This window comes from Phaethon aethereus, assembly GCF_964289735.1.
Source record: "Phaethon aethereus genome assembly, chromosome: 3".
In the NCBI taxonomy this organism is placed as follows: Eukaryota; Metazoa; Chordata; class Aves; order Phaethontiformes; family Phaethontidae; genus Phaethon; species Phaethon aethereus.
Window position 1 is genome coordinate 4,925,121 of NC_138576.1, and position 72,089 is coordinate 4,997,209.

At 42.3% G+C, this 72,089-nt stretch overlaps 1 protein-coding gene across 1 annotated transcript; it reads right to left on the reverse strand.

Moving 5' to 3' along the window:
- Nucleotides 1–923: 923 nt before the first annotated feature.
- Nucleotides 924–54,075, reverse strand: TFAP2D (transcription factor AP-2 delta). The gene is made up of 8 exons (XM_081997083.1): nucleotides 52,962–54,075; nucleotides 51,564–52,061; nucleotides 47,912–47,972; nucleotides 35,665–35,830; nucleotides 33,194–33,312; nucleotides 25,123–25,264; nucleotides 18,226–18,339; nucleotides 924–2,261 (listed from the first exon to the last, which is right to left on the reverse strand). Exons 1-8 carry the CDS (start codon nucleotides 53,115–53,117, stop codon nucleotides 2,042–2,044), a joined length of 1,476 nt encoding a protein of 491 aa, XP_081853209.1. The 5' UTR covers nucleotides 53,118–54,075; the 3' UTR covers nucleotides 924–2,041.
- Nucleotides 54,076–72,089: the final 18,014 nt, after the last annotated feature.

The window sequence follows — 72,089 nt, forward strand, 5'->3', positions numbered from 1 at the left end:
AACAGCATCATGCCATAAGTGCTCTATTTCCTTCCACACATTTGGAAGGTGAGGCTGATCTTGTTAATTCAGTTTCGCTCCCTACATCATAGCTGTAAATGCCCTTGGCAAGTTTTCATAGTCCCTAGAAGTCTAAAGCAAGTCATCCAAGATGTAATGCATGCTAACTAGTTCTAGCAAGCCAGATGTAGACATGTGTATAAGTGCTTCTATCTTCACCTTCCTTTATACCTAGTTGAGAAAAGCACACACTTTCAGGGCACGATTCATCATTGCTTCGAGGTGGGATAAACTGCATACTGTAACTCTGATTGTCTCTCCACTGATTATAGGGAGTGGAAGGTGATTAATCCAGTTGTAGTCACGTACAAGGTAAAATGCCACTAATACAGTCCAACTATTATCTGTGGAGGGTGACAGGCACTTCCAGATTATCCCTTCTACCTGTCCTAGACAATTGGTGTGCAAGTCAAGTGGCCACCCATAGGTATCTAGTGCTGTCTTCTGGGATCCTCCAGCTCCTCCTCCAGGTGAGTCCAATTAGTTTTCACGTCATATCTGTCAAAACTCTGTGGCTGCCTTATATACCCTAAAACATCTCAAATGGTTCTAAGCACTTACACGTGGACAACTAATATTATTTCCTACTATAGAAAGAGATGAATTTTCCCTTGGAAGAAAATGTCTGGTTCTGCTGATCTTAAAACGAGTTTAGATAGCCAGCATAACCCCACCCTGTAATACTGGTCCTTCCTAACTTTCTCAAGAAAATGATGTCAGAGAAAGAAGAAAAGGAATGGAATAGATGTCTTGTTGAAGAAGAAGTTAGAATGTGGCTGGAAAAAACCTCTTGACTCAAAGAGGCTTGAGCTCAGATTATGCCTTCAATGTTTTCTGAGTGAGGATATGTGATAGGTGGTAAAGTAATATTTCAAAAGTACATTAGCAAGGTTATTACCATTTAGCTGCTGTGGACCAAGCCAATCTGACTTGTCATTTTGGTTTTATTTTATTTTCTTTTCATTAAGTGAGTGGATTCTGTTAGACCTCTGCACCTCAGCTGGATTTATAAAGACAATAAAGCTGCAGAAACAAGCTGTTGAAGAAAAGAAAGCATCATAAAATCAAGGCAACACAAAAGGTGACTCCAATTGCCTGCATTGATCCTGTTGAACAGAGACCCAGGTGTGGCAGACTGCAGAGCTGTGGGACCAGGGGCTGAGAAGATAGAGGACAGAAGCCCATGCTGTCATTTAATCTGAAGTTCACAGAGGGATCAGGGCTCTTACTGAAACTGTCAAGGGTTTTTTTTTTTTCATTTTAGTCTGCCATGCTCTTTTCACAAGAGAAGGCTGCTGCTTGAATGGTCAGGACAGATTCCCAACAGGTTCTGGCCTCATTCCAGTGCAGCTTTATTGTACATTCCCACGTAGGGATGAGCAGCCCCCAACATCAACGGTTCATTTGTCCCACGACCCAAGAATTCCTCTTTTGCCAGGTTTCCATATTGTTTTCCCAATGGTGAGTAGATCAGGAATTTCTGATGGATCAGAGGAAGCCCTTCTTTCAATCTATCCAGCATGGAAGCAAAACCAGGATGCTGGAACTGTGTGTCCCACAACTGATGTGCTGGCCCTAACTGTGCTGCCGGAGAAGAAAGTGCTTCAAAATTCATGTGCCACCTCAGCCAAGTCCAGAAGTGCTTATAAAAACAGTGTTAGTGTATCATTCAGAACAATCAAATACTACGTGCACGAAAAAGTATAGAGCAACATAAATTTTTAAAAAGTGACATTTTCATCACACAATTACTGTACACTGCTGTTCTTAGGGTTGAATACTTTCCTCTCTCACGCTCTCTCTTTCTCTCTGTTTTAATCTTTCTCTTTTTAATTTTATTTTTTTGATTTTTTTCTTTTTTTTTCTTTTTTCCCCCTTTTTTGGATTTGGTCCACTGGAGATAAATCGCCCTCAATGATATATATATTTAAAAAAAATATCAGCAGCAAGACTCTCTTGAAATAGATTCTGTTTGATGTAGCTAGTCTGTCTTTTCTGTTTTGCCCTCTTTCACAGCAGCCTCTGAAGTTTTCCGCAGGGGGGCTTTCTCAGAGTTGGCGTGTCCTTGGCCGGATTCCGCCGCTCCTCCGTTTTTGTGCGATGTGTGCTTTTCCAAGTAGTTCAGCATTTCACTGAGAACAGTTTGGAAAGTGCTTAGGGCAGCACATATTGCAGGAGTTCCAAAGCCATGAGTGATCAAACTACAAATGGGAAGGAGACAGAAAAAGAAAAAAAGAAATACACACACGCACATAAATATAAATGCACTCACATACATGGAAGAGTTTACTCATTTTGCTATAGTGAAATTCAAGATTTGCTCCCTAAACTATTTATTACCTATGGGAGAAACAGAGAAGAAAAGAGTAGAGCAGAAGAGCAGACTACATACAGCTTCAAAGGTTGGTTTTGGTAGGAGTTTCAGTTCTGAAACACCGTAGGACAGATCCTCAGCTGATGCAGATTGACACAGAGTTGCTGACTTCAGAGAGGACAAAAGAGGCTCCGTGCTCTAGGCTCTTCAGCATTGCTACTTTTTCCAGTCCCAGAAGGTTTGGCTCCCACTTTCTCAGGTAAATTAAACCCATTCTGTGTGGTTTATTCACTCTCCTAGGTCAGGATCTTGAACAACAAGACCTGGTTATTCTACATGGATGTATGGCTGCATCTATACTAGGAAATTAAGCAATGCCGAGGTGTGGTCTCTGAGCCACACAGCACAACTGGCATGGTTTGGCCATATCTGTGCTGCTAAACCCTCTGAGCGTCCAACAAGGTGGAATCAGAACTGCGTATTGAGAATAGTCCCTGGCCAATGTTAATAGAATAATAGAATCAATCATAGAACCATAGAATCAATCATAAATTCATCAAATCATTTGGGTTGGAAGGGACCTTTAAAGGTCATCTAGTCCAACCCCTCTGCAATGAACAGGGACATCTTCAACTAGATCAGGTTGCTCAGAGCCCCGTCCAACCTGACTTCGAATGACCAAACAATGACCAACTAATGACCAAACAATGCTTAGGAAATTTTTCACACAGGGATAGTTCAGCCAGGCTACACTCACGGTCCATCCTAACCAGTTAAAAGTAAAAATAACCAGGTCCCAACAATGTTGCCCTGGTGGTGTTGAATTTACTGGTATAGATTTGCCCTCTTGCACCTTTCATCCAAATGCTCTTTTCAAGATAACACTGAATTTTGCTTGTTGTTTTTCTGCACTGCAAAGTAGCTGAATTTCAATGGTGTTCCTCACTTAACAGCTACTGAAATGATGTATTAATGCAGCTAATAGGCAGAGAGGCAACTCCAACAGGCAGAGCTGTAGTGGGTTAATCTCATATCAGTTTAGAGGAGCATTTCAGTGCACACAGTCACTTGAGATGTTTTGGGCATCTAGCCTGGCTTCCACCTGCAGATCCAGAAATGTGCAAGTTTCCCACAGGTCCTGTCTCTTAGAGCCTCATCTCTGTGAGGATGTCTCAGCTACCTTAGGATATCAGAAATGGTGCTAGAGACCAGTTTTTAGGCAATCGACTTCAGCCCTATTTACCTAAATATTATGTGTACAGTATAAAATGTTCATGTAAGGGCCAGGGAAACTCAAATTGTACTAGACACATCATGAGCAAACAAATTATTCTCATTATTATAATGATGCATTTTGATAAACACTAAGTGAAAAAAACCCAAACAAATCCTCCAGATTTTTAATTTTCATTTAGTAACATAAATGAAAAATTATTTCAAAGGTTAAAATATCATTGCAGTTTTTAAAAGTCTGATTTCAGTTAGGCCACTTCTGCTCAGGACAGAAAGAAGACAAGGAGAGGAACAGCAGCTCATTTCTGAGTTTGCAGACATTTTTGAGAAAATAAGACTTTATATTGGTTTGGGTGAGGAAAAAAAAACCCACAACAAAACATTACGGTGATTCTGATGAAACAATAACTGTTTCCCAACCCATGCTAGTTAGGATCTTGTCCCTGCAGTAACTCTCTGGGTGTCTTAGGCACCACATCGGTAAACCCTGCTCTAATGCAGAGAACCACAAGGAGGTCAGAAATGGGAACATTTCACCTCGGTGAGAACCCCTGTCCTCAGCACTTTGGCTTCTCAGTCTTTCCAGCTGTTTTAGAAAAAAGTGAAAAAGCAGGGACCAAGGGAAAAGAGGTTATACAGGACATGGACAATTGCCAGAAGTATCAAAAACACCCCAAACCCATAGGGAAGGCTCCAAGATATCTTTTAGGGTGGTCTTTCTGGCTGCTGGACATGGGAGCCCTGTTTGCTAGGAAAGCCGGTATCCTAGGGAAGACACTAAACATATGGGAGTCCTAACCAAAATGAGAGCTCCGTTTGGAAGTATCTCTCCATTTCAGATTGGGAGTGGCCCAGACTTTTATAAAAGGTTTCCCAAAGGCTATTAACAAATAACTTGCTTTGAGAATACTTATCCACCAGTCTCCAGGCACTTTTAAAAGCAGGAATTTATGTTTATCCCCAGTTAGCAATGAGAGGAAAATGATAATTAAATATTTACAAGAACTATTTTGCAGACATCAATTAATAATGCCACATGACTCTTGAAGTATGGACTCTTGAAGTTTGGGCTTGTAGTAATAGCTGCATCTTTTACATTTAGCATTAAAAAGAGGTAAACATACCTTGCTTTATTTTTTTTTTTTTTAAAAATGCCTGGCATACCAGGAAAATAAAAATCATCATTATCATCATCCTTCTTAATAGTAGTAAAAACAAGATCAGCATTAGCATATAAATAAGATTATTTTTAACCCTTTCAAGTCCTTTTATGCGTCAAGTGAATTCAAGATTTTGTATTGCATTTTATCGTCATTTCTAGCCTTCATAAGTCCAGAAAAATGAAAATGTGATGGAGCTTACAATAACAGAAAATAAGAAAAAGGAAATTCAAGTGTATCATTACTAGTTATAATCTCTCATGATTTTTACACTGCTTGTGTGATCTTCTGGGTCTTGATTTGGGGAACTGACTATACAGAGACATATATAAAAGTATTTATGATCTTGCATGTAAAAGAAACTAGTTTATCAATTTTAAAAGTTGGTAGTATCTGCAATCATTTGTTTCCAGTAGATGCAAATAGTAAGTTTAACAAAGGATTGAATAGAAAAGAAATCTTCTAGCTTGCTCTCTTTGAACCTTTTGACTCCTGAGCAAAAGGAATAGTACTATGTTCATCTGATAGCTCAATACACCCTGAAGAGTAACGTGGGAGTACTACAGTGAAACTTTCCAGGGATTGTCTCAGAAATGCTCTATACAGCTAAAAACAAGGATAGAAATCTTTAATGTTCTCAAATGCTGAAAAATACTGTAGAAAATTCCAGAATGAGATAAAATCTGATGTCAAGGTACATAAGTGTAGGTGCCAACTTGTAGGTGTGTACATCAACAGTGCCTAAATTCTCATTACCATCAAAGGGGACTTAACGTAGTTTCCTACATATAAGAGTCTACAGTGATTTGAGATGAACTATGACATCTGAAACATCTGCACAGATTTACTAGATATGATAGAAGACTTAAGTCTACCTTGCTTCTCGGTGTTTTGACTCCAGGCAGGTTACCCTTGTGAATCTCACGTGACACAAGATACCAATGTTTAGGTAACTGAATTAAGCCCTGGAGCTTTATTCAATAGAGTCAAAGAAGTCTGGAAAAAGATTTAACGCATGAAATGGACATGTTTCCTTTATGGTGAGCTGCACCATTCTTCTGGCTACACTGAGGGCTCCATCAAGATGAATAAAAATGTGTGTTTGGAGCTATTTGAGATGCCCTATGATAACAAGACATCTGCATCAGGTGAACAGGTAAAGCAGAGCGCTTACAGGAGAACAGCACCTTTTTAAAGCAGACATGGACTGATGGCATACCTAATAACATCTAAAAAGATGCTGCATGCTACTGTTTACTCAGCTATACCTTGTCCTAGATCTTAATTGACTACATGGGAAGCTTAGATATCCAACTTATGTTGAAACAGCTAGATATGGGTATTTAATCCTGATCAGAATCCTAAACTTCTGGTCTGAAAAATAGTCTTCATAGGAAAAGGATTTTGTGGGATAAGTTAGGGGTCTATCTCCTTTACAGTTTAGTCTCTTATGTACCACTAATCATCAAATATGGCAGGTTTTTTTCGAAATAACGTTGTATTTCTTATAAAAAAGCCAACCCTTTTTCAGTGAAATGGTGCTGCAGAGTCTCATGGCAACTCTGCTTTCAGTTCCTGATAAAGGTATTCTTCTCCACAGATGGGGATATGCAGAGCCTGTTAATTTTCCCATGAAGCTTATTAAGAGAAACCATTTCCTGGAAAATTTCTGACCAGCCCTCCTTGCCATGCTCCTGTGAGGTTCTATTTTTTAGCCTCAATTTAGGTAATGAGTATAAAAAGTCTGAGAGATATTATCTTCTACTTCATCTTACATTTTTATCAGTCACTCCCCTTGCTCTAATTTTGGTGGACTTTATTTCTCTGCAAGTTAAAGTCTTTGAAAAATCTAAGAAAGTTGGGTAATTTCTCTTTGCTGATGAAAGTAAGTTTCAAGTTGAAGAGAAAATCTGATTTAAAATTATTTAAATAAGATATGATAGACAGAAGATTAATGACAAAGCATTCAAATGTTTTTCCTGAAAGTCAAGTGTAGTTGCCTGATTTTTCAAACTAACTGATCTTCCACTGAAATTGGTTCATTTTTAGTATGGTCCACACCTATGAAACGAGTTCCTTTCATTATAATACTTTCATTTTGGTTTAAAAGCCTAAAATTAAACACGGTAGTTTCATAATGGGGTCTTCTGGGTATTCTCAGCTTTGTAGTGCATCTCACTGCAACTCTTATAAGCTAACCTTATCGTTCTAAAAGGCAAGGCTAAAATTTCTGAGTTTGGTACTGTGCATGGAGAGCTGCAGAAAGAAGACAATGAACATCAGGCAAACATATTATAAAACCTTGTGCTTAAGGACATCCAGACCTGCCTGCAATTCTGCCCAGTGCTATGATGCAATTATGTCTGCTCATGTTTTAATGATGGCCTTACTTAAAAGTGAAAAGATCCAAGTGTGCCTGAAGGCTTAGACTCTTGTTTGGCAACTACCTCAAGGACTCCTCCATACCCCAGGCTGGTGAAACTCCGACATGTGGCAAAAGAAACAGATTCCCTCTCAGTGGGGGGGAAGAGGCCATCTGCACTGAATATTTACACCCTTGTTTAAAATAAACAAATACTTTAAAACAATCACAATGAAGAAAAAGTAAGGTTGAACTTATTGTTAGAACTTTCTCAGAACTTTGAATGTGAAAAACACTTCATGGTTATCCAAATTTAACACATGGTGGATGACAAATAATAAGGTCCGATAAGACTTTTGATTGCTGTAAAGGAAATAGAAAAATATTTTAATCTCTTTACTGATACAAGTAACATACTAAGTTAGAGGTGTCTATATTGACTTTGAGGTGCTTCTGTTGATTTCAAGGTCTGTCCTGTGAAGGCTGCCTTGAGAATTAAATTGTGATAACTTTACTTCAGAAAGCCAGTATGCCTGACCATGACACAAATTAGACTGATAGTCAAGGCAAACATTGGGACATTGTAGTCTATAGGATCAGGGTGACAAATAGCACATACAAAAGTTGCCTTGCAAAGTAGGACCTCACGCTTGTTTTCTGTTCATAACCAAACAGGTGTGTTAAAGACATGTTCTCCTGAGCAGATGGACCTCCTTTAACCATGCGTAAAAGCAATGGAGAAAGAAAGAAGAGAGTGCTAGAGCTGATGTCCCGTCCCCGTATTTCCAAAAGATTCTATTTCAGCTCTGTATAATTTAGACCTTGGGACTGATTTTCCTCACTAGGAGAAGTGCCCAAGGAACATATATGAAACATCCAAGACTGTGACTAATGGAGTATTTCTGAGCTATAGACCAAAGATTAAGCCGCGACACTGTGGTGCACATGGCACTCACAGAAACCTTTGGGTGTTTGCCAAGAAATGTTTCCACCATAGCACATTATATCCTCCAATAAAACATCGGATAACACTGTGACTTGCTGGTTTTGAATGAGAAAAAGATGTACAAGCTTTTGGCTAACTGTGGATGAAAAGTGGCCTCACCACCCATTAATACCTGCAGAGCCAAATCCATCAGTGAGACCACAGTTCCAAGATGACTGGATACATGTCCCTCACACAGCCATCAGCTCCTTCAGTTTGTCCTTTCACTTAGTTAATGGTCACATCTCTGCTCTATGGGAAGGTAGAGAAATGAATGAGATTCATCCAACTTGCTACCATGCATAGACTTTTTCCAGTGAGGCAGCTAACGTAGCTGAGGAGCCCCATTGCTCTCTTTAAATGAGAAAGACTGGGAAGTAAGCATTATAAACATGCTGATGGCAAGGGACAATGCAGCTTTGTAACCTACTAATTTGGAAATGAGGGGATGGCATTCCTTTTTTTGGGAAACATGAGTGTCTTAAATATTTTAAGAAATCTTAAGTGCTGGATTGAAAAACAAATCAAGCTTTCCAAGCTTTTTTCCATCTTTGATGAATGTATATTTTCTTTTTCCTTGGTAATCATAGAACTTATTTGTTAATGAAGAAGATAAAGAAAAGAAAACAGGTTCTCATCTGTTCTCTTGATTCCATAAATTGTGGCTTTAAGGGCATATGATATCATAAGACTCATGATAGAAATCATTGGCAATATTAGAAATTTGTGAATTTCCCTTCCAAAAAGATTTTGGTCATCAACAGATCAGGAGAAAGTGGTTGAACCCTTGCTGTGGAAAGATCAAGGAGGGAATCCCTGAGAAAGGGAGTGAGAGAAAAATTCCAGAGGAATGAACTCCAATACCTTTGGTAAATAAAGAGCCAAGGGAAAGAAAAAAAAAAGAAAAAAGAAAGGAACAATTTGTTATTTACTAGTACCTCAGCACTAGGAACCAGTGCTGTCCCTCTCAGCTAGCTGAATCTAAAGCCAGATTGAGAGAGACCATGGAAATCAGGGAACTCTAGAGGGCACCAGAGGTGTTTTCCCACAAACTTCATTGTGCACCAGGCTTCTTCCAGCCTGTGCATCCAAACAGAAGGCTGCTGCTGATAATCAAGATGACTTGAATTATGATAGCAGCTGCTTTACCTCCTGATAAGCAAAGAAACGTAAAAATGAGAGAAAAATATATAAGAGGGGGGGTACACGCATTTGTAAAGGCAACCCACCAATAAGGCTCTGGCTTGGCTCTTCATTACAAATAAAAAAAAAAAAGTTAAGCTTCAAAACCCATTTCATTACTCCCTTTCACCCTTCAGAAAGAAGGATGTTACTTTCTCTCTGCTCTCAAAGTCTGAGGCTCTGGTTTCTTGAGCCTTTTGCTTTTTGTGTCACCTTGTCAGTGCGATGCCAGGCACTCGCAGGAGGCTGACAGCTTCAGGCTCAGAGACTGGCTAAATGACAAAACTCTTGTCTCAAACGGTTTCATAGGAAGGGTGTTTCCTATCAGCAGAATGGCTAGGCAAAACATAGGATAATTTGTGAGGATGCTGATTGCTTTCATTATCTAGCTTTAGCATTCTGAGCCTATTATTTTTTGTCTGTTTTTATAAGGTTTCTGCACTGAAAAAAGTGTCACTTGCAAGAAAGTAGTTTTCCCTTTGCGGTTTTGCTGTCTTTATCTTTTATATATAGAATCATAGAATCATTTAGGTTGGAAAAGATCTTTAAGATCATCATTAACCTAGCACAGCCAAGTCCACCACTAAACCATGTTCTTAAGCATCATGTCTACACATGTTTTATATACCACCAGGGATGGGGACTCCACCACTTCCCTGGGAAGCCTGTTCCAATGTTTGATAACCCTTTCACTGAAGAAGTTTTCCCTAGTATCTAGTCTAAACCTCCCCTGGCACAACTTGAGGCCATCTCCTCTTGTCCTATCACTTGTTACTGAGGAGAAGAGACTGACACCCACTTCGCTACAACCCCCTTTCAGGTAGTTGTAGAGAGTGATAAGGTCTCCCCTCAACCTCTTCTTCTCCAGGTTAAACAACCCCAGTTCCCTCAGCCAATTCTCATAAGACTTGTGTGAAGACCGTTCACCCTATAAAAAAGATGTGATTTTGCATCTTGATGAAATGTAACTGCGAAGTTAAATGATCAAATCCAACTTCTGTAATCAGTGGGTATTCATCTTTCCCTATACGATGGGTGACATCGGTAGGATATCTGAACTTTCCAGACACTACAGTTTCTTACAGACAGAAGAGTCCCAAAGACAGATGTAGAAGGTATGTCTATACTAAATTTTACAGGTGAAGAAAGTGAGACTAAGAGGCTGACTAATGAGGTCAGGGAGTCTGTATGTGTAAGTCAAGAAACACACAGAGATCTCTTGAGTATAATCTCAGCAAGTCTTCTCCTTGTAAGTTTTTTGTGTCATGCTTTTTGGCTTCCCAGCACAGGATGTGGGTAATTTTTAGTGGGTTTTCTGGTAACTCCAGCTGTCATGAGATTTTGGGGAGCTAAAAAAGATTTCTGCCAAAAATTAAAAAAAAACCCCAATAAATCTGTTCTGATGCAAGGGCAGGTTATGAAGTCAAAACCAAGAAGACACATGTCAGCATGACTTTCAGGTTCCCGGCTGAATCTGTGGGAAGCTCAGATATAACAGTGGAATGGAAGAGATAAGTAGATACATACTCTCTCCGTTCAACAGGAGATAGGGTCTAAAATAAAGAAAAATACTAATGTAAAGTTTTGGACATTTGGTTCAGTTGGAGGATTGTCCTAAATTCTGATCCTTAGGCTGAAGGCTGGTTTGACACTTTGTCAACAGACTTAAGTGTGAAATGCATAAAACAGGTGTCCTAGATCCAGAACTCTAGTTTTGGTTTAATGCAGAAACCACTACATTAGATAACGATACTCATGGGGCCTCATTCTCAGTCCAGCCTCTGCAAAAGGAAACAGCTTTAAGAGGAGAGATGGAAAGTGAACACACAGGTTTACCCATGCCACCAGAGATGCCATGGGACATTTGGAGTATCTATAAGGTTATTAGATGTGATGCAGGTCTCACAAAAGACCCTTGAACTGAGGGAGTGGCAGAAGAATATGAGACAGGGTGTCCTTTAACACCTAAGATGACCCTAGATTCCTAGATGCACCAAACAGGTGAATCACCCTAAGGTTTTTAAACTGAAGCTACAGTGAAGAGTGCCCAGACTTCTCCCCTGATCATGAATATAAGCATAGCTTGGCTTCATCTCCATTGTTCAAGCATTTTCACCTGCCAGGTAGTGACCATATCTAAGCTTCCAACTGAGAACGTCCTCTTGGCTGAAATAAGGCTCAATTGTGCCTGGGTATTGTTTGGGACACAACGAGTTGATCTAGATCAAATACATATAAGGAACCACAGTAGCAATCAAACATTACAGACAATTGTGTTCCAGTATCTAGGACCATGCCCACACAGTTTATTAGACTAGTTTTCATGTATCTTTTGGAGTGTCTTAATTTCTGTATGTCTCCATTCCTCCTCTGAAATGTGACAGAAACATTTCCCTTCACAGCAGAGGTCTACACAACTGAAAATGTTTGGTTCACCCGGTCTGGTTCTCTGCTCTGGAGAGGATTGGATGCACTAAATGCCTGGGAAGTGCAAAACTACTGGAGAACTGATTGATATGCAAGTTAATCCAAATAATTTCCCGCACTGACATGCTTCAGTTCTACCTTCATTACCAGGAAAAGGATGGGGCTTTATGATTGTGTTGGTTAACACTATTCCAGATCCAGCAGAAGAACCTGTTGATCACCACTCAGCTCAGCTGAGTTAGTGGCAGGATTATGGGTGTTGGGGGCTATCCAAGGCTTCACTATCTCCCAGAACAACTACCTGCACCATACAGTCTCTGAGTGTGTGTCTCAGAGCTCCTGAGTCTCCAGGCAGGCTTGTCTTCATCTGCTGTAGTTCAGGGTTACCCCTGGTTCACCGTTTTCAGGTTTTTCTATAGTGAATTATTCTCAAAGCCTTATATATTTGTTTTGTTTACATCTATGTTTTTGCTTTTCTAACTATTCCAAACTCCTTTTTTCCTCCTATCACCTTGGATAATTGAGAGCTGTCTCTCAGTTCTACTGAGCATGAAACTAGGCTCTTTTACCTGTTCTGAATCCCAAACCAACCAACTTACAATGCTAAAGAGAGATTTGTATAACCTTTCGGTCCTGAAAAAATAAAGATAGATGAAATCTCAACTTTACTGTCATCAGTGGGATTTAAAAAAGGTTTACGTTTCAGCAGAAATTAAAACACCAGCTTTTCCCTCTTGCATACAGAGACACATGCATATGTACACAAAAGTCTTGCATGAGTCTGTGGGGTTTTGGGAGAAGAACCTCTGAATTATAAGTAATGGAAGGCATTTTAAAATAAACTAAGGTTTATCTAATATTTTCTTTCTCTTTATTTTCTCCTTCCTTCCTTCCTTCCTTCCTTCCTTCCTTCCTTCCTTCCTTCCTTCCTTCCTTCCTTCCTTCCTTCCTTCCTTCCTTCCTTCCTTCCTTCCTTCCTTCCTTCCTTCCTTCCTTCCTTCCTTCCTTCCTTCCTTCCTTCCTTCCTTCCTTCCTTCCTTCCTTCCTTCCTTCCTTCCTTCCTTCCTTCCTTCCTTCCTTCCTTCCTTCCTTCCTTCCTTCCTTCCTTCCTTCCTTCCTTCCTTCCTTCCTTCCTCACCTTCTCACTCTTCATTTCCTGATGCTCACTCCATTTTGAAAGCAAAGGGTGAGAGAAATAGATTCCTCTCATTAAAGCTACAGAAACTTTTGCGTTCTTTTATAGTACTGAACTTTTTCTAGTACTTTTCTAGTCTAATAAACTCATAAATGCATTTACACAGATCAGCTTTTGGAGGACAACACACTCATGTGTCTGGACAAAAAGTCTGAGCCCTTAGTAATGGAAATGGATTTTTCCAGGGTTTTCTTGTTTGCCCAGTGGCTTAATGCTGATTCTGTCTTCAGGAACTGGGGACTGGGTAGCTCAGCTGGTGGCTTTTGGGCCAGACACAACCCACAAGATTATTCCACTTGCTTCTCTGCATTTACCATGAAGGAATCAAAGAAGAGCTGAAAGAGCTTGGGTAGTCCTACAACATATCACCTTTTCTTGAACCCACACTTATGTATATGCTTAGAAATCTGAGTTGCCCCAACACTTACCCATGAGGTCGGTGGCTTATGATCCAGCCCTGATAAGGCTGGACTTCTCTAAGTCTTAGTACATTATTTATAGCACAGGTAAGGCACCTAACTGGGCTGTAATAAGGGCTGGTGCTTCCCTGAATTCTCAAGCTACATATATATTAGTGATGTATATGTGCCACTGTGCCCAGGAATAGTTTGGGACAGTGCTAGATAGAGCAGGCAAAACCCCAGGAATTCTGCCAAAAAGCAGCACAGGCAGCTAATACATACCTGTGCCCTGGCACTGCTTTCATTTACTAATAACAATATAACTTCTCTGTGGTAAGATACTCCAAAATGTATTGAAAAGGGAGAAATCTTGAATAAAGCATGCATAATACTACCCTGGCTCAGGTAGTGCACAATAGTTGCTGCTATGAGTGTAAGGGTCTACAGAATTGTCTGTTCATGGTCAAACAATACCGGGAAATCATTCTTCATGCAGCACTGAGTTTTCTGTATTCGGGTCAGATGGACATCTCAGAGAGCAGCTGCACAAACATGATTGTACCAGGGGTGTAGAAGAACCTCTGCTTTTTGTGTATCTGGCACAGTTCTGCAAAGCTCAGCAGTTTTCAGGCTCACTGCAACTCCTTTGAAGATTTCCTGTTTTATGCTTTGTATGAACTTTGAGTTTGGAGTTTGAGCAAACCCAGCAATTCTGATCCCTTTATGGGGACCATCCTGTACCTCAGGTTGGACACATGTTTACAAATCTTGATGAATTGGGACTCAGTGGGAAAACTTCAGAGAGAAGTGTGAGCTCAAAGGTTTAAAACAGAGGAAACGGGAAACACTGCTTCGGTCTGACCTGTGTAAGTCTGTGAACCCTGGTCTTAATTATTAACATGGGGCAAGTAACATCGTGGACAAGTGGAGCACATAATTCTACCCTTAACCAGCTGTGGATGATTTAGTCCTAAAGAAAACTCCCTTTTACCCCAAGGTAGTAGAGGCTGGATTCTGCTGTAGGTATCAGATTTCATAGCTTTTGAGAGTCTTTCATTATCTTATAATTTATTGTAATAATAGAGACTTGTGTGATTCCTCTGAATCTGTCTGGTCATAAAAAATCTCTTCAACTTTCTGACATCATATGACATAAGTATATATATTTGTATAAAATATCAACTTTTCATCTCATGGTTTCTTTGCTGCCTTGATTATGGTTTGCAAGGCAGAATTTCTGAACATTTTCTTGTTATATTAAATCTGTATGAAAGTCTAAAAGATTTCCCATGATCAAAAAACCAGCTTATATTGGATAATGGTTTAAAAAATATGCTATATTTGTGCTAAAAACATCCACAAAACCTTGTCAGAGGTTCCCGTGGAAGACTATGGTCTGTCCTTGCCAAACGTAATGTTTTGGTTCCATCTCAATCTAGAGACTCATACAGCATAGAGACAAAGGATTCATTGTGAGAAAACCCAAAGTTCTGGAATATAGTTAGAAATGAAGATGGAAATTTCCTTATTGAAGCAGCATGTTATAAAATTTGTGATGACTGTGTGGAGTCACTGCTTCAGATTTATGTCTTCTCTGGAAGACCTATTTGTAGAGCACCAACAGCTCTTGGGCATTTTGGTCATAAATAACATTACCTTCATGTGTATAACCAGGACCAGTCACTTATTAAGATGTCATCAGAGTATTTGACAATGACTATAGTATGAAGGTTAAATCCATCTCTGGCATACAGTTACAAAGCACTTTACCTATAGATAGATACATGATAATTATGTTCATTTCAATGTAATAAATAAGGACAACCTACTCTTTTGGAAATCTGACTTAGATGGAACCTCTGACCAGGGATGTGGAGATCAATGTACTTTAAATATTGGAATTCTTAGTGTTAGGCATGTGCTTTATGTTAGGCAGATGCTTTCAATATTCTTTTTATGAAATAATTGCCAACTGATGTATAATGACAAGCAGCTATTTGTGCTTGTGACCAGTAGGAGGCTGTGCTATGCCTCAGACAGCAGTGAGCATGTTGTTCCTGGGATACAAGGACTTCCTCTGTGTGTTGGGATACCAAGAATGTCTTCCTCTTTTCTCATCCCCAACAGATCAGGTGCAAATTTCCCGTGAAAGAGGTTGGTTCAGTCTGAGGCTTATCCCTCAGAGAAAGACAGAGAAACCAAGTGATTGGTCAGAAGCAGTTTGTGCTGAAAACTTGACTCAGAAAACACTTAATGCTCCTGGAAAACATGGTGAATTGTGTTCTTGCATTTTCTCTGGCATCTGAGACAGATTTAAGTGCCTTCTTGATATCTGTGGTATCTCAAGAAGGCAGGCAAGTAGTGGTAGGAAGTGTTCAGATGACCTAGCTGTGAAGGTTGACAGATTTAGGGGACGGGAATAGAGATTTTTTTGCCTACACTAGATTTAGCTATTTACAATGTAAGCATCTAGTGTGTACTGGTTGGCTAAGCTCCCATTCAGCTGGAGATCTGGACCAGACTGTTCAGTCAATGGATTTTAGAGAGAAATTCAAGTCACACTAATGTAGATGTCTATGTTAGGCCTGCTTAATTATAATGCAGATTTCACATCCTATACAAATGAGATCCCTAGAGACTATAGCAGAAGATATACACCTGGCTAAAATGGAGGCACCTACATGTAGATGAGTAGAGTTAGAATTTTGGGCCAGAAGCTGGATCTGACCTCAGCTTCTTTACAATAGATGGAAGAGGAATATGGTCTCAGCTCAGCCTCTGGGTCTGGCAGTACTCATCATTCCCCAAGCACAGACATGAGAGGAGGCTGTCTGATTCAAGCCTAGGGAAGCACCTGTGTAGGATCAAGACCTGTGCTCTTCTAGGTGCCCATCTTCAGTCTAACACTTACTGCCTATAAGCAGGCATGAAAGAAACCACTGACTGACCCAGGAGTTGCCTACAGAAGCTTTGTACTCCAACATACTGAAGTAAAACAGAGAAAGAAGGATGGGAGCTGTACCAGTTGACAAATTTTGTAGCTGGAGCCTTTAGCATTTTACCCCAACTGTTATTTCTTCTTTAAACATAGGATTCCTTGGGGATTAACTACCTTGTATCACATTTTCTTTGCGTGCATGTAATAGGGGATTATCTGTTTTTCCACAAGCCTAGGTAGCCCATTAAAATCCCTCTATGACTATCCTGTATAAATAAGTATGTCTTCCTTTGTTTGCAAATGTAGTTAGGTATTTTGGAGTATGTGTGTATAAGGGAAAGTATACCCAGACATAGGTGGTATGTGTGTGTTCATATCACTGCATGAGAGCAAAAGTGGGGTTGTCTAGATGTGTTTGTATATGCATAGATTGCACACAGGTAGGTGTGAGCATAAACAAGAATGTGTGTATTTGTGTACCAGGTGTTATCCTTGCCTCTCCTCACCCTCCAACAGAGACATGGAAGAGGTGGGATGGTGGATATTGTGGATTCCATTCAAAGTCTGACTAAACATTAGGTACCACACCACCACCTGGCTGGTAGATGCTTCATGCTCTATCAGAATCTTAATAACTAAAAGATGTTGGGATGTTGGGGCAGAAAAGTTGTCTGTCCAGCTAATGAATGAAGAGTGGCTCAGCTGACTGTGCTCAGGAATATGTAAGATTACTGTAAGGCTTTATAGGCCTAAAAAACCTGTTTGGTGTTATGGTCTGTAAACAACTCTCTGGAACAGTTCTTTACATGTTGATTTTTTGAGGTATCAGCTAATGTCTAGAAAAAAGAAATCTGTAGCCTCAGATAGGCATGTATTCCCCTCTGTGGTCTGAGCAAAGACAGGAGCACACCTAGGATATTTCATCACACTTATCATTGATAAATATCTTAGATGAACCCACTATTTCAAAGTGGCCCACTGGAAGTTCCCATCTCACTCCTAACAGCATTGAGCACATAGCCTAAAGCAAAAACATAAAATTGCACAGCAACTCCTGGGCTAATAAATCTTTCTGATCTCAAACTGTCTATACACTTTTATTCATAACTTGGGTAATATTCTGATGAACTTTGGACTTGGTGTGCATGTACCATGGGTTCTTGTCTTCATAACAGCTTCTTAGGCTGTCTACACCAGTAAATTAAATATTGCTAGGGCATGGGTACAGGAACTGAGTCTAAATATATCAGCAGTCTCTGGCTCTTTGGTCTGAGCCAGCTCACATTCTCTCAGACCTTTCCAGGGTGTTGTTCAGGGGTTAGTGCAATGAGACCATTCCAGTATCTAGACTGCTATGAGGCCAGTCTGCTTTGGAGGCCAAAGAGTTCACAGAATCACAGAATCATTAAGGTTGGAAAGGACCTTCAAGATCATCAAGTCCAACTGTTAACCCAACACCACCATGCCCAATAATAGTTAGAGTTAATAGTATGGTCATGGTAATGTGATGTAAAATGGTCTTAGTAGCACAGAGGAGGCTCTGGAACTATTTAGTTAATTAGTAATGATGCAGCCTAACTGTTTCTCCTTTTATTGCTACTTTGATTTGTCTACATTGTCATTATGGCTCCAAATTTGAGTTTCTACATTTCTGGACTGTCCACTTTGTTGTTGGCTGTGATTTGGCTTATATCTAGAGCAAGGCAAAAGTCTGGCCACATGGGGAGATTTGGCCAGAAGATATAGAAAATGATTTACTCAAACCCAGACTGTGGCCCTAGAAGTAGGATGAATGCAACTAGCCTGAACAATATTGCTGGGCAAACGAGCTTTTAACAGGCACAGATAACAGAATATAGACAATTATCATAGTCTTCCAGGTAAGAGAACAAATATCATTATAGCATCATATGTAGTCTTTACCAAAATTATGAATTTTGGGTAGTTGTTCCTCTTTCAAAATCATACCTGAAATGTGTTAAATGTCTCTGGATGTCGAGGTCTAATATTGGAGTCGGTCTGGAGGATCCGAGGGGTGATCTGTCTTGACTTAGAAGGTCTTGGAATTCTTTACATATTTGTCTGAAAGGAAAATAGAAATTCTTAAATTAGACAGGTGTAATTCTTCCCATAAAGCTGATTCCCATAACACTGTCACCTTATCCTGAGTGTCTCATTCATAAGAGAAATGTTTGACAGAGGCATTGTTAAAGAAATTAAAGGCAAACAAATCCATCTTCTGCCTCCCTGCCTCAAATTCTCAGAGCCAGCAACATATAGAATCTCTTGAAGAGCAATTCACCTCTGAAGCCATGTTAGCATTGGCATTTTAAAATGCAATTTCTCTCCTGAATTGTACCTGGTTTGGCAGTGTTAAGTCTGGTTTAGCTCAACTATGTTAGAAGCAATGGTTATGGTTAAAGAAAACAATGAACTAGCATTAGAACATGCCTGAAGACTTTGTTTAAATACACCACTAGTTGTACATTTGTTTGTGTGCACTAGTTTAACTGCAAGTAAAAGTCCTGGCCATTCTGGCCTTGCCTTCTTGTCCCCCAGCTCTTAAGACAAGTGGAGCACTAGGAGTTGTGACGAAAAATGCTACCTTTGCTCTGCTAGTTTCCATTTGTGTCCATACACTGCTTCCTTGTAACGTCTGAGGCAGAAGAACTGATGAATCCTCAACTAAGACCTCTCCCACAGGTCTGTCCAGCATAAGAATTAATTCCAGAGGCAGCTATTTAAATTTCTTATTGAAACATTTGTTATACATTTCAACCATGTACCAGGCAGCCTAAAGTAGATGTCTATAGCAGTCCAGAGGACTTGCATCCTAACAGTGACTCTCTCGAGTGACTGTAGGAGGAACTCAGTGACTCACTCTGCTGTCAGTGCTACACGACAGATAAGCAAATGAGGCAAATCCCATCATCTCCACTTTTTCTCTATGATGGTTTCCTGGGCAATACACACTTTCAGTAGGTAGAAACTGGGACCCCAGTTTGGCATCTTGCAATGGGAACTCGGGCACTGTCTTGCCTGATCTCCCATCTTTCCTTTGGAAAGGATGGATGGTCTTGCTGTCTTCCCTCTCCCTCTGCTTCTCAGGATGCCTCAGCACCTGGAGGTTAAAAACATCCCCTAGGATAACTCTATATAGGATCTAATACTAAGAGAGACCTGAAAATAAGTTTTTTTCATTCTTGTGATATTGTTGTTTTGGGCTAGTTTGCAAATGGAATGTTCTACCAATGTGGGTTTTTTTAAAGAAATCAAACAGGCTCCATCTAGTGCATGCCTACAGAAGAGTACTATCTGGACCATGGAAGAGTAGAGACACCACTTATTTTCAATTAGTTTATGATACAGTTAATTAATAAAAGCAGAGGTGTCTGGATTTCTCTTTCAGGACTTCTCCAAATGAGCACACCATTCTCGATTGACTCTATTAGAACAACAGGCCCTTAATGTGGGGTCAGGAGGGCATGATGCCCACTAGATGGTCAGAACATTCAGTTTGGTTGCCTGATACCAGCCTGACACTCAGTTGGATTGACCTAATACTTGTCACACTGACTACATGTAACCTAACAGTGCCACCGAGTAAAGCAAGCAGTGCCAGGGATCATGCTCACATCCTCATGCCAGTTGTCACCTTCTGATAAGGTCCATATATTTATGTTCTTCTAGCTTCCTAAACAGGGTGGCATCCTGAGAATGGACCCTGGTGTGGGCTAACTCCCAGGACATGCCCAGAAGATATTTGTGACAGTTCAAGGAGCCATTCTAAGCCTTTAATAATATAGACAATTGCGATCTGATGACTCAGTGTGTGCATGCTTTACTTTGTTAACATAAATGCAATTACTGTGCCTGGGGCTAGTGTCTATTACTAAAGGGCATCTCTCTGATCCATGATTTCTGTTAGAAGACTCTTTGCACATCTGGTCCTAGAAAAAGTTCAAGTTCTTCATTATCACCTTGTAACTCTTGTCCTTTGGGACAGGGGCATAATAGAAAATAAGTGGGTAAACTCAGCTTCTTGGTCTCTACAAGGTCCTCCATTGCCCAGTTACAACCAAGGAAACTAGACCAACCTGTTTTTACCCTTCATTTTATCACTGTTCTGCAAGTTTTGGACATAAACTTTGGATACCACAGCTCTCTCCTGAGTAAGTGGAGAGGAGATGCAGAAAACTGCTTCCTGCTGTGCTGCTGGACTTCATCCAAGCCTGATTTCTGTAAACGCTTGTCATCTGCATGGACCTAGACACCGACTGCTTGAAAAGACAGCATCGTCTTAGCCTTTCAGGCAAAGAGAGGTATTCAGCAGAAATATATGTAAATGCAGCATACAGTTTTAATGAATCAGGTCTTTAGAGGAAAAACACTTCCTTTCAACAACTGAAAACAGTCAGTCATTTTGGCTTCTAAACAATCTACTATCCCCAGTTGGCACTGTCAGCACCGCTCTTCTCTGCTTCCTCCAACCTCTACTTTCTACCTGTTGAAAAAGTTCACCTTAGAAGTTCGTATATTTTGACAAGGGAAAGTGTCAGAACCAAGTGTGCAATTAAGTTCCCTTCTATCTTCACATGTCAAAAGTCTTTACTGAGTGTTGGCAGATTGAAAGAAAACAAAAAAACTTTTTCACCCTACATGAAAACCTGTAAAAGACAGTAACCTACTTTTTTTCAAGGGGATTTCCAGGCAAAGTGGTGTCTCAGAGCCTCCACTACCAATAAAACACCATCTGAGGAAGTGACAGGGAGGGGGTTGACAGTTCTTTGCTGAGTTGGACTATGACTTTGAAAAAGCAAAGAATTATGGTTATGCTTAAGGGCCACACATTAATTAAAAAAAGAGCCCTGGTCACTCCTGCAAGGGAGGCAACTAATGATTTGTGATAGATGGTCAGATGTTCCAGTATATTATCATGAAAAGATAAAAATTTTTGTACTGGATCAGAACAAGAGCCCATCTAGTCCATGATCCTATTGCCACCAGTGGCCAAAGCAAATGCCTTGTGAAGAGTACAAGACTGGAGCAAATGTGTGCCCATGAGCCTGATATATTCCAAGTGTGGCAGAGTTGTCAGGCATCCAAAGATCAGGTATCAGAGAGATGCTCAGCAGGTCCTGTGCATCCAGTCTCAGAGCTACTTTTCAGAAAACCAGCAAACTGAGCACATAGTGTCATGAGCCCCATGTTGATTAATCTGTACTGGCTGTAAGCAACCCTACAATAAAATTGTTATTCACACTATTCTGTTTTGGTCCCTGTAAACGTGTGTATATCTGTTCCTCTGTTTCATGTGGAAGACCTTGTCTTGTGATACTCTGTGATGTTTCCTGTAGGACAGTGTGCCTCTCCATCAAGTGAAATTATTGACGTGGCCTTCATCAGTTTTGCATCTGTATCTGTCCTAGATGCAACCTGACCAGGTTCTGTCCCCTGTTGTAAAGCCATTCATGGTCTCTCACAGCTCTGCAAGGTGAACTAATCCATGCTTAAAGACCCTCTGAAACCAGGTCCTAGATTTTTCTTTTTTGTTTCTGTGTGGATTGCATAGGCTTGTGCTGAAGGTTTCTAAGAGTCTAGGGTTAACAAACCAATATCAGCACCCTTTGGCCAGAACTATAACAATTTGGTCTTTTTTTTGAATCATTTTGCTCTGGAGTGTCCAGACAATCCTCTAGTCAGTCAAAGGAGGTGAGCGGAGAGAAGGAGAATCATAGGTGACTGGCTTCTCCCATTGTTTAACCCTTTCTTATCCTTTCAGTTCTTAACCAAAGCTTGCTTCACTCTCATCCTGCCCTTGCTGTCACTTGTGTTCAGCGTTGTGTACTGGATACACAGCTCAATCATCTCTTCCTCCCATGATAATTGTCACTTAAGGCTCTGATTCTTCATTGTCTAGACCATCAAACTTTTAGAATAGACCATGACACCACCTTGTTACACCAACTAGTGGGTAGTTTTGGAAGATCAGGAAGATATTTGGAAGATATGGTTTGATCCATGATAAAAAATGGTCTTGATTTCATTCACTATATTTCTGTCAACATAGCCTCAGGCCAGGTAGGGCTGAGCAGGGCAGTGAAGGGAGTGTTACCTCAAGTGGCAGCGTTTAATCTTCACTAGCCCATGGGCCACAGTTCTGTGCATGGCAGCTGAACTGCTTCCATGCAGGGTGGCTGGATTGCTTGATTACAAGGTATGGATGCCCTTGATAACAATGGGAGCTTCTACTGGATAGCAGAGATTTCTGCATTGTAGACATTATGGGCTCTATTTAGTTACCCACACAGAGAGAGGTAGTACCCAAGGCATCCATAGTAACTGGCAGATACAACACTAACAAAAAGAGATCTGTGTGCTTCTGGAGCAGCAGTTGGTAACGAAGCTGGATAACCCAGTTAATCTTAAATGGCAGTAGGTGCTTATGTTTGAGCAACTGAATCAAACCACTGAAGTTGGATGTCTGAATCTAGAATGGAGTTTCAACTATATCCTAGGTATTGTGGAAATAATTTTGTTCTTTCCCCTTATTTTTCCTCAAGACTCCACATGTGGTAGATCTCACCAGTTCTAGGCTTCTACTTCTGTCCCAGCGTGGATGGTGGTAACACACACCGGCAATGGCACACCAGTTCTTTCCATAGGCAAAGCTTGCCATGAGTGATTCTAGCACCCTGGAATTTCAGTGTTGTTTTTGACGACAGCATAACAATCCACAACTTTTTACGGTGTCATAACTCACAAGCGCATAAGGCAGGGCAGTTGTGAAATTACTGAAATTACAAACCTAGAGCTTATATATGCCTAGTGAATAATGGAAACTCCTGACAAATGAGTATCTACTATCAGACACATGGAAGCATGGCTGGGAAATACCATGCTAGTATTACGATGTCATGGACCTGTGTCGCCTGTAGTAGTACCTGCACAGGACTGATCTGGGATTCGCTGTTCTCCTTCCAGGCAGGAGAGGGCAGCAGTAGCACAGACATTGACCCATCTGTCCCTGTTACAAGCACTCTGATTGCAGTAGGATATGGTCTGTCCTTGCATTATCGACAGACCTCTCTGATCAAAAAGCTGGTGCTTTTAATGGATGGAAGGGAGAAAAAAACCAAACACACACATTTTATTCCTTACAAGTGCAGGTTAACAGCCTACAAGCCCAAAGTTCATGGGAGTTAGAAGTAACACATTTCCATGACTCCCCACCTCAATAGTAAAGGAGGGTGAGAAAGCAGGTATGGAGTGGTGAGAAAGGGTAGTGAGACTCTTACGTGTACTTCAGTGGGACAGCCTTTGGAAGTAGGACATGATAGTTACTCACTGATTATTACAACCCATGGTACTGTGATCTCTCCCTCGAGCCAGAAAAGAAGGGGGAAGATTTCTATCATTATGGTTGAGTAACGTTTTATAGATGGGGCAAATCCTCCAGGTGGGGCAACTGTCAGTCTTAACTCTTGTTTAGATTTTGCTGCTCAATAGTAGAATCAGCTTTTCTGTAGTTGGGGGGGGAGATTGTTACTGGGCTATACAGCAATGGGGAGATACAACTTGCAGAGAGATACTTCTCACCAGCTGGTTTATTCTCATGTTTCTGAACACCCCAGGTCCTTAAAACAAGTGTGGATGTAGGTAAGAATAAAATTGTCCCTACAAGGGTCTTTGGAGCATGATGAGTGAGGTCTCTCATCACCTTCACAACTGGCAAATGCCTCCTGAGCCACATGATGCTCTGCCTAACACCCCAGGGAAGGATCACAGGCTGCATTTCATGGTGTTCACAAGTCTGAGATGTTTCAATGCATATTTCTGGGTCACCTTCAGGGCGAGGAGCTCTGGATACAAGAGGGATGACAAGGCTGGAAATCCTGTTCTCCACAAGTAGATAAAGCACAGGGGACAGTCCTGTGGCTGGTCAGCCTTCTCCCCTACTACAGCGTGATTCCTGTTTGTCAGATATATCCCAGCCTGGATGATTCCCAAACACTTCCAGCACTGAAGAAAAAAGGCGGACGGTGGTTTGAGAGCTCAGGTTTCTGTCCTCAGCTCTCCTGCAGCCTCACTGTGTGACACAGCAGTAAGTGCAGGAAGGGTATGATTATATTTAAGGCTGCCCCAAGCAGGCATACCACACACCTAGTGTAGGTCTATGTTGTTCCATGCAGACTATTTATTCCTGTTTCCCATGGCTCCTGAAGGCTAATTCCTCCCTCATCAAGGCTAATTAACCTAGATGACATGTTATCTTAACATGATGTTACTGCTCCGGGGAGGTGAGTATCTTGTTTAGAGCAAAGTCAGGTGTCTCTGTGTGTCTTTAATGGATTTAGCGAAGCTCCCCTGCTGGTGTACATTGTTCCAGCGCCTTTGACTTCAGGGGAACTCTTGCAATTTCCATCCAGAGAGGATTTGTCCTCTGCAAACCAGTTCTCCCTCAGCAGACTAACGATAATTATGCCACAGTAACTGGTACTTCGGTATAAGCTTAGATCTCCTGTTTTTATGCAAACAGGAGACAAAGCCATTTCCTGTCCTATAGATCTTACCATGTAATAATGTCCCCTCCTCTCATCTAAACCAAAGCATCTGAGATGGTGTACATGCCTCCTTAACCACAGGCAATGAGAACATAGCCACTAAAACCTCATTACAGTAAAAAAGGTTCCTCTCACAGCATCTCTAGAGAAGATTGCTCTCACTTGCTGTCAGTGAGTACTGTTGTGATAGCAGTCACCACAATCCCAGCTCCATACTCCCACTCCTCCCTTCCCCAGCCCCCAGCTCCAAAATGGTGAAGTGACAGACAGATTTCTCTTTTAGTTTCCCCTCCCTTCTTACTTTGTCGCTAGGATCATCTTTTTCCTCGCTGTCTGCTCTTTCTGTTCCATGTGCTGTCTGGCAATGTGCTCTCCTACTGCCTTGGCAGGGAACTCTGTTTCGCAGGTGTAGCCGAAATCTCTGGCCAAATGTAGTGCTTCCCCTGTGGGCAAACAAAACAGGTCAGGTTTTTTTTAGGGTTATTATCATTAGGCTTACAGAATTTCTTCCACTATTAAAAAAATAATAATACAATAACAAATCACTTCTGTAGACTTTCATTCCCAATCTCAGTTACAGGTTTCAGCCCATTTGGCCTGCTCATGCTTAGTCAGCCAAAGATAGGGAAGTTAGTCCTTTCATGAGAAAGTACTAGTCAAGACCCTTGGGTTTAGGTCCCACCCCTGCCACCAGTGAGTACTGGGAAGCTGCTCAGATTTTGTAAGCCCAGTTCATCATTGATAATTAAGGCATGGAAATTAGTGGAAGGTAGGAATAAATCACTTGGAAGAGCTGAGATTCAGCCTTTGGTGCTTCATTTCTCTATCTTTATAGGAAGAACAGCCTTCTACCCCAGGACAGAGCTGTGGGGGTAACATACATTTCAGCATATTTCACAGAATCACAGAATCACTAGGTTGGAAAGGACCTTCAAGATCATCAAGTCCAACCATTAATCCAGCACCACCATGTCCCCTAAACCATGTCCTGAAGTGCCACATCCACACGTTTTTTGAACACTTCCAGAGATGGTGACTCCACCACCTCCCTGGGCAGCCTGTTCCAATGCCTGACCACTCTCTCAGTGAAGAAATTTTTCCTAATATCCAATCTAAACCTCCCCTGGTGCAACTTGAGGCCATTTCCTCTTGTCCTATCACTAGTTACTTGGGAGAAGAGGCCAACACCCTCGTCGCCACAACCCCCTTTCAGGTAGTTGTAGAGAGCGATAAGGTCTCCCCTCAGCCTCCTCTTCTCCAGACTAAACAACCCCAGTTCCCTCAGCCGTTCCTCATAAGACTTGTGCTCCAGACCCCTCACCACCTTCGTTGCCCTTCTCTGGACACGCTCCAGCACCTCAACATCCTTCTTGTAGTGAGGGGCCCAACACTGAACACAGGATTCAAGGTGCGGCCTCACCAGTGCCGAGTACAGGGGCACAATCACTTCCCTACTCCTGCTGGCCACACTATTCCTGATACAGGCCAGGACGCTGTTGGCCTTCTTGGCCACCTGGGCACACTGCCGGCTCATGTTCAGCCGGCTGTCAACCAGCACCCCCAGGTCCCTTTCCATCGGGCTGCTCTCCAGCCACTCCTCCCCAAGCCTGTAGCGTTTCATGGGGTTGTTGTGGCCGAAGTGCAGGACCCTGCACTTGGCCTTATTAAACCTCATACAATTGCTTAAGTGTTAAGCCAGCAGGCACGATACAAGTGCCCCACACTAAAGATGGGCAGACACTAAAGTAGAGCACAAGAAATAATCCTGTTTCCAAAAAGATTGCAATCAAAATTGACCAGACAAAATAAAAAGGGATGACAATGAAGATCACAATTGCTGTTTTACAGGTGGGGAAATCAAGACAAAGGGAGTACACGGCTTCATCAGGCTTTCTGCAAAGTCTGTGACAGAAGCAGGCACTGAGCACCTCTCTACCTCACTACAGAGACTGGACACCATAACCCAACTCCATGCTGGGTGCCAAATATCTCTGGGGGAACCTGTCCCTCTCCACTAGCTTAGACAACCCAGGAATTCGTTTCAGGGTTTACTGAGCACTCTGGCCTGCGTGCTGTGACTCTGACAACCTTGGTGAGGGATTTATCTGATCAAACACAGCTGCCTGGAATGTGAACATCTGTGCCTAAGTTAGTCTTTCCCTGGTGGGAAATAGGCACTTCCAGATGACACTTGCTCTCATCTCATCGTAGAAGGTAGAAATAGGTCAGCTACCAGAAGTGTATGTTGAAGAACATCTGCATGAGTGACTGAGAGATGTGCTCCGGAACAGTTTTGGGGTTAGGGTGTTGTGGGTTTTTTATTTCATTTGTCTTTTTTTTTCAGAGTTGTGTATTTGGTTGCCATCGGATCCTGGCTCTTTGGAGACCAGGCTGATGCTCCAGGTGAACAGTTAGGAGGGGTGCAGGACCTGTAACACTTCCCTTTGAGAACATGTGCAGTGGAAATCCTCTGATTAACTGTCAGTACTGACATCTGACCTAATACTTTCAAGACAATGGAGACAAGCTAAAACTTGAAGCGTGTATCATCCCATACTAAAGAAGAAGGCAAAAGTGAATCAGAGGAATTATAGAAAAGTCTGGGTTAGAAGGGAACTTTTGTTGAAAGCATGGACTTATATTAGGTTATTCATGGACTTTCAAGCCTAGTCTTGAATATTTCCAATCATGGATATTCCACAGCTTTTCTGAGGAACCTAATCAAGTGTTTTATTATTAATTTAATTTAATTGTTAATCACTCAGAAGTGCTGATTTGTCCTTATTGACTACAATGAGACATGAGAGGACAGATACAACTATAACAGAGATGATGAGATGAATTCCATCCCCAGCAAGACTGAGTCTGCTCCGCAGAGACCTGACCAAGCCAAAGAAGATGGAAACTTCCATGGGAGCAGTGGTCCTGTGCCAGGGGCAGCATGAGGAACCACATGCACTGACCTCTATTCCAGACTGTGTTCTCCACATTTTCAGAGTTTATTGTCTCCCCTTCTATCATTTTTACCAGAAAAATACCTTTTGTTTCTACAAGCAAGTACTTTGTTGTGTTTATCTGATCTAATTGGATCTAGGTACTAGTAAAATACATGCACTACTCCCAGGGAATTTGTTTGCTAACACCAGTCAACAACAACCTTTGCAGCTGTAACAAATTCTACGTGCAAAAATTGAAGACTATACTCAAAATCACCTGTATTGTTTGGATTTTTTAAATAGGATTTCCAGTATGCCTACAAAGAAAGAAGTTAACAAGCAACCACTATTTCTGAGTTGAAAGGAGAAATTGTTTCCACTTAGTTTACAGCTTCTGGAAAAGTAAAATAATTTTCAATGAAATTAAAATAGATTTTAGTGTTCAGTGACTCAGAATGAACAGGAGCATTGCTGACTGCCAATTTTGTATTTAAAATGTCTATCACAGACTTCTTCATGGATTAGAAAGGGTACAAATTTAAACCATAGCTGCTAAATTTCTGTACAGTTGCTTCAAAATTTCTCTCTCAGCTACACTTTTACTCTTCCTTAAATAAAGACTTAAAGAGTAAGTCAACTGCAGATGAATACTGGGTTTTGCTTTTCAAACAAACTCCATTAAAACACTTGATAGATTTGTCTTCATGCCAGCATGGAAGGAAGATAAACTCAAACCCATTGAAGCTGTCATCAGGTGGAATTACCATTCCCCAGACAGCTTTATCCTGGTTCCAGTCAGACCCAAGTAACAATGCAAGGAATGTAGTCAGCAGAACGTTTAAGCATTTAGCCATTGGAAAAGTGTTGGTTTCTTCAAGAGAACAGAAATTTATGTGATGAAATGTAGGCATTTATTTAACATGGTCAATAACAATCTGATGGAAATTTATATGTTTTCACTTAACGTCAAAAAGAAAGGGAAGGGAAATATGATTTATCATTAAAACTTATCTTTCCAAAGATATTATTATTTACTAGAGCTGAGAAAATTATAACAAACTGTTTTGATGGTCTGAGAAAATGATACAATAGTATAAAACTTGTCCATTTTACATGGAGCTGGGATTGTAATTGGATGCTAATGGTATATGAAGAGATAAAATTATGAGCAAAATGAAACAAAGTTACTTATCTTCTTGTGGATACATATAGGTAAAAATGTATATAGAAATGTACCTATTGTGAAAAAAATAAATCTACAAATGTTTAAAATATATTAAAAAAAATTTTACTGGAAATGGAAAGTTGATATATATTAGGAATGCACATTATAAGTACACATATGTATTCAAATAAGCATGCACTTCCATATGATAAAATGAATAGGCATTTTAAACTACAACATCAAATTCTAAATAAAAATAGAAAATTGGACATGAAAATGTTGTGCAGAACATTATTTTTCATATCTCATTGTGGAGGAAAGATCTCATTTTGACCTGAGACCAAATGATGATGTATTTAAAAGTGGCTTGTGTTACACTTCTATACATATTATTTTTTGTTAATCTCAGTGAATAGAAGTCCCTTGTATTACTGCACAGTTGGAAATAAGTCTGCTTGGTGGGGGAAAGTAATTTCTACAAAATGTGATAAAAGATGTTCTTTCTTTTTGTACATCATAATTTGGACAAACATTTATTCTAGGGAAAAAATATGGAAATGTTGGAAATACTGGATGAACTGACCTCTTTTCTTTCACCTTAGATTTGCTTAGTTACTATTTATGTCAGGGAGGAGTCATACTAGAAGTAGAAACCTCTAAAATCCTTGGCTTGTACAGCCAGTTGCCTTGTTTCAGTCTAAAATCAAATTTCCCTGTGTGCGATATCTCCAGCTCTTTCCTCCTGCAGAGACAAAGAATAGGTGCTGAGCATCATTGACTCTTTCTTCTTCAACCCAGCAGACAGCTCTGCAGCTATAGGCAGCACTGCCTTTCCTATATAATTTGACAATTGACTAGAGAGCTTTGCATGATGGAGAAGGACAGTTGTTGAAGCTGAATTGGCGGAGACAGCTCTGGAAAGCCTCGGTGGAGAGACCAGCCGCGTACCTTGACAGGCTTCTGTGGGCAGGTGCAAGGAGCAGTGTGGGTGTCTCCTGGGTCTAGCGAGAGTGAGAGATGCCTCTATGCAGAGTGAAGGCAGAAGCTGTGTCCCAGGAGAGGGACACTCGGCATCTGAACCTCCTATTCTCTTCTCATCTTTGTCTCCTCCGGATGCTTTACCCAGAAGAAATGGTATCCAGGGGGAGAAGAGAGGTAGAAGGAAAGTTTTTTTTCTATTTGTAGGGTGAGAAGGGAGGAGGAACAAGTGGAAGGATATGTAAACTAAGGCTGGTGGAGGAGAAGTGTGACAGTTGATAGCAGGGTGAAAAAAGTAACCACTGACCTATTTTTCTCAAGATATTTTGTCCCCAAATGATGAATACAGTCAATCCTATGTCTAGTAAAATTAGTGTCTTAATTAAGTTTGTCAGGAAAAAAAAATCTAGATTTTTTGTAAGTGCTTTTTCTGATTTTTGTAAATAATCTGATGGCTTTAAATTCATTCATGCATTGCTTTTACCTGCATCTGCACTAACATTTATGCTATGTCTCTGCCTTATAAGTGACCTGTCCAAACAGATGGGGACATCTGCTCTCTTCTCAAATCCTTTTTTGCTCCTGCTGGGGAGGCTCTTGACTCCTTTGAGCCAGCAGTAAGGCTTAGCCTTGGCAACGCTGGTATTTAATGGAGGAGCCTTTATTACATCAGCTAAGATGTAGGAATTTTCCTTTTAGAGCTGGTAAGAAAAAAGACCTTTCCCTTCATCTAATCTAGGCACTAGAGGGCATCCCTCACCCGTTGCACAAAGCGATGTCCCATACTGCTGTGAAGTCTTGCAATGCTGATCCCAGTTTCCCAGTCTGTCTTTGCACCCATTGTGCCGATTCATGTGGATAACAACGTAAAGAACAGAACTGATCTGTCAAACAGTTCCTACTCTGAGCCCTAGAAGTCCCTACTAAAGACACTAAAGATGCAACTCGACCAAAATAAGTATAACAGTAAACAGCCAGCGGCCTTGCTGAACTCCCAAAGAAGTAAGTTTGCAGAAAACAAGGGGCCACAGAATAATTTTCATAAAGTCTGGATCTTCACATGACCACCGTAGCTTAGAAATTCACTCCAGTTCCTCTGTGGAACTTAGCAGTACACCCCAAAACTCAAAGATTTTAGTCTATTTAGAGGCAGAGAAGTCTTATGTCTTGAAAGACAGACTAAGACAGCTTTGGTCAATGTACTTAATCACCATACAACTAATTTTGCCTTTTCTTACCTCGAACAGATATTCAAGATCTTGAGCACGTTCCTACCTTATAGTGATATTAAAGGCCTTGATACACTGAAGACTGTGAGGACCTTCAGTAATAATAAACTTAGAACCATCTAAAGTAATCAAGAGTGACACAATCCTGGGTCCTTATGAGAAGTCCACACAGTGCCCATGATATTTAGGGATTTAATAAAACTAATAAATCATTATGTCAATTTATATATTGACATCACACATTAAAAGAACAGTGCTGTTTTCTTCAGGTTTTCTTCTACTCTAAAACCCAGAATAAGCCTGTGCCTTTTCATTTCTGCCTCCTCCAGCAGCAGGAGACATTGAAGGGTGTGTTTCATGCTACAACTTAGTACCACTTGGAAGTAATATCTGCATGTACAAAGGGAGGACAGCTTGTACCACACAGAATTCAATGAGCACTGCCGAGTTTGACTGAGGATTGGTTACATAGGCAGAAAATGAGCTTCATTTTGTTTTCTGTTGGAATGTTAACACACATGGTGGTGCCTTTCCCAAAAATTCCAGTAGACAAAATTTGTTATTAGGATGTCTAGGCAAACAGATCTCTCAAAATGAGCTCAGACTCCTCAGTATGTGTCTTTAGGACTCACATTAAGACAGTCCAAGAACAAAAGCAATACCGTAGGCTTGATAATAGGTTTGCTATTGGCTTTGACTAAAGGGCAGGGAGGAAGCAGAGCTCCATCCCTGGGGAAAAGGAATCTAATTCTGACTTATTTTTACTGTAAGTAAAGGTGCTTTACCATCAATCCCAGGCCAGCAATCGAAAGAGGTCTTCCTCACTCTCACTCTCTTCTAATGAATGAGTAGCTGGCCACATAGCTTTGTTTATTCTTCCCTGCTAAGACCCAAGAAGGACTCTGAGGGTAGGAACAGCCCTTACTCCTCTAAACTGGGGGAGAAAATTCCCTTTTCTAATACTATAACTCTATTATGGCTTCTCTTTTTATTACAAGCAGGTGTGATACGGACACACCTGTATTTCAGAGCAGCCCCATTGTAGTTCTTTGTGCTCAGTGGCCCCTGAGAACCTCAGTCCCTTCTCTTAGATGGTGAAAAACTTCCATTGTTGTGGATTCAGCACTCTTTCTCCATCTTTTGAGATATTAAAAACCTGACTAGGCAAGGTCCTGAGCAGTCTCTTCTAATTGACCCTGCTTTGAGCAGGAAGGTTGGACTAGAAGATCAGCAGAGGTCCCTTCCAGCCTTAGCCTTTCTGTGATTCTGTGGTAACATCTGCTGAGACCTCAGCCTACTTGCCTAGATCTGTGTAGACCTTTCAGGTTATGATTCTAGAAGGTGTTGACCTTTAGGATGAGCTGAGTGCTCTCAACACCAAGGAGCAGGAATCTGAAATTCTCAGAGCTGTTACTTGCAGCCAGACAACAAACCCAGTACTTAGTGGATTCACCCAGAATAGAAGAGATTCAGGTAGAGTTTCTTCCCTTTGCTTGAGGGGTTTGAACCTGCATCTCCCAGCTGAAGGTTTGAAGAGCCCAGCAGAATTTGGTGAATGATATTTAAAGAACAAATAAAGGCCAAGAAAATATCTCCTGGGCTTGTCTAGAGTTTATTTGAAAACAGATTTCATTCATTTATGTGTGTGGGGAAAAGTCTTGTCTAAATATTATGCCTTCTTATGGGAAAAAAAAAAATCACGTTTGGATCAGCTCCAGGAAATTCACAAGCTAAAAAAAAGGAAGATAAACAAACCTACTTATAGTTAGTATAAGACATTCAACCCTCTCACAAGAACACTTGGATCATCGATTTGTAAGTCAGATCCCAGCAGAGAAAGCGCAGATCAATGCTGAGGAAACTGCAGGGCCACTTGCAGGGAGCCAAGACATCTCAGGGTGAACTTCCATTTTGCCACTTTTTCAGTCTGTGGCTTTAGGCAAGTCAGTTCTCCTCTTTGTACAAAATACAGATTATGATATTTAACACTCTGGCCGAAAAGTGTTGTATACAAGGAAACATTTTAATTATGTTTATATTACATTGCAATACTACAAAACCTACCTTCTACCAAAGAAGTCAAGAGTGTGACATTTGCTGCTTTTCTTCTTCCTGCAGGCAAATTCAGTCCCAGTCTGTCTAATTTTTCTCGCAAGCAGCGTCCTCCATTCTTGGATTTTGCTCTATCACAAGAGAACAGTAGGGAGAGAAATAGGTCTTTATTCTGCACTTTTTTCCCCATATTAATGTAAGTCTAGAAATTGTACACACTGTATTGACAAATGTGTGGGGTAATGCCTGCACTAATGACATCAATGGAAAATCTTTGAGAGTTGTATTCTTAATGCCCTGCTTGCCCTATGTAAGTCTGCAAAGCCCAATACTTACAAGGAAGAAGGATAAGGCAATAGGAAATGCTGAAGCTAAAATCCCAGCCATGGCTGATTATCTATGCCCCTATTCCAAAAGCCTACATCACTTTGTTCTGACAAAATGGTTCCTGGTGCACCCCACACCTGCTTTTCTGCAGTACCTCAGCATTTGAAGCATTTGAGACATATCCACTTATGCAGCAGACGTAGGTTCAATTACTTGCTCAGCCTGAAGGAAGTTTAACCTGCGTCTTTTCGACGAATGCAGCAACCAGCTGGCAGCAAATAATTAATGTTAACATGCTGAAACACTGAATAGAGCAGTGACTGGAACCCAGAGCTCCTCCATCCCAAATGAATGACCTGGTCATTAAATAATAGTCATCAATACAGTTACACCTTTGCTTTTATCCAACAAATATTTAATTAGCCCCGAATGAGACTGAGGAGCCCTCAGCTTAGAATAATCAATCAAATGAGTATTAAGCATGCCTGACTAGATGTTTTGAGGTGCAGGTTCAAGTTCCTTCAGGCAGAGGAAGGAACCAAACTTGGAATACCACCATTTGGATGGTTGGTTTTGCCCACTAAGAGATACCACAACTTTGACCATGTTGTATGTCAGGAAATGTTTTCTGAGAACAGTTTATTCTGAAGAAAAGCTAGTTGAGAAAACACTTAGACAGTGACTGTTGACAGGATACAAAATCAACCCTGCCAGATCTCAGGCAAACCATGAATGCGATTTGGTTTTGCTACACATCTGCTGGTCAGCTACAGAGTGTTTGAGTCTGTTCTTTTGTTGTAACACCTACAGGTATAGCCTGACCAAATCTATTCGTTTACACTTTCTGCTTCATAAAACAGAATTAGTACATCCAAACTGTTGGCTGGGACTAGTCCCTGGCCTTTGCTAACTCCTGAACCATGCCCAGGGTTGATTTGGAAGAGGTTGATTTGGTCTGGGTCAAAAAATTATGGGGATCATTCTAGCATTTTAACAGAAGAGAGAAATGAGTCCACATGTTCAGGCTGATGCTCTTGCATTCTTACTAGCTTGTACTGGTATTGGGGAAGCCTGCGGTATGAGCATTTAGAGTGAATATTTCTGTGACTATTAGCTGAAGGCCTCTCCAAGGTGAAGCAGTAACAGGAAAACTTTTGTGGATTTCGATTTTGGATTTCAATGCCTACAGAAGCAGGTAAATAAGGCTTATGCCCTTTAAACAATTTTACAATCTATAGTCCTTGCTCCGCCAGATGGCTCGAGACAGACCTTGGACTACAACATCTTAGACCATCACAGGTTGGTTAAAATGACTTTTGGTATCAGTTCGGGGATCAGTGTGGCCTTCAGTGACAGCAGTGAAATAGCCTATGACTTTCCAGCTAGCTTTGATCAAAGGGCATTCAAGTAGCTTATGCCATCTAAGCTGATGCCTCAGGGACATTGCAACTTACATGTGCCCGGCTGAATTACAGTTGCCTCCTTGTTTTCCACTTGCAATGTGAGGAACAGTCTGCCACTTTCCTCCTCTCTGCTACTGCAGGTGTCTACTCTGGTCAGTGCAGGGTCAGAGGCAAAATTTTACCTAATTAGTTGCTTCTCCTCCAGTATATCACAACGAGTTAAATAAAATCAGCATATTCTGCTAAGTCTATCTTTTCTGTACTCAAAAGGCATGCAAGGAAGAATGGGAGAAAAAGGCATCCTTACCCCTCCGTGTTTTAAATTTTTGATGAGTAAGGGCTGTAACTACACTTGGTAAAACAATTTACTTTGAGATAATTTCTCAACAAGAGGTCAGATTTATAGCTCTGGTGAAATTTTCCACACACTGAGGGTTTGGGGTTTTTTTCATTCAAAACAAGGCAAAGTGACATCTATCCATCTCTGATGTGTAGCTGAACTGAGGGGGTAAAAAAAAATCAGTTCACTGAAAAATGTAAACTTTCTGTGAAAAATGTCAACACAATCTTCATTTTTGTCATTTATTGAAAATTTCCCTAGAAACAGTGTTCACTCCCAATCCACCTCCTTCTGTTTTCCCAAACAGTGGCCACCTATCCAAGTGGGGAAAAAGAACAAAACCTATTTGTAGGAAAAAAAATTACAGAAATTGTGGCACTGTCTGGGACCTGTTACTCTCACCTTCAACCTACCTTCTCAAAATACCTCCTAAGAGGGAAGCATTGAGGCATTCTGGTGGTGAAAGGCGCCTCTTCACCTCTGCAATGGTCACTTTGTACTTCGAAGTGGAGCTGAGTAGAGATAAACGACCAGGAACAGAGCAGAACAGGTCGGTGGGGTTAACAACACAGGTGCCACCTACAAAACAAAAGAAGTGTTAGAGTGGGGGAAACCTCATATGCCATGTTTTGACAAATTCAGTCATGAAGAACAATTCTATTGTTCTTCTGTGTTGGTTTTGTTGTTGGTTTTGTTTGGGCTTTTGGAGTATTTGTCTTTGTTTTTAAATATTTCATCACATTGTTGCTTTGAAAAAGATGAATGGATTGAAAATTCAGTCTGGGAAAAGTAAACTATTAGATCTTAAAAACTTTACAGTCAAATTAGATCAAATGGCTACCCCATTTGATTTCATGCTCAGTAGAAATTACATATCGTCAATCTTTTGAGTCTTGTATTTAGTATGATTAACAACATAAGATTGAACCAAATTCAGGTATCCCTCAGGATTTTAAAATTTACAGTTGGTGAAAAATTTAGGACATTGGTTCTAAAGAGAAATGTTCATTTTAACTCTCATAGCAGAATTTAGGATAACAAAAATGCAATGGCATTATAGGTTTGCAGTGATTTGCAGGCAGAACAACTTTCCACACCTTTGAACTCTCATATACTCCTTCTGAAGTTAGGTCAAATCCTCAGCTGATGTTAATGATTGAAATCTATTGAGCTACAACAGTTTATCTCAGGTTAGTTCTGGAATTGTTTATTTCTTGAAAGTGGCAATTACTTGGCCTGTGTCTAAAACTGCTGAATGATCACCAAATCTTTCAATGAAGACTGTGATCAATAACTCCTCAGGCAAAATCGAGCTTTTAACTTACTTAGTATGTGAGAGAGCAAGAGGGAAAACTTTCTCTGCAACTGATCCAGGAGGATAGTACAAACTGCCAGAAAAAAAAATCTTAGCGACTAGCACGTACTTTATCACCAAGAGCAAAACACTTTTCTTTGACCTGCCCTCTCCAATCTAACTACAATACAAAATTCTGTAGAAGACATAAATCTTACCACTGCATGCACAGTCCTTCCCTGGGGGAAAGATGAGAAAAAAGAATGACCTGCACATAACAGTGATATAAAATATCATGTAATTCAATGCACTACTAGAAGGACTTCAGATGGTTTCTGTGAGGACAATGGTATGAAGTCCTTCTTACAGCAGAATGAATCTCTGCTCATCATGCACGTTTAAAGGAAAGATACTGTATTGTTTAAACTATCATGATAATTTCTTCTTTCCTCTGAACAGCCTAATAATTTTGCACAGCAAGAGCTTACTTTATTATGCTTAAAAAATTTAGTTTGTAATCTAAATTCCCTAATGAGAATGGAAGGGAAGGGAAGGGAAGGGAAGGGAAGGGAAGGGAAGGGAAGGGAAGGGAAGGGAAGGGAAGGGAAGGGAAGGGAAGGGAAGGGAAGGGAAGGGAAGGGAAGGGAAGGGAAGGGAAGGGAAGGGAAGGGAAGGGAAGGGAAGGGAAGGGAAAGGAAGGGAAGGGAAGGGAAAGGAAGGGAAGGGAAGGGAAGGGAAGGGAAGGGAAGGGAAGGGAAGGGAAGGGAAGGGAAGGGAAGGGAAGGGAAGGGAAGGGAAGGGAAGGGAAGAGAAGAGAAGAGAAGAGAAGAGAAGAGAAGAGAAGAGAAGAGAAGAGAAGAGAAGAGAAGAGAAGAGAAGAGAAGAGAAGAGAAGAGAAGAGAAGAGAAGAGAAGAGAAGAGAAGAGAAGAGAAGAGAAGAGAAGAGAAGAGAAGAGAAGAGAAGAGAAGAGAAGAGAAGAGAAGAGAAGAGAAGAGAAGAGAAGAGAAGAGAAGAGAAGAGAAGAGAAGAGAAGAGAAGAGAAGAGAAGAGAAGAGAAGAGAAGAGAAGAGAAGAGAAGAGAAGAGAAGAGAAGAGAAGAGAAGAGAAGAGAAGAGAAGAGAAGAGAAGAGAAGAGAAGAGAAGAGAAGAGAGAAGAACAAAAAAGGAATAGCTCACTTCAGACAAGAACCTAACACCTTTACTTCATCTTCTTCCACATGTAATCCCTCTTAAAATTCAGGTGACTATGCATGTTTCAGTTTTAGCAGAGACGGAGGAATATAACTGAAGGATGAAACTTCATTAAAAGCAGACTACTGCTTGCTTACATAAGGCAAACAGAATTTCTTTCCAAATATTTCAGCTCTTGAAGGTGTATTTAAACATTTGTGCTGACAGCAAAACCAGAAAAGAACATCTCTTGGTATAAATCCCAGATGGGTGAGATCCTGACTTGATACAGGAGGATATTTTATGGCTTTTCTAATTATGCTACAAGGTAGATATTAATGTCCACTTCTTAGACACAATGTAGAGACAAATCATGCATCACCAAACATATAGACACATCAAAGGCACTTATGTACAGTTTTGCACAGCTCAAAGCTACAATTCATGAGCTTATATGCTCAAATACAGAAATCTGGTGCTACGTGCCTGAAATTTTTGGAGTTTTTTTATTGTTTTGGTGTTTGGGCTTAGGGGTTTGGGGTTTTTTATTTCTCATATCTGAGGCAGGGCTGCACAGAAACCTGTAAGTATTTTCAACCAATATTTTAAATTTTCAAACTTCTGGTCTGTCAGGTACATTTGTGAAGAGTGTTAACACTGAGTAGATTTGTTTGTTTGGTATCTCCTGCCACACAATATATATACACACCTGTACATATATACATGTCAAGAAAACAGTAGCAATGTGTACATATTTATTTACTTCAAGAAGTCGATAAATTACATAATAAATGAGACTGTATTGAAATCAGTGTCATATTGAAGTTTATCTTCTTGCCAGGTTAAGCCAGTATGTGCATCATTTATGCCAGATAAATAATTGTTCCTTTAATCCAAAAACCTGTTACCCGGCAGCTGCTGCTACCCTAACCAGAATTTACTGGAACAATTCTCATTACTATTTAGTAGAAGGTTGTTTACAGTCTAAAATATTTTAAAATATCATGTCTATGGAACATGATCTTAAACAAAGTAATTCCATGTGAGCCAGGTATGGGTTAAAAGTAAAAGAAAACAACAAGTCTAAGTCATTTGCTTTCCAGAAACATGGAGAAAAAGTTGCAAATTACAAGAAGGCAAAATCTGTTGCATATAATTATTTCACTATATTAATTATTCATTGACACAGCAACAGAGAGCCTTTCTAGATGAAGCTATGTCTTTGTCACAAGCTGTGTGCAGTTTTGAAGGCACAGATCTCCTACCACAAACACCACCTTGGACAGGAGATGGATGAAGTCCTGGCCTTTACACCAGGTGGTAAACAGAAAAAGAGATGACGGTAAACAAAGGGAGGGCTGCTGGAAAAAGAAAGGAAATGATAAGTGTAACTACACTGGAAGATGAAGGGTTAGGTTTCTTGCCAAACACACACACTTCAGTGTACTTCTTCCCCCGTATTCTGATCATGCATTAGAGTGGACAAATGATTTTGTGAAGAGATATATGTCAATGGGGAGAGGACAAGGCATTTTTTATATTGTGCTAAACAGGACTGGCAACAACCAGATTTCTTTCCCACCAACCCAGTGCCACTGTAGGTGTTGTTGGAAAAGCCAATCCTTGCTCAGCTGTTGACCTGGTCTTGCCATAACAGGGTATTTGAGAGGTGGGATGCTATTAGACACCAGCTGATGAAGCAGAAGAAAATGCCCTCAAAAATAGAATGGAAATAATGCCTGTCATGAGTCTAGTAGTTCAACCTGGACATCCCTATTCCTCTTGGCAGATTTTAATTGCTTTAGAAATCTTTACAGACCAATTTCTGGTGCCAGGATACATAAGACACCATCGGCTCATCAGATGAAGAGTCCCACACATAGCCATGGTAAAATAATGTGCCCACCAGCATGCATAAAGAAGGGAAAACTGTGGCCATTGCTCCCTGACTAGATACCCACACCACTGGTCCTATTGCAAGGCTAGGAAAAAGAATGAAGGCAAGCAGAAGGTGAGATAACTGGTAGGATCATCCAGCAGATTGCCTCAGCAATTTCATTCTCCGAGCACCACATGAAATGGGCTTGTGAATGTCAAAAACACTCTTTTTAGAGCAACTGTTTATTCCCACAGGAAAGTGATTACGTGGTCTGGTCTGACATCATCTGTTGCCATAAGATACTGTGTTAGAGATGACTGTAAATGGCGATAGTTGTGCTCTTAAAGCCACAGAGATCTAAAGACATAAGCAAGACAAGATCTGGACAAAGAGGGAATACCTTTTATTGCAACTGATAGATTTGGGGGGAAAAAAAAGAAAGACGGGGAGCTTTCAGGCACACAAACATTTCTTCAGGGCTTCTCTTTTATCCAGCTCCATTCAATTATTTCTCCTTTCTTCATCACAGAGTTTTACCTTCTGATCTATCAACTTCATGTTGATTTCAATAAATATGTTTGTTTGAAAAGAAAAAGATGGGAGAGGAAGAGATACACTTTGTGCAGCAGACCACATTTGGGTGAAAGACCTGGGACCCGATACTGCCATATACTGAATCGCCTCAGCTACCCAGTCTCCTAAGAAGATAATATATAACCTGATCTAGTTGAAGATGTCCCTGCTCATTGCATGGGGGGTGGACTAGATGACTTTTAGAGGTCCTTTCCAACCCTAATCATTCCATTCCATTCCATTCCATTCCATTCCATTCCATTCCATTCCATTCCATTCCATTCCATTCCATTCCATTCCATTCCATTCCATTCCATTCTTATTGTCAAGTGGTCTGAGGGAAAGGAATAGCAAAAGACTACGTTCATTTTTCCTTGCTTACTTTTGGGGCTCAATCCTTTTACCTCTAGCTGACTGGTTCACGCTCAGCACAATGTACTCCTTTGTGTGAACTGTGTTTTTGCTTTGTTTCCCAAGCCTAGGATGAACAAAAGTTAGGCTATGTGGTACTGCAAAAGGTAGTCACAGCAAACATCGGGAGAACATTTTCCCTTCTTTATTCCTGTCTCCCCATCAAATAGCACAAGTCAGTACAAAATGCCAACACAAGATGATGATGGGTTGTGTAGATGACAGCAGCGAGAACAGAGCCATACTCTAACCCAACAGTCTTGTCAACACAATGAAAATCCCAATAATGCATGATGCAAAAAGAGCTTGGTCTGTTTTGATTATAGGTTTCCCTTTGTAAGATGAAGAAGACAATAGGGTGGCTGGAGTGAGATGATTTATTCTGATTTAGTTATGTGCTTGGGCATCTGCTGAAATGTATATCTCCCTGATGCTCCTGGAGTTAAATATTTGAGTATTTTTTAATTGACAAAATCCATATTCTCACATATTTTATGCTTTTCGTAAGTAATGTTATTGCCTTATTAGGAATGAAAGAGAGAAATACCCATTGATGTCACTGGATGATTTTTTTGCACTTTAGATATAAATATTTTTTTGAACATGTGTTTATAATTTTGTATATATACACACATCCTTACACTCTGCAAAGTCATTTCTCACTTGTTAATCATAACTGCAATACAATGGGTATTTTATATTAATTGAAGAAGAGGTAGTCCCTTTCTCCAAGATTTTCACCTATAAATATCATGAATTATGGAAAGAAACATCATAATATACTGGTGACAACAGTGCAGAAGTACTGTTTATTTTGTTTTTCAGGATATATGCATGTTTGTGTGCTTGTGTACATTATTAAATATAAGCATGCATGAGTACCTACAGATTAATCTTATATAAAATATTAATAACATGCTATGCTTTTTATTAGTCTATTATTTATATCTACAGGTGCTGTTAGTAGGAGTCTCCAGCTTACAGTATATTTGCCATTCTGTTCTAAAATTCTAGAAAGTTTACAGTGTTTTACAAAATGAAGACATGAAAATCTACCTGTCCTCACCTTTTTTTTCCCCTAGCAATTAGCAAATTTAAGCAAGCAGTTAACTGTAGAGAGTTTATCAGTATTATTTAATCCCATGTTCAGTTCTCAGAGGTCTATAAGCAATTTAAAATATTCTCCAAATTATCCTCACATCACTCAGTCATTAATCTCAGGAGCTAAATATTCAAAACTCTAAAACTCATCTACATTGGTCAGGAAAAATAGTAAGTACTGCTTTTTTCCTCAGTTATTCTTTTGGTTTCACTGAAGTTAACAAACTTTACATCGTGTAAGTAGTCATGTAAATCAGCTCGTTCCATGAACATTGACAATTCTCAGACAACATCCCATACTGCAACGTTCATGTTAAGAAAACAAAGACATGCCTGCATGCACAAAACATGGTTGTTTTTTGTTGTTTGTTTGTTTTTTTAATATAAACCAGAAGATTCAGTAGGACTGAGGGGATGGTCAGCCGTTTTTAAGACCAGCTTCTTCGCTACACACAGTTTTTAAGGCTGTTAAGAGTGTTAAGTTTAGACAGTGTTAAAAAAATATCTTGGGAGAAGCCAGATACTATGGTGGAAAAGAGGATAATACAAATAAGGGGGATTGTTACAGGAACTCAACTTTAAAGATTGTGTCAATATGCCAAAGGGTATTAAATCTCAGGACCAACCCTCCGTTACATGGATGTGTCAACATCGATACAGGAGCACTCTTACAGCCCCTGCGGTGAAGGACAGCATCCAAACCAGAGCCAAAAGAAAAGAAATCTACTTCACTCCGCTATGGCACAAGCCATAACAACTCATCAGCACTTTTCAGTGCCTCCGGACTCTCCCTGTGGCAGGATGAAGGCTTGGGCAGGCTGTGTGTGGCGTGGGTTGTGTGTATAAGGCTGTGGTAAAGGTTTGAGGTGCTCCCCAGGGGTGTCCCACGAGTGGGCTCTGCGTGGGGCAGAGCGAGTGATGCTGGAGCGGGAAGAGGGGAGCCGTGCTCCCCGCAAGAGGCACTGGCAGGTCGCATGTCGTGTGTCTCTGTGTGTGTGTCTGGTGTGTGTCCGCTTGCGTTGTGCTTCTATACACTTTGCTCCCTGCGTTTGTTCCACTTTGTTGCTGAATTTGCCGGATGCCGAGGACTGCTCTGCGTGGTGTGCACCCCGTGTGTGCGTGGCCCCGAAATCACCGCTGAGACAGGCCAAGCCGGGACTGTGCAAGTCACGACAGCCCACAGCTCGGAATGGAGCAAAGGGAGACAGAAAACACGAAATACACAACCTCTTCCTCAGCAGGCGAGGGGAGCAGCACAGACCCCCAAAGCAGGTGAGATCCCTACCCAGGGGCTTTCCACCGCCCCTCTGTGCACAGCCGGAAAGGACCCCTTTGCAGATCAGCAGGAAAAACAAACAAACAAACAAACGAACAAAAACCCACAGAAAAAAATCAAAACAAACACCCAGCTTCCCAAAACACCCAAATCCCAACCTCACATCTCTTCCCCAAACTTCCCCCAAAGGTTTTGCTGGTGCCAGGACCTAAGGGAGCCGGCTCCGCTCCCCTCCCGGCCCGGCGAAGCGCCCGGTGACCGGACAGAGCCCACTTTAACCGGCTGCTCGGCCCCCTCCGTCCCCTTCCCCAGCCCCGGGGAGCTGAAAGTCACCGACCGATTTGGGGAGGCGGTGGCTTTAGTCGGCTGGAGATTATCTCAGCTGGAGCCGCGAGAGCCATTAATTAAACCAGCTATTTAGGATTTTTAATGCGATTTAAATTGGCCCTTGGAATAGAAAAACAAAGAGAAAAAGACAACAGTGCTAATGACGGTGCATTAGGGTCTGAACACAACGATGGGCTATTTATTACAAGAGTCCCGAGGCTCTTGTAAGGTTCAGAAGAGCCGGGGAAAAGGAAAGAAGAGGCCAACAAAGGGAAGGGGAGGAGGGGATCTGCCCTGCCCTCGGTGGGCTCCCGGCTGGGCGCGGGGAGACGGTTCAGCCGCGGGGACCGCCGTCCGCCCCACCGAGACCACCTTCACCAGGGAGACTTGCCCTGCCCGGCCCTGGGGCGGGAGACAGCAGAGCTCTGGGGCGGAGGGTGCTGGGGCGGCGGCCAGCGGGTCCTTAAGGCACCCTTGGAGGGGGTGAGGACGGGCCAGGTAACTCCAGTTGGTTTGCCAGAGCAAGGTGAAGGGGGGTGTCCCCTCTGCCCGTTTCTGCATCCCGGGATGGCTGGATGAGACCTCGGGGAGGTGGCAACACGCCAGCACCCTATTTTTTTCCCTTTCATCCGCACAGAAGATAGGAGGGGAGAAGATTCTCCCCGGGGAGAGGTGCAAAGCCCTCAGACCCTGCCTTCACCCGCCTCCTCCAACCTCTTGCCCAAAGTCTCGTCCATAATGACTGTCTCATTAGGCGGGAGTTTGGGGTGTCAGAAATTAAAATCAGAACGGGGGAGAGGATCAAGGCTCAGAGAATGCCTTTCAAATGAGAGGCGATACCACGACTAAGTACATAAAAGGCAGAGGCGAGAAAGGGGAGCGTCTTTCCCCGGATTTTATTGGCAGACTTTATGGTGATTGATGCTTGAGCTTTTAAGAGGGTGGTTTTTCTCTCTTTCTTTTTTATTTCCTTATTTCTTTTTCTTTTTTCTTTTCTTTTTTTTTTTTTTAATCAAATAAGATCTGAGAGTTGTTCCTAGCTAGGCACTAATGCATTCGGATGTCAGTCACCTCTAAGCGATTTGACAAACTCAAGATCTCTTAAAACGTGCAGAGTTCAGATCATATTAATTCCCCAAAAATGTTTTGATTCAAAGTAGTTTGTATTTTATGTTGCCAAGGGCAATCGAAAAAGAGCTATTGCCGATAGGTTGGCCCTTCTCTCTTCATGGCCCAGAGGCGATAGCAGTATTTAAGCTTCTGAAATTAGCCTGGGGCAGGAACGATGGATGATCACAAAGCGAAACAAGAGCTTTTTTTGGAGTTTGCCATCTCGATTTCATAAAACGATGCAGGCCAAATGTCACCGTGTTGTCTTTTTAATCCAAATATATGGAGGTGAGGACAAAAAGCTGCATATACTTCATGTCCGAGGGATGGGGAGGCGATGGGTGTGGAATGGGGCTTGGAGGACATTTTAAAAAGAAGGCCCCACCAAAAAAAAAAAAAAAAAAAAAAGAAAAAGAAAATTTAAGAGAGAAGAGATAGAGAGAGAAGGGGGGGGGGAGAGAGAGGGAAAAATCAAACAGGAATCAGGTTACTCTGCTTTTAAAATGGCAACCTAGAGAGAAATTAAAAGGGAATGGGTATGTAATAAAAGCCTGAGACGATTAATAGGAAAGTATAAGAGGGGAGGGATTTTTTTAATGACTAAAAAACACAGACGACTCCTGTAAATAGAAGCTTCATTTCTTCAAGTGATTTCTTTTGAAACGGGCGATCTGAATATTCAACTTTAAGGCAAAGCTCCACTCTGTATGTACAACATTAATATGATCTCTGCAGAATTTGGTACTCAGAAATATTAACATATCAAAGCCACTGCCTGAGGCTAGAGAAGCTATCGATACACGAGCAGTAGGAAAAGTAAAGATTATTGGTTCTGATGGTTAGAGCAGGGAAGCTCCGGGCTAAATCCTGCACACCATTAACTGAAAGTGATAGCATGGGGATCTCTGGCCTGGAATCGGTGGCAAATATTTTTTCTAGCTAGTAATTAGCTCGCCAGCACCTAAGCCTTGCAAAAATCTTTTGCTTTCCGAGCCTCATTAAAAGCAAACACCAAATCACTGCACTAAACAATCTAGAAGGCAGCTGATACGTGCAATGGCAGCCAGAGATGGAAGCAGGGAAGAGCCGTGTTTGTGATGCTTGTCATTCCTATCAGTATTAATACCAGGACTGCAAACCATGGTCCTTCTTAGAGATTGCTTTTTTTTTTGAGAGGACTAGGGAATGGTGTGTTCCTCTGGCAAAATATATGGGACTTTTCCTTCCTTCCTTCCTTCCTTCCTTCCTTCCTTCCTTCCTTCCTTCCTTCCTTCCTTCCTTCCTTCCTTCCTTCCTTCCTTCCTTCCTTCCTTCCTTCCTTCCTTCCTTCCTTCCTTCCTTCCTTCCTTCCTTCCTTCCTTCCTTCCTTCCTTCCTTCCTTCCTTCCTTCCTTCCTTCCTTTTTGCCTTTCCTTCCTGCTATTGCATCTAAAACACACAAATGCAACCTTTTAAAAATATATAAGTACATGTTAGTGACAAAAATAAAATAAAAAATCTGACACGAGATGTTTAAAATATTAGGGAAGCCACTCTCGAGTTAATATATTCTTATTGATGTATTACTAGAAAAGGAGTGTGATTTATTTATATGGGATACTGCATAGCACTTAAGCACAGGATGTTTTGATTACTGCTAACACCTATCGCTTTTTTTGAAGTCGGACAAAATATTTATTATGTATTTTTAATATACATTTGAAACTTATACTCTTGTCTTTGATATCTTCCCTGAATATGCCAAGAGATAGATAGCAGTGCAGTAATAGTTCAGCACTTAGATCAGGGTGGAGAAAACCTTGCATTTTCATGCTGGATTTGCTTTACTATCAATCTTATTCAACCTTGAATAATTTGAACGCTTTAAAAAGAGAGAGAGGAAGAGAGAGTCTTGACTACAATCATCGGCACAGGTAATTGGAATCTCCTTAACCGGAGCTGGAGAGCTGAATAAACGAGCTGAGCCTGGTTGAGATTTGAGCCGCCCTCAGCTGGGAAATGAGAACCGAAATCAAACACTACAGGCAGAGCCCCCAGCTGATGGGCACTCTCTGTTTCAGCTAACGATCTCCGCTTCTCGGAGGTCAGCTCTCGGATCAAACCCGAAAGAATTATCCCTCTTCCTAGGGATAATTAGACTCTGCTGAAATCCGAGAGACGAGGACCTTAGGCGGGCACAGACACCGCCAGCACCACTTGGGCAGGACTTTGCAAGCCCGCCGCCCTGCCCACCCTCCCCAGAGCGCCCCTCCAGCCTTGCCCAGCGAGGGGCCGGGAGATTTGGAGATGTCCCATCTGCACGTCTCTCTCTCCTCCCTCCCTTCCTCTCCCCTCCCTCCCTCCCGGCCCCGCCGCCAGCTCCGCAGCTCGCCCCGCGGCGGCGGCGGCGGGGCCGGGCGGAGCGGAGCTGTCCCTTCAGCACCACCGCGCCGCCGCCGCCCCGGCGCCGGGCCGCTGCCGCCCGCCTCTCCGTCCCGCGGCTCCCAGCCGTCCTCCTCGGTAAAACTCCCGGACTAACCTTGATCTGAGTGGTCGTGGGGAGAGCTGTACCCCAAAACCTTCCCTCCTGCGGGGAGAACCGCGTGTGCGCCTAGTCTCGGGCTCCACTTCCTGTAGTCGTGCGTGACTATTGTTTACGCGTAAAGTTTGTCTAGGGAAGTGGTGGCTGAAATCATGTCTCTGCCACGATAGTGTCACAGCGCCTAAAATATCTCCTAAATAACCTGTTCGGTTTTTCTTTTTTTTCTTTTTTTCCAGGGGGATATAATGAATAAGGAAAGGCAATAATGGGGCAAAACCGGCGTGTTCCAAGAGGCTGAGTCGCGATGTGTCCTCTCTCCGACTGCATTATTCGTTTTATATCGTGAATGAAAGTATGCGTTTAAGCTTGTAAGATGAACGAGTTCCTACTTTAGGCCTTTAGACTACTTTTGTTTCTCTTTACTGTAAATGACGACAATTAAGCTCCCCCCCTCCCGAACACTCAGATTTCGCAAATGCTGAAGAAATGTGTATTTAACAAGAGTTCCAAATCTTTCCTCTAACTTAGATATTTACATTGACAGATGGTTATCAAATGAAGTGACACTCAAAAGCGAGTTCCATACCGTTCTGTAGCGCTACTGAAACCACATTTCCAAAAAGGCTGCTTCCTTTCCCTACACGAGATCAAACTGCCGATTTAACAGCCCGGAGCCAGGGAACACGTTTCTCAAACTATCCGGGATCAACTCGATTAAACAGGGAATGATAAAACGAGTCAAGAAAGCTTTGGATTCAGCGGGAGTATCCAAAAGCTACCAAGGAACAGATCACTTGTAAAGTGCAAACGGACTGTGAAATGTGAAGTGCTCTGAGCTAGTTTGAACGTACTTCTGTCAAATGTCAGATTATCAGTGTTTCGACAGTAACTCCAAACTACTACAGTAACTAAACAGTGGGGAAGGGAAAGAGAGAGAGAAATGGAGAGGGTTTTATGTTCACAAAATTTGATAGACCCAAGTATTTGTAACCTCTTACCTCTTCTTATCACACCTCCTTGCCCGTTCAGTACAAGTCCACACTGGGCCTCCACTGAGCTCTTAAGTAAGGGGCGGGGGGGGGGAGGAAAGAAAGGAAAGAAAGAAAATCAGATACAGAAACCCACAAAGAGATCACATAGCTTTTGTTTTGTTGCACAGCTCGCACAGGAACAATAGTTACGGTGAAATAGAAAAACACAGTTACTCTCATCCAACTCAAAGTGCTCTGGCCAAATCCCACCACCGTCCTGCAGTCTGCCCCTACTCTACGAAATGCAGAATAATTCTCACTTTCATTGCCATTTCCATACGAGTTTCTCCTGAACTGGGGAGTTAGATCAGCAGATACGTGGCAGGAGGGAGAGATAAACAAGTAGTCTTGAGAGAAGTGTTTTCGCACACTACAGTTGCATGCACAAAGGTAAAAATATACTTTTCTATAGTATTTTTGTGTGTTTACCTGCATAATTATATGTATATACAGCTAAATTCATATACATGTTTTATGACACATATATACCGACTTACAAAGTGTGCACAAAAGTAGACAAAGAGCACAAACAACAGACGACCTACTGAGCTTTGCCGGCTACACGGGGTCGTAAGGGTGTTGTAATAATGCGTGTGTCCGCACATAGGTGGGGATGAATATGCATCTGTGTGCACACACACAGAGGCACCCATGTGTGAGAGTGGCGTGAAGAACCATCCAAAAACCTGCCCAGGGCTTCTGGTGCACATCCGAAGAGATCTCACTCCTTTATTCTCCTGTTACAAGGCTGATTATTTGGGGATCTTCGCCCTCTTTAATAAATATTTTTATTGGAATGATAAAAGACTTGAAAGGGTTGGGTTTTCTTTGGGTTTTTCCTTATGTTGAGGTTAAAAAAACCAACACAACAAACCAAATCTAAATCTTTGCCCATTGGAAATGTGTTAAAGACGCATTTTCCTCTACAAACAAACGAGGTATTGGACATGAAAGAGGCCTTTAAGGGTGTTAACCTACTCAACAGCCCGTGAAGAGTTAAGTAAATGCGGAGAGAGTCGGTGCATAATAAAAACCCCACTTTACAAAACAACCTTTACAGTCCTGGCTCTCTCCCCCACTTTCACCATATTGGCGCTGGCCTTGTAAGACCTTCCTTTTCAAGGCTCTTTTTTATTTTAAGTGTTCTGCCTTAAAGTGATTATGAAATCAATATGAAAAAAACTTGGCGACTGAGCATAAATTAAAGCGGTGATGGGAAAAGGTGTGACAGTTTTCTTTGTTGCCCATGGAAAATCTTTTTAGGGCACTGAAAGATGCCACTCCAGCTCCAAGACTGTTTGCATCTGTTAGGCTGACTTAAACCACCCTCGAAACTATTGGACATTCACTTAAAATTCTGTGCAGGGAAAAGTATATTTACATTTGTTGCATTTGAAATGAGGCATATGCTGATGAACGTTTTAAAAAGAAAGACTAAGGAGAAAAGGGAAGATTGGTTAGACCACAATTTTGGTTTAAAAGTATTTGTGTACAGCCCTGTTTCTGTTCGCCACCAAAACGCTTCCCTCTAAGCTCAAGGTGATATTCGCAAGAGTCCAAGTTTGTTCTGAATCATCTAAATCATAAAGACAAATATTAGTATTTTCAACTTCTCACCGCTCAGGCTTTTCGATAGCTCAATAGATTCCCTCTTCTCTTCGGAAAAAGAGGGAGCAGAGAAAATAAAAGATTAAGTACAAAGACCTAAGTCTTTTACTTTTGAATAAAGTGTGATCGAAAAATTAATGTTTCCCAAAGAAAATCTGTTTATTTTCTTCTTCTTTGAATAAATAAAAAAAAGAATGTGCCTCTAGCAGCTTAACCAACCTCTTCTTCTTTTTTTTTTTTTTTTTAAGGGAAACATGTTGTTTGGTCGGATGACATTGCATAAATGACCAGTTGAATGGCACTAAGTCGAAAATTGGATAAACTATGGTGCTTTTTTGCCCGGGACTTAGGCATTGTCTGCTGTCTTGCAAACGTTCCTAATCCCCTCTTTTGAAAAATACAAGGCTTTGTGCCTGCCAAAGAAAAAAAATTTGTACAGATACAAAAAAATCAGCAGCAGACGTGGTTATAAAAAGGAGTAAATAGGTTTTAGTTGGGCTGAGCAGTGAATGGCAGATTTTTTTTTTTTTTTGAGGGGGGTAACATAAGGAGATCCTTGTGAAAAATGTAAACAAAAAATGGCCAGAGAGGATAAAATTATATAGTGAATTTTAATGCAGAAAGCTAGGTTTAAATAGTTAGAGTTTCCTTCTCAGAGATATAAAAGATAATTCTTTGTTGTTGGGTTGTTGGATTATTTTCCTCCTTAAAAAAAAAATAGAAAAAAAGGAAAACAAGATTTCTTTTCTCCGATACAAAGAGAGGTTTGGGATTTTTTTCTTTTGTTTCGTTGTGTTTGGTTTGTTTTTTTTTTTAAGGGACAAAAATAAACCTTCTTAGTTTTACAAACTTCGAGTTCTTTTTTTTCGCGAGCCTTTGACCGCTACGTCTTTTTGGAAAGACCAACATAGCGACCTTTGTATGACTGGGAGCGAGATTTGGAGGAAAAGTAAGTACAGTAAATACGGTCCTATTTGTCTCTCCCCGCTGACGGGGAAACCTTTAGTTCCTCAGCTCGTCGGGAGAAGGAAGGTTTACTTTTGATTTAGGGGACTTTTCGAAAGGGGTCTTAGATACAGAAGGGAGTTGTTTGCAATTTTGGAAACAAATTTCATTTAAGCAACCAGCTTAATTTACGGAAGGTGAATTTCTACTGCGGGGAAAAGGATTTCTGAGCGGATAAAGCTGAGGTTTTGATACACAGAAATAGAATATTTTGTATTGGTCCAGGTGCCGATTAGGTGCTGATTAGACACATAGATAGATTAATTCAGCTTTATCTACTTTTATCTCTCTCCCTGTTAACATCTAGATCGGATATTGCGAGAGATTTTTAGCATACTGAATATTTCTGACAAACGTTTTGCTCCCGTTTATTTTTTTCCTGCCTGATGCCTCGGAGTTCAACGGAAGGTTTGTCTTTGTATGGATGTCGGAAAGCAGATTTTTTTCCTGTCCTGCCTTTTCTCTCTTTCCTTACTGCATCCCTCCCTTAACACATTTGCCTGCTCTGTCGGTGCAAGTTGTTTAAACGTTTCCGTTCGCCGAAAGAAAGGAAAAGTTTAGGAAAAGCAAGAAGGCTTTGGTTCGGTTGGGTTTGGTTTCCGTGTGACTTTGGTAAGGGCTGGTACACGCACACACGGACCCGCACAGGCACACACGCACCCCCTGAGATCTCCGGATGAGTCCCACGGTCTCAGCCATCACAGAGACACGACCCACGCGGGGAAACCAGGCGCGAGGTTGTTTTTCTGGGTTTTGAGCGGCTTTGTTTGTTGTGGGTTTTTTTGTGTGTTGTTCCCCCCCCCCCCAAGAAAGACCAGTTGTTCCCCCCCCCATATTTTTTCTAGCTACTATTCTGGAGGGGACGGGCTCTGGATCGGATTTTGGAGGAATCTTCCCTCCTTTGTATGAGCTATTCTGAGCAGAGGAAAATGGGGAGGGTGAGGGGGGACCAGGGCAGGGGGAGGGGAGAAGAAGGTACCTCGAGAGGAGATCGCATGCTATTTACCTGCAAATCGTCTGCTCCCGAGGCTGCAAGCCCGAGGCTTGGTCCTGGCAGGAGTCTTTGATCTGGATGCATCCCATATTGGGACCCATGGCTCATAAGAGACAGGTCGTGGCGGCGGTAAGCATCTAAGCACCCCAGCTCTCTCCTCTGCTCGTCCAGGCAAGAGGACTTGAGAGCCCGGGCATTGTGCAGGTTGATAAAATCAGTGGGTTCCCCATGGTGGATCTGCTGGTAGTACTGCTGGGAGTGGTGGAGAGAGTTCAAGGAGTAAGCGTCGGGGTTGACTGCCGGGTGGCTGTGTTGGAACTCGTAGTGGAAGGACTGGTGATGCAGTGGGGTGTACTGGTGGTTAGTGGAGAAGTACGGGGAGGCGAACTCGGTGCCCGTGGTAGAGTAAGTGAGAGGAGATGAGGAGGAATAGGCGACGGTCGAGTTGGCCACAGACTCCAGGCATCCAAGCTGCATCAAACGGTAACTGTTTGATCCGTCATGACGTATCTGAAAGGAAGAAGTGAAAAGAAGACCCCAAAACTGGAGGTTTGTCATTGAAAACCCCGGGTGCGGTTCTTCCAAGCACGCTGTCCTGCATAGCTTCTCCCCCTGCAGAAACGTCTAAGCCTGGGAGCGGCAACCCCAGCAACAAAAGATCCTTTCCTACCTTGGGCTGGTGCCATAAAGGTCTGTTCACAAAATCATAAACAGCCCAGCCTGCGTTTAATACCGTCAAGCGAAAGGAATCCACGCACTGCAATAAAAACTATCTATCTTTCTATCTGTCCATCCATCCATCTAGCCATCCACCTCCTGATCACAGCTGTAATATCTGGGGCTGACACCAAAAAAGTCATCAAACAGAGGAAACTACCGAGAATACACACAAGTCCCGTCCCTATGTTACAGCGTTACACATTGAGAAAGCTTTTCCGCCTGCTTGCCTCCCTTTCTCCCTTCCTTTCCTTCTTTTTTTTTGAACCCCTATTTTTCTTTCTTTTCAAAATAACGAATCAGATCCAAAATTCCCCCCCCCCCCTTTTCCTGCGTTTCGAAAGAAAAGGGGAGTCCTGCTTTTTAGTGAGAACTCCCCATTCCTGGCGAGCTGGTGGTGATTTCTCTCCACTTCATTATATTATTAGGGGTATTATTCTGATTTTCGTTCTGGCAACGGTTTTAACGTGGTAATGAGTTGCCCTTTCTGGCGACAGATGTCATAACGAATTTTCTCTCTATACTTCTTTAAGTTATCTCTGAAGCCGGATTATAATTAAATGTAACGGTCCAATATGGATAAAAAAAAAATGGAAACAACCACACAGGCACATACACACACATATGCACACACACGCACACACACATCCACACACGCGCACACACACACACGCTCTCACACACACAAAATACCTCTGCATCGTGGACGAGACCTGGAAAGGTAGTTGACATTTTTTGGTTCTCCGAAAAAAAAAAAAAAAAGGAAAAAACCTCTGGATAAAATTCCCCTCTCCAAATTAAAAAAAAAAAAAAGAAAGAAAGAAAAAAATTGAAAAATCCAAAGTTCATGTATTTCCCCGATTTTTTTTAGAAAAAATCTCAACAGACAGAGAGAATTTGCAATGTATCTGCATAGATCAGATCTCTCGCTTTTCCATGCACCTCCTTAAAAACCTGTAGGAACAAAATTTTCCCTCTGCACAAAAGCTGCTCCCTGGATCAGATTTTGTACTTGCTGGGTATTTCTTTGGCTGATGTCGTAGGTCCCTTGGTAATATAGAAGTTTTGAAAATTAAGCATCAGCACTGAGAACTGGGAGGACAATAGATAGAGGAGCTTCATCCCAGGAGACAAGGAATAAATATTGTATCTTCGCCTAATAAGGAACTGTAGGTTCTTTCAACATTTTTATACATTTTTTCTTCCACTCTTTAGAATTCTTTTTCTTACCCAGACTAATATGGGAGCTAATCTGATCGAAGGGGGTATTTTGTGTACGTTTTATTGGGAAGACATAAAGCTAATATATATTAATATATATTATTAAACCATCCTTTTCAATAGGTAAGTGCTCCTTCCTGTTGATTATACTGCTCTTAAGTACTGACCAGAATCTAAGATTGCACATTTGTATGTGTGTCTGCTTAACTGTATTTTTTTTTTCTAAATGAAAACTATGTGGTTTGTTTTCTTTGGGGTTTTTTTTTTCCACTCTTGCATTTACATCGAATTTAAGTCCACCCCACACTCCAACCTGCTTTTAAAGCCTCCTAATATGCTATCTTACAGGCTTCTTTAAATAGCATTTTCAAACATAAAACTAGGGTGAGACCACAAAGTATCGCTGCAGTGACTTATTATATGAAATTGTACATAAAATACATATAGATCTACAGGAATTACATCTGTAACAGGAGAAAGAAAAATAGGGAAGGAGACGTATGAGCTAAAGACCACTGAGAGCCGTTTCCACGTTTCTAAGTGCCGATATGTTTTAGTGCTGGAAATGCACGGAGGCTACGTAGCCCTGGGTTGCAAAGCTGAAGGGGCACGTTAGGTTTTTATTTCGTGACACCCGTCCGAGGAGTTGCCACTCGGGGAATAAGTCCGCTCTGCCTGCGCAGCATCCCCCTGTGCTCCCCCTTCCCAGTCCCTCTCCCCCCAGGTAGGGGCTCTCCAGCCCCCTAAGTGATTGCGGGCTCCCCACGGGCAGCGCCCGGGGCGTGGCGGGGGGGCCTCCTCTGCCAGGCGAGCTCGAGGCGGGGGGGGGGGGCGGTGTGTGGGTTGTGTGGGGGTGTGGGGGGTGTGGGAGTCACACGCGCTCCGAGAAGATGCCAGCCCAAATGGCATTTCCCTTCAGGGTGGCTCTGCTGGGGGCTAGCTCCACAGATGATGAGCCCGGAGACAGGAGCGGGTGTAGCTCGCTTTTAATTGCTAGTTAATTTGGGCTGCTTTTAAGCCATTAAGCTGCGAAGGTGTCTTAATAATAAGCCGCAGGCAAACGGGCATGTGGCGCTCCCCTCCCGCCCTCTCGCCTTCCTCTTCCTTTTTTAAGATCCGGTTGCGGCGGGTTCCTCATCCCGCCGTCATCCCCCTCCCCGTCCCCTCCGGCCAGGGGCAACGGCAGCGGCTGGCGGGGGGACGCGCTGTCCGCCCGCGCGGCGAGGGGGGCCCCCACGGGCGGGCAGCGCCCCCGGTGCCCACGCTGCCTGCCTGGCGTGGCGCTGTGGGCCCGCTTCCGGAGGGCGAGGGGGAAGTGGGAGGGAAGTGGGCAGGAAGGAAAGGAGGGAGGAAAGTAAAGAGGACAGAGAGGGAGGGAGGAGGAAAGGGAGAGTGGGAGGAGGAAAAGGAAGGAAGGAAGGGAGGGAGGGAGGAGGAAAAGGAGGAAGGATGGAGGAAAAGGAGGGAGGGAAGAAGGAAGGAAGGGGAGAGAGAGAGGAAGGGTAGGGAGGAAGAAAGAAAGAAGAAAAGATGGAAGGAAGGAGAGAAGGAAGGAAGGAGGGAGGACAGGAGGAAAAAGGAAGGAAGGAGGAAAAAGGAAGGAGGGAGGAAGGAAGGGAGGAAAAAAGAGGAAAAGGAGAAAGGAAGGAGGGAAGAAAGGAAAGGAGGGCAGGCAGGAGGGAGGAAGGGAGAGAGGGGAAGAAAGGAGGGAGGGAGGAAGCAAGGAATGAAGGAAAGAGGACAAGAAGGAAGGAAGGATGGGAGGAGGCAGGGAGGAAGGGAGGGAGGGACAGAGGGAGGGCGGAAGGAAGGAATTTTTTCTTTCTCTTCATTTGGATTTCCTACAGTTTTAATGTTGTTAATGAAATCAAAAGTTGCCTCCCCAATATATATTTGAGAAAGTTCTAGGAACTCTTCCAAGTCCAGATTTTGTTTGGACCTCTCAAGATTTTGGTAGCTGAGACAATAAAAGGAAATACAGAAATGGGCAAACGCCGCCCTTCCCAAAGCCCCGTTGGAGCCTGGTGAGCGCAGTGTGAGCAGCCACACCAGCCTTGAGCAGGACGGCTTAGACCTAACAACAAAAAAACTTCCGAGACCGCCTGAGTGTACCCTCCTGACGGAGGGAGAAGTGTCCCTTCCCTTCGGGAAGGCAGGCAAACCCCCTCCCACACAGCCAGGCCACCGCCCCCCCAGCTCGGCGGAGTTCCCCCGGCACAGCCCAGTCCCCGCCGTGATTTACCGCGCTCCAGGGCGGCCGCGCTCCCCGCGGCCCCCCCACAGGACACCTTACCCCATAGGCATTTCCACCCCCCTCCCCGAAAACTACTGGTATGGGACAGGCTGGGAAAGGATTTGGGCGCAGATTCCCTTCTTTTGAATCCTCTGGGGGCCGCGGTGCGGGAATCACCCGGCAGCTGAGCACGGCCTCGGGGAGGGGGCTGCCCAGCCCCTCTGAGTGCCGGGGAGGGCACGCACGGTGCAAGGGCTGATGTTTTCGCAACTCGTTTTCCGAACTGCCGGGAGATCACCCCGCTGCAAGAGATCCGTCTTGGGAGAGATCTCTGGTCCCTTCCCCCTCCAGCCCCCCTCCCCACGCACACGCAGCCCAGACAAACCCACAGCCACAACACCAGCCCGCTCGGAGCCCAACTTCGCCTCAAACAACAACAAAGCCACCAAAATGGTTTTGTTTGGAGGAAAGTTTATAAGAAACCCGGCTTGCCAGATGCACATTACTGGTCAGTTCCATCTGTTAGCTTCGCGTACAGACCCTAAAACATCATATAGACCGTTTGTGCTTTTAACTCCCCGCCAATCCAATTAATAACGCGAGTCAAACTGCAAAGCACTTATTAATTGCTCCCAAAGAAATTCTTTCAGGAAAGTTAATTGGAAGCTTTCTGGTTTTCCAACCAGCGCCATAAACTAATGGTCAGAGCAGACAGACTTCGCGTAGTCTCATTGTGGCTGGGCACCTTGTTTATCCCCCTGCTTAAAGTTTGCTTCTGCTCCTAGGCTTTGTTTATTTTTTTTTTTAAGGAGTCTGAAAAAAAGCTGACTCGGCTGCTGGAAGAGATGGGGATGTGGGGGAGAAAAACCCCAAGAAAATAAAAGCTCCCTTTCTGGGATCATCTTGATTTCCCTGGTAGTTCACTGAAGTGTGCAAAGCGGCTGGTGCTGCTGCAGGGACAGTCTGCGCTTGATGTCTGGCTGCTGTGTCTGAGCAGGTCCCTGGATTCACAGAGCTCTCTCACCTCTTGTTTGACTTACAAATGTTTCCCAGCATTTAGAAGCCTGAAATTACAAAATTTCTTTTCTTTTTTCCTTCCTGTCTTAGGTCCTGCATTTTGCTCGTTGCCCAATATGTGTTTATTTTATTTCCTAATTAAAAGCCTTCTCTTCTGCTGACAGTCACCAAAACTTGGTCCTTGCCGCACCTAAACTTCTGGTGACTTTTACTGGAGTTTCTTGTGTCTGAATGGGACCAGAGAGCAGTTCAAGCTATCACAGGCAGCTGGGGTCAGCAGTGTGAGGACATTCCTGGAGCAGGGTCCATCCTCTGCGATGCCCTTTTCTGCGAAAGACCCAAAGAGAAGTTCCCCTTCAGCAACCAGCCAAGGCTCTGTGCTTAATACCCTTTTCTATCCCTTTTGTCTTCTGAAGTTCCTGAAGTTTGGGGGCTATGAGCTTTGGGGACACTCAGCTGACCTAAAACAAAAGCAGCCCTGGGCTCGCTTTTGTGCATCACTGGGTCCTGCCCATTGTTTGCAGATCTATTGTTGCCGATCCTTTATCTTGCCCCCGGGCAATTATTTTTCTCCTTCTCCTGCTCCCCCGGTCCGTTGAACTCCTCCCTCTTGTCTGGCAGAGGGAGTGAACCTGAACATGGACCCCCTCCGTGCTGAGCATCACCACCCCGTCTCCCTCCCCTGAACTTCTCCTGCAGGAAAACGCTGGGAGAGGCCCAGACCTCAACAGGAGGGAGCTGGTAGCACTCCCCCACATGCACACACAGACTACCCACCTTCAAGTTCAGGCAAACCTGTCTGTGTGCCTACCTTTCCACAACCTTGTCTGGTAAATAAATAAACTCTGTACACTTTCAGGGGAAAACAAAAAGAGACAAGAGTGAGAAATTTTGAGGATTTTTTTTTTCTTTTTTCCGTTTAAGGATCATTATTTCGAGAGTAGAAGTTACAGTGTGTGGCTTTTTCTCTTCCAAGGAGAAGACAAAGGGGAGAGATTTATCACTGGTGTTCACAGACTTCAGTGTGGGCAATAGGTGTGGGGAGTTTTGGAGGGGGTTTCTTCAAGCTGCAAGACCAGAGTGGTCCTGCAAAAACCTGCCCATTTCCCTTCCCTCTGAACACAGCTAACCTCTTGGATGCCCACCATCATGTTTCTTCCTCCTTGCAAATTTGTATTCTGCCTTACCACAACAGCCGAAAGGCAACATAATGGGACAGAGAAAATGCATTTGCAAGCAATTAAAATGCTGTGAATATATTAGTCAAAAATTAAAGGGGATAAGTGGTGTCTCTAGTAATTTCTCTGACGGCAGCAAGACTTGCTGTTTGCTGAGGCTTTCATGAAGACTCAAGGGTAGCTATATTTCAACCCAGGTGCCTGGCATCACTCCGAGTCGATGCAAAAGGGAGAGGTGAGATAGCTTCTAAGGTATCAATACTGATGAATATTGCCTTGCAGAAAACCCGACCAGTGCTCCCTGGGAGTGATGTTCATACCAGCCTGTGCAAGGATCAGGAGGGCAGAGTTTGTGGCCACTGCATTGCAATGTGACTTTCCAGACATTTGGTAAGGGTGATCCATTGACTGCCTGTCAATGAGAGACACTCTTCCCCTCCTTTTTCCAGTTTGTCTTCCCTTGTCCTTATCTTCCTCGGTGCCTATCTTCCCTGCTGGCTCCAACCTATTGCTGGCCAAACAGGGCTCTGAGCCTCACAGTCACTGTGCCTGCCCTGTTATTTCTTGTGACAAGTGTCCTGGTGATGTAACTTCCCTGTTTTCTCCTTCAAGCATCCTGTTCCACAACTTCAGGTTTACTCCTTACATGGAGCTGCTCCTCATGTTTATCCTCTCCACTCAGCCATGCAACCATCTCATTTCTCCCTCTCCTGTTTCCCTACAGCTCCCTAAGCTGCTGAGTGCCCTACCCCATCTGTCTTTGCTCTCCAGCCAGGCCCCAAGAAAACAGTTTCTCTTGGCTCAGGCTTGTAGAGGTGTGGAGATCCTACTGGGGAAGCTGCCTAGGGCCCCCTCTTACATGGCTCCTAGGGTTCTAACTGCTCCATGGAGGCGTCCCCACCTGGTCCTCCTTGAGAGTAGCCTCTGGTGTATCTTGGTCTTTCACACACTCCTGCTTTAAGGCATTTATTTCATCACCACTGTTGTGTTTTCAAGCTGTCTACCCACATTTTCTCTCTCCTTTAGGCACCTGCATAAAGGAAAACAGGCTGCCTCCACTCTTCCCCTTTTGGGATTTCCCCCCTTCCAATATTCGCACAACACTGCAGTTTTGCCAGTGCCTTTTACTGCCATGTTCCTAATTTCTTTCAGCATCTTTACCACATCCCTTAGGGGAGTAACATGACGACTGTCTGTGGCAGATGTCCTCTCTCCAGTCCTGCAAACACCGAGACAATGAAAAGCCTCCGTCGTTCCTTCCAGCTTTCTCTTGAAAGCAAAAGCTACTTCTTCTGTCAGTTGCTCCTGCCATCTCTTAGAGGCCATTTTTGTTTTCCATTGACCTCTCCTGTACTTGAAAAATGTCCTATTACTTTATTTATCTTGCTTTCTTGTGCAGTTCTTTCATTCCTCAATGTGGCTCCTCTCACATATTTTAACTTTCATTAGGTAGTCCTCCCAGACCTCTTTCTCTTTACCTGATCTGTCTCACTCGTATAGGTCACCTTTTTAACCATTAAATCATTTTCTGATTCTGTGGCTATCTATCTGACGCTATTTACTGCTGCGGGCAACAGAATCATGATAATTTTGGAGAATCCTTTAATACGGTCTTTCTTTTTCCTGTCTATCCTGTCAAATTTCTCGTATTATGTGTGTGTTGCTGTTCTGAAAGGGAATGTTTGGTTATAATCACAGACCTAACTAGGCTCTAATTACTCTTATATGCCAGAGCCTTGCCTTCCTTCACATCAGTAGCTCATCAGTCATTTCCTCTTTGCTTCTAAGCCATTGATGCGTTTAAAGTTTGGGAAAGGAAGCCGTCACAGATCTCTCAGCAATGTTTTGTGCCCTTAAGTTTATATCAAGGAAGAAGCCAGAAATTCTCCCTTAAAGAATCTTTCTCTATGATAACACTTTTTTTTTCAAATTGTGATCATGTATTTTCTTGCTCTGACCATACTTTCTTACTCCTGCATCTAGGATTTCTCTAGCAATTTTTCTGCTGTAAGTCATTTCCACTATCAATGCCACACTGGGAAGCTGTTAAAAGGAAACACAGGCATAACCATCTCTGTTCATGAAATGGGATGAGATTAGGAATTTAACAGTTGAGTAGAATGAAACCCAGTTCTGGAAAAGTGCATGGTAGTGAAAAGCCTCAAAATGTGACAGGAGTTCTGGTTCAAATTCTTGTTCCATTTCTTGTTATATGGAGATTTGAACCTAGTCCTTCTAGACCTAATGTGTGGAAAAGCTTATGGGTTTCAACAGGGACATTAGTCAGGACCAGAAAGGAACAGTTAGGAAAACTATTTTCTGACATTCCCACCTGGCTCTGTAAACTGTGAATACTTTCCTTAAAATAGTCTGATTTCAAGAATATTTGTAAGACACTTTCACTGACTTTTTTTTTTAAAACTAGCTACCGACAAAAAGTTATGAAGCCTACTTCTATAGAAAGCACTATAGGAAGATATATGGGATATCCCTGCTCACTGATGTAGCATAATATCCATACTCAACCAAGGCAACAGGAAAAATCCATATGTCACAGGGATTTTGTATAAGCTCATCAAAGTTCAGTGGGAGCTGTCATCACAACCTTATATTTTGCTGCTCAGGAGGAAACATAGGTGATGAAGCTGGAAATCTTACAGTTAACTAGTGCGTCTAATTAAGAGGGTTTTTTTTGTCTTGCCAGTCTTAGACCACAGGGCAATTTTAAACCAAACTCTCCTACATGTAACCAGCTAAACTAGGCCTTTAGAAATTCTCCTGATCATGAACTGGCTAAGATGACATTACCCACATTATTTTTCTGGATGTCTTTCGATATATGAGGCAAAATCTTATCATTAAACTTCTCTCTGGTAGTAGAGAATGAAAACATCTGTAGGCTGTGATGTATTAAAGATGTACCTTATATTAGAATCATCCATAATTAATGCAGACATTCCAATAAATAATACAGTGTCAGGTTCTTTGGATTATTGAGTGTACTCCACTGTGCTCATATGCTTATGCACTGGCAGTAATAGTGAGCAAGTTTCCTTACCTAATTAAACACTGAGCTCTACTATATGTTTAAATAGCATTAAGGTTGTGTCACAAACTTAAAAGAGTAAATTCAAAGGTAAGGCTGACATCTTTGTCCTCAGTTCATGAGTCATGTATTGATGTCTTCTTCCATTTTTTCCCCACCTGCATGTCTGCAAGGATATACATTTTCATGTGTTTTTTTACCCCTTACACTTAATTTGTAGCCTTAACACTTTAAAATTAGGTGTAATAGTATTAATATTTTAAAGAAATTCTTTCCTCAGGAGCCTGGAATTGCTCTGAATAGCTCAAATAAATCAGTATTTAGGTTAAGTAATATATAATTTTCACTGAACACATATATTTGTTAACATATTTGAAAACGGGTCTTGTATTGACCCAAGAATCCTGGGTAGGTGCGAAGAAACCACTCTGTATTTTTTATTGGTTCAGTATTCAGGCGTTTGCTATTAAAATGCATCCCCAAAACTGAAGCCAGCTACTTCAGAGATGTAAGATTCCACCAAGGGAATAGGTATTTATGCTTTAAAAACATATTTTAATTTCCCAATTGATCATAATAACTCATGCATAAAATCAAGAGATTTTGGGATTTCTATTACTTAAAAATTGGTCATTAAAATTCATTTGGCAGAAGGAGATTTTTAAAATTTATTATTTCTTTCCAGAAATAAGATCTTGTCTGCAGGATCTAACTCTGGAATGGTATCTCTGATAGAGGAGACCTCATTCACAACCTGACAATAGCTAGTAGAGGACTGATAATGAATGTTCTGATAGAGCTCACAGTGAGCTCCATTCTGCATCCTCGACTCATGTCAGTAATCCCTGTATAAGCCAGTTGTCTCTTTGACCTCTATAGGTTTGAGCACACTACGGAAGGTGGAGGGGTCAGGTGGTAAAAGACTAGTACTCTCTTGCATGAGGGACCTTATCCAAAGATCATCTTAATTCAACGGAATTCTTTCCCTGGAATTCAAAGAGCTGTGAAAAATGCCCTAAACAAGTATTTGGATTTGTATTGTGCCTAAAATATAAGAAGAATAAAAGGGACTATAAGAATGTAATAATGTTCACCTAGAAAATGTCTTTAAAAGATAATTTAAAATGTTAGTTCAATAGTCTGAAAGCTGAAAATTATTTATTATGTTTTTGAGAACCATAAGAAAAAATCCTTTTCCTTCCTTCCTTCCTTCCTTCCTTCCTTCCTTCCTTCCTTCCTTCCTTCCTTCCTTCCTTCCTTCCTTCCTTCCTTCCTTCCTTCCTTCCTTCCTTCCTTCCTTCCTTCCTTCCTTCCTTCCTTCCTTCCTTCCTTCCTTCCTTCCTTCCTTCCTTCCTTCCTTCCCGCCCTCTCTCCCTCCCTCCTGTATAGTAAATACCATTGCATCTATATGTACATATATGTACTAGTGTGTGGATAGCCTAATTGTTCAGTTTCTAGACAGTTACTTAAGGCACGATTTTCAGCAGCAATTGCCCTCAGTTCATATTGTCTGGCTGTTCTGAAATGTTTATTTGCAGACCAGTCAATGAAACATGGACAAACAACAATTTTTGATTGTACAATAAAATGACTGCAACTGAAGTACAATGTTTTCAGTAGTTTAAAGAGAATGGGCTATAACTTACTGACCCCATTCAGTAAAGTGCTTAGCTGAAACAAATGCTTAACTTTATTTCTGAGTGTAGAGTGAAAAAAATGAAATGCAAAGAAATGCATCTAGCACTGGTAAGCAACATTAATTCAGGACGAAAACAGAAACTGGTATTCAGGTTAGCAAAGGCCGGGATATAATTTTGGTTCATATGTTTTAGAGGCAAGGTCCATGGGCCATGTATTAATTGATGGTCAAATGAAGATATTATTTATCATAAAAAGACTTCACATTGCTATTTCTAACAGTGCTCATGTATATTTTTCCATTTCCCTTAATGAAACAAATCTGTGACAACAATAAATAAAGAGACCCTGTCTCTTCCTCTCTATAAATGTATATCACATATATACATCATACAGATGCATCATGCACTTGTATGTATATGTAATAGAGAAAGAGAGAGATTTTGCAATAATTTGCACAGTTATTTTACATCTTCATTTTAGATGAATCAACACAGCTATGTTAATGTAATTGGTTCACTTCCTGTTTGCATCAGCTGAACCTTTGGTCTACACTTTTGAAGTATAGAAACACACTCTTTATGCACTTGCAATTCCTCATCACATCAATGGGAAGTGCTGAGATATTGTTAGCAATCTCATCTGCCTGCATATATGTAAGTGCATAGTGTAGACTTTGCATCCACACTCATATTCCCCCAAATTACCAATTTGGTTATTGTGCATCAAAAGTGCATAGGAAGAGGATCTATTTCGCTGAGCTGGAAATATGAACATTCACTTTTCACGTAACCTTAACCCCGACCCTAAATTTGGAGTCTTTAAGGATTAGCTTAAACAGAAGATCAATTTTGTTTATAGTGATGAGCATTGATTTTTCTCCCTGCAGTGTATGACACTGGCCTAGCTATTAATAGAGGAGAAAATATTATTCCCTATGGCTAGGAAGTTCTATAACATAAAAAGAAGCTGTGTATCATAGAATCAGAATAGTTTGGGTGGGAAAGGACTGTTAAAGGACATCTAGTCCAACCTCCCTGCAGTGAGCAGGGACATCTGCAACTAGAGCAGGTTGCTCAGAGCTCCGTCCAACCTGACCTGGGGTGTTGCCAGGGATGGGGCATCTACCACTTCTCTGGGAAACCCGTGTTGGTGTTTCACTGCCCTTGTGAAAAATTTCTTCCTTATACCTAGTCTGCATATATATAAAAATATATAAGTGTGTGTATTTTTTATATATGTATATTTTCAGATGCATACATGGAATGTTACCATCAGCTTAATACCTGCTGCTCTGCAGGATGGGTTTCTAAAACGAAAACTTACTTTATTGTCTTCAAAGAGCCCCCCGAGCTAGGTTAGTTGTTTGTAGTAACCCAAGGGAGGAAGCAAGCCTGTTTAGTATCCCTCTTCTTTCTTTCAGCAAGAAGCAGGCTGCGATGCGGACGCGCCCCGTGTCGTCCCCCCCCCCCTTTCCCTCCCCCGGCTACGGGGGGTCGGCGGGGCGAGTCCCCCCTCAGCCCCGCCGGCAGGAGCTGTCCATTCAGCACCCCGCGCCCAGGGGCTGCCAATCCCCCACCCCAACAAAAGGAGGGAAATATTAATTAATTAAAAAGAAAGGGTGGGGGGGAGAGCTAAAAAAAAAAAAAAAAAAAGCCAATCTGCTCAATCCTCTGCCTGCAGGCAGACTCTAACGGAAACCACATATGCTTTGCCTCTCCCTATAAGAAATCTTCATTGGGGCATTAAAATACTTAAAAGGATTAGTCGTTAAATACTTGTACATTTGGTTTAATTCACTAGAAACGCTATGTCACAGGGTTACATCAGAAAGCTAGAGAGTTTTAATCTCACTTGCAGTATTTACCTAGATGTTTTATTCCTTCTGCTGCTTGTTACAGGGATAATATTAATATCGTACTTGTCCGGAGGGAGGAAGTTTAAAAAAAAAAAAAAAAAAAGATAGCTGGCTGCTGTGTGATGGTATAAAAATACCAAAGAGAATTCCAAGGTAAAACAAACCAAACCAAACCAGCATGAATTGGAGCATGGCATTCCTTCCCACAGCCTGTTGCTTATTCCTGGTGATGATGGAGGGGTAAGGAGCTGTTGTCTTAGGATCTTAGGAAAACAGAATAACTTAGTAGATCACACAGGTCTTGGGACATGGGAGATGGTAGCTTTGCTTAAAGCCAGAGATGGAGGCTTTGTTTAAAGTTAACTCCTTTTTTGGCCTCAGTTTCCCTATATAACAGGTGTGCAGCTCCTTTGTAATTCCTCTTTCAGTGTAGTAGCTAAAAATACACAATTTTTGGCAAGGATCCAGAAGAAATTGTCTTCAACTAAGTAAAGAAACAGGGGCTGTAAATCTAATGAAGGCAGGTACAGAAATGCTTTACTGTGAAATTCTCCATGGGGAGGGCAATTGGTGTGTATGAGGACATCGTCATGTTATACTGGCTCTTTTTGTGACTAATAAGAGAGGATGGACTGTTACAGCTTAAAGCTTTCCTCAAGTTGTAGAGGTTTCTGCACTCAATCCTGACATTCCTTCTACAGCCTTACTGTAGCTATATCCATTCAAAAGATGTCAAGTAATGAGATATCAGCGAAATTTTTTGCTTTTCAAATCAAGAGTTACTTTATTCATATAATAAATATGGCTGTTTGGGTGAAAAGTGAGCTAAGGGTGAAATCCTGGTTCCATTTAAGTGAATGAGTGCATTGCCACAGATTTCTGTTAATTTCATAAGAAAAAACTTAGTGCAGGGGTATACATTTATTATTTCCAAGAAGCAAGCCCTGGATCTTTCATAGAAAGGGAAGAAGGGATTAAGACAAGACAAGACACGACAAGTTCCATCATCAAGTTTTTTGTTTGCTTTGCAATGTCTGAACAGCAGAACGATCCATAGCCAACCATTTTCATTGTATCAATGGAATCATTGTATCTATTAAGAATAATCTCACTGGAAGTTCTGCTGTAACTTCAACACGGCACAACCAAATCTCATGGTAATTCCTCTTGTCCACCACCCTGAGTTAGGCAACATCCAGAAATAGCAACATAGACTGTCCTGTCAAAAAATGTAATAAAAGTAGTGTCACTGCCTTTGTGTAGAGATACAGAAGAAAAATTACCACGCACAGTCCTCATCTCCAAAGTGCACACATAACTGCCAATAGTCTGGAATATAACATCAATGCTGAGAGTTAATCTCAGATTTTATCCAGTTGATCTAAATTATACTTTGTTCTATGATGGTGAGGTATGGGATGAGGCCTGGGTAAGACTCATCAAATTAGGCATCCAGTTTTTTTGCATTCAGAAGAGAACATCCTATTCTAGGATTGCCCAATCATTCTTCTTGCAAACTATGGACGAGGAGCATTCCTGGGAATTGACCAGAAGACTTACGCCTGAATGACGTAAGAAGCATAAGGAGTACTGTCCATTACACAGTGATTCAGGAGACCTTTTTTGCCTCTTACAGTCTGTTGATATTCTTTCTTTTCCTTCCTTCCTTCCTTCCTTCCTTCCTTCCTTCCTTCCTTCCTTCCTTCCTTCCTTCCTTCCTTCCTTCCTTCCTTCCTTCCTTCCTTCCTTCCTTCCTTCCTTCCTTCCTTCCTTCCTTCCTTCCTTCCGGAACCCCTCCCTCTGGTTTAGGGTGTTTTATACCTCCTAGACCTCTCAGTCCAATTTGATTTTTGGGGGTGTCTAAATATCACCCTGCCCTTAACATAAAGGGTATTTTTTTGTGAGGTTTTGTGCCTTGTTGTGCTTTTTCCCACCTCAAAAGGAGAGAATGGTTTCTTGTATTCAAAGTATAAACACAGCTACCCGTGAGACTGCTTGGATGAGGACTAGATAAGAGAGTTACATTAGGGCAGAAATTTGGGTCACATCATATCAAACTGAAAGCATCAGGCCAAAGATAGGTTTGGCTAATAATATTTATACATGTCATTTTAAATGTGAAAACTCCTCCTGCCATGAAAAAGGTCTCTTTTCAGTCTCAAGTCGGTGCAGGTATTTTCAATAGGGTTATGTCACCACTTGCTAAAATGCAATGCATTTGCATCTTCTTTGCATTATTTATTGTTATCCTGCAGGCTGGATTGTCACACTAATCATGATTTATGTAAGTGAATTTTATCAGCTTCTGCTAGATCATATTTTCAAGTGATGTCCCTGTACTTTAGGAAGAGAAATGTCAGTGCAAGTCTTTTACACCTGTTACACAGCATAGGTGGATGCTGCTTGTGGTCAAAGTCATGCAGAAAATTGTGTCTCCTTCAGTAGCAGCTCCTGGTATTGTGAACTTACCACATCCTTAGAAGACAGACTCTTTAATGTTTTCAAAGCCTCTAGAACCATGTTACAGGAACACTTTATAAGTTTATGCTTGACAGACCAAGGGGAGAATTTTCCAAGTCACTGTGATGTGTGCTGCAATATGTGACATAGTAGGCACTGCGTGTGATTAGAGGATAGTGGATGATTGGGGTGGGGGTTGGTAGAGGTTTAAGACTGTATGTGGAAGATCACTCCTTGCCTCTGCTCCTCACTTTCTGTGTAACCTTGGACAAATCATCTAGCAAGTTTTTGTTACAGTCCTCATATATTGCATGTTTGGTATATCTGTTTCTTCTTTTCTTTTTATGTCTTACCTCTTTGCAATGTTAGCTCCTCAGGGTGAAGACTGAGTCTTGCTGTGTGACTGTACATTACTTGAGAGAATGGGGACCTTGACTTCAGCCTGAGGCCACTCAAAATACAAAACCTAAAAGTTTTGCATCTTTTTTTGGGGAAAAAAAAGGTGTAACATACAGGATGAAACTTGGAATCATCAGGATTTGCTTAAAGACTTGCACCACTTGTTCTGAGAGACTTTGCTATGTCACTTCCTGCCTGTAGGTCCCTATAAAGAGCATGAGTCTGCTACTGTGATTGGCAAACAAAGACACTCCACTGCTTGAAAAGTTGAAATGAGGAGTACAATGAAAGGTTTAGACTTTGTTGATTGGCCTACACTGGTAAATGAAATACTGCCTCAGTAAGTATGGTTATTTAAATTAGACTTGAAGGGGGAAGGGGATAATATCAGGCTTGCCTGTGAACAAGCCCTAGGATGACACACCAAGGTTAGAGGGACGGGGTGTTAGTGAGGGCCCTCAGCCTGTTGCTTTGAGACATGCTGGCTACACTGCAGCACACTTTACTTTTACAGAGATGAGCTGGGGGCTCCTGAGATAATAGAAGCCAACAGGGAAACACCAGTGAAATACCCCAAAGGAATTAAGGGGTGTTCCTCTAAGAAGGTGACACAGCCAACAGCCCAGCTGAAGTGCCTCTACATCAGTGCATGGGCAACAAACAGGAGGAGTTAGAAGCCACCATGCTGCTAGAAAGCTATGACCTAGTTACCATTACTGAAATGTGGTGGGGCAAATCCCATGACTGCAGGTGTGGCTATCAATGTGGCTACAAGCTGTTCAGAAGGGACAGGCGAGGAAGGAAGGGCAGAGGTGAGAGGTGTTGTCATCTACATCAAGAACAGGAGAGTGTGAAGAACTGTCTCTGAAGAAGAGCCACGAGCAGGTCAAAAGGTTATGGGTAAGAACCAGAGACCGAGGCAACAAAGGGAAACTTGTAGTTGGTGTCTACTACAAGCAACCAGATCAAGGAGAGTTTATTGACGAAGCCTTCTCACTCCAGCTACAGGAGGCATCACTCTTGCAGGCTCTCGTCCTGCTGGGGGACTTCAACCACCCCAACATCTGCTGGAAAAGTAGCACAGCAAGCTATAGGCAATCCAGGAGACTCCTCGAGCACATGGAGGATAAATTCCTATGCCAGGTACTAGACAGCCCTACCAGAGGGGATGCCATACTGGACCTGTTGGTCACCAATTAAAATTATATAATTGGTGATGTCAAGATTGGAGGCAGCCTGGGCTGAAGTGATCGTGCACTGGTGCCGTTCGCAGTCCTGAGGGATATGGGACAGGCAAAGAGTAAAGTCAGGACCCTGAATTTTAGGAACGCAAACTTCCAGCTCCTCAGGGAGTTAGTCAATAGGACCCCCCTAGGAATCTGCCCTCAGGGACAAGGGAACAGAACAGAGCTGGCAGATCTTTAAGGACGCTTTCCACAGAGCGCAAGAGCTCTCGATCTCCAGGTGTAAGAAATCAGGAAAGGAAGGCAAGAGGCTGGCATGGCTGGGTGGAGACCTGCTGGGCAAACTAAAGGGCAAGAAGGAAATGCACAGGCAGTAGAAGCAGGGACAGGGATCCTGGGATAGGGACAGGGATCCTGGGATGAGTACAGGGATGTTGCCTGGTTGTGTAGGGTGAGGTCACGAGGGCCAAAGTGCAGCTGGAGCTGAACTTGGCAAGGGATGCAAAGAATAATAAGAAGGGCTTCTACAGCTATGTCAGCCAGAAAAGGAAGGTCAACGAAAGCGTAACCCTTCGATGAACAAGGCTGGCAGACCGGTACCAACAGAAGAGGAGAAGGCTGAGGTACTGAGCAACTTCTTTGCCTCAGTCTTCACTAGCAGAGTCTCCTCCCACACCTCTCACATGGATGGGCTGCAAGACAGGGACTGGAGGAGCAAAGTCCCTCCCACTGTAAGAGAAGATCAGGTTTGAGACCACCTGAGGAATCTGAACATGCACAAGTCTATGGGACCTGATGAGATGCATCCCAGAGTCCTGAGGCAATTGGCTGATGTAGTTGCCAAGCCACTCTCCATGATATTGGAAAAGTCCTGACAGTCATGCGAAGACCCTGGAGACTGGGAAAAGGGAAACATTGCACCTCTTTTAAAAAAGGGTAGCAAGGAGGGCACTGGGAACTACCTGGGGTCCTGTCAGTCTCACCTCTGTGCCTGGGGATATCATGGAACAGCTCCTCCTAGAAGCTATGCTAAGGCACATGGAAGACAGAGAGGTGATTCGAGACAGCCAGCATGGCTTCACTAAGGGCAAGTCCTGCCTCCCTAACCGAGTAGCCTTTTGTGATGGGGTGACTGCATCAGTGGACAAGGGAAGAGCTATGGACATCGTCTATCTGGACTTCTCTAAGGCCTTTGACACAGTCCCCCACAACATCCTTCTTTAAATGAGAGAGTTGTGGCTTTGATGGGTGGACTGTTGGGTGGATGAGGAATTGGTTGGATGGTCACATCCAGAGCGTAGTGGTCAATGGCTCAATGCCCAGATGGAGATTGGTGACGAGTGGTGCTCCTCAGGGGTGCATACTGGGACCAGTGCTCTTTAACACCTTCATCAAAGACATAAGCAGCAGGATTGAGTGCACCCTCAGCAAGTTTGCAGATGACACCAAGCTGAGTGGTGCGGTTGACATGCCTGAGAGACGGGATGCCATCCAGAGGGACCTGGACAAGCACAAGGAATGGGCCAGTGTAAACCTCATGAGGTTCAACAAGGTCAAGTGCAGGGTCCTGCACATGGGTCAGAACAACCCCCGCTATCAGCACAGGCTGGGGGATGAAGGGATGGAGAGAAGCCCTGCTGAGAAGCACTTAAGGGTACTGGTGGATGAAAAGCTGGACATGAGCCAGCAATGTGCGCTCACAGCCCAGAAGGCCAACCACATCCTGGCTGCATCAAAAGAAGCGTGGCCAGCAGGGCGAGGGAGGGGATTCTGCCCCTCTGCCCCGCTCTGGGGAGACCCCCCTGCAGTGCTGCGTCCAGCTCTGGAGCCTCAGCACAGGAGAGACATGGACCTGTTGGAGTGGGGCCAGAGGAGGCTCCAGAAATGCTCCGAGGGCTGGAACAGCTCTGCTGGGAGGACAGGCTGGGAGAGCTGGGGGGTTCAGCCTGGAGCAGAGAAGGCTCTGGGGAGACCTTCTTGCAGATTTTCAGGGCTTAAAGGGGGCTTGTAAGAAAGATGGAGACAGACTTTTTAGCAGGGCCTGTAGCGATAGGACAAGGAGTAATGGTTTTAGACTAAAAAAGGGTAGATTTAGACTAAATCTAAGGAAGAAATTTTTCACAATGAGGGTGGTGAAACACTGGCACAAGTTTCTCAAAATGCTGCCGCTCATTGCAGGGGGCTTGGACTAGACGACCTTTAAAGGTCCCTTCCAACCCAAACTATCTTTTGATTCTGTGATTCAGTGATTAAAACTACAGCTAAATCCTTGAATTGTCTACCACAGAAGCAATATTCCTACGCTGTGGAAAAAGATCCTTCCTTCCTCCACCCAATACGGCTTGAAGGTCGAAGTCCTTGTCACCTGTGCCAGTTCCCCACCTTTGGTTCCATACCCATTCTCCCTTGCTCTGAATTACTAGCCACCTGGAATTTCTTTGGCAGTACACTGCTCTCCTGCTACTACTTACGTACTCCTAGTGGTGTAAACCTATTTCAGGCACTGATTAATCTTCCTTATGTGAATGAGGAGTGACCTCATGTGAATGAGAGTGAACTTCTCATTTGCAATTTTGCACTGTTTGAAGTCCTAACCCAGGGCTAATATTTTTTCTTTCAGCCACCAGTCTGTTGAGAAATGGGAGGAACAAGTGTTTAAATGCCACATGGTCTATGGAATTCCATTTTTTTGCATAAGTGGATCATCTAGGACATTTCTTTTAAATAACAGCATTCTAACCTGGGGTACCAGATATACCATTGGTGTAAATCAACACAACACCCAAAGGACATGTGTTGATTTTACACCCACTGGACATGTGGCTCAGGCAACCTGTGATTTTTAGCACTTAGTTTTCTTCATGAACAGAAAATAACATTATCATTTGCCTGTGATAAGGATATCTTTAATCAGGAACTGGGATTTACTGGTGTCAAAAAGACAGTCTTTAATTTAGAAACATCTCAGTGTAGCATAGAATTAACTCCATGAATGCAGGAAACTGAAGGAATAAAACAAAGTGATAATGAAAGAATGTTAAAGTGTTCAATTTTATGTGGACATGACTTGTTTAGGGATCTAGGGATTTAACAGTGAAGGAAGATAATTATTCTGTTTTCCTGAATATATATTCAGCTGCAAATATTATCAGGGAGATGAATTCTGATTTCATTTCCATCAGTAGGAATAAAGAGCAGGTCAACAGAGCTATGCTGTCACAAAGCTAAGATGTGCATCCTGACTATTATTTGTGAACAGGTGTAGAAAAAGAGACTTGGTTTGATAGCCCAGATTTCAATTATTTCTAAGAATGTCCTGTGAAAGAAAATGAATTTGAAAAGATATTGTAAAGGCAAATTAAGTTACATCTTTTGTGCAGAAAGAACTTGTTGAATGGCATTTAAAAGAGGATTAAAGTTGATTTCTTACAAGCAGTAGAATAATCAGATTTCTAAGCTAAAGTGAAATTAAGGTCCTTCAATTCATCTCCAAAGCTGAGTGAAGTTGATTCATTGTTTGGTAATTTACATGTCATTTACAGGGGCATTCATTGTGCTTTTAGTACTGTAAATATGATCTGAACAGC

Excerpts from the sequence above, each read along its gene's own strand:
- TFAP2D (XM_081997083.1), bottom strand. The coding sequence starts at position 53,117 with ATGAACTTTGGATTTTTCAATTTTTTTCTTTCTTTCTTTTTTTTTTTT. Across the intron at positions 25,265-33,193 it reads CTTGACTTCTTTGGTAGAAG|GGGAAGCACTACATTTGGCC; the intron begins GTAGGTTTTGTA and ends GTTTGCCCACAG. Across the intron at positions 2,262-18,225 it reads AGACATTTAACACATTTCAG|TTTGATCACTCATGGCTTTG; the intron begins GTATGATTTTGA and ends TCCCATTTGTAG.